Source organism: Nicotiana sylvestris, chromosome 8, assembly GCF_000393655.2.
Source record: "Nicotiana sylvestris chromosome 8, ASM39365v2, whole genome shotgun sequence".
Lineage (NCBI taxonomy): Eukaryota > Viridiplantae > Streptophyta > Magnoliopsida > Solanales > Solanaceae > Nicotiana > Nicotiana sylvestris.
In genome coordinates this window covers 2,325,554-2,396,551 of record NC_091064.1, presented here as the reverse complement: position 1 = coordinate 2,396,551, position 70,998 = coordinate 2,325,554, and the positions used below count along the sequence as shown (strand labels likewise).

Sequence of the window (70,998 nt, the reverse complement as noted above, 5' to 3'; positions counted from 1 at the left end):
TTGAGCCAATCAAAGGCTCAAGCCAAACGTCTGCCTGACCAGATTTCCTCAAAAGGCTGCTGTTGGCGGGAACTTCAATAGTCACGCTCCCCATGGCAGTAGTTCTGCTCATAGAACCAACTTCAGTATGATGAACAACAGGAGGGGGAATAATCAAAGGAGGAGCCAGAGAAGAGGGGAGTGCAGTAGAAGAAGGAACATAAATAACTAGGGCCGGTAAAAAAGGAATCACAGGCACGGGTGAAGAAAACGACGATAAAGGTACTTCATCTAAAATAGGCCCGAGATCACCACTATCAAAAACACTATAAAAAAGTTGGTCGATGGATTCACGAGTGTCTTGAGGGGTAACATCGTCATCGAAGACGAGATGAACTGGCTCGGCAGAAGAGGCACGGTGAGAGACTTTAGCCTCATCATCGGACGTAACACGTCTCCTAGCCCTTGGCCTCTTTATCAAAGAGCCATCTTCATCTTCCTCCTCGGAATCCTCTTTAATGGTTTTCCTCTTCACAAGTATGTCCTGAGCTCTCTTTAAAGTGAGTTGAGCTCCTGTAGAGGTTCTAGAGGCCGCAATTGCTTCAGCAGAAACACCTTGAATTGAAAATCCTGACAAAAAGAAAGATGAAAATTAAGGCAATAAATAGAAGATTCTACATACGAGAAAATAAAAAAAACTCTTACCATGAGTTTTCACTTTCCAACCGTACTGATTGGAGATAGATTTTCAGGACCTGGCCTCCATAGGTGCGGCCTTCAATAATTTCTCTACCCAACCACGAAAGTTGGGAACTTTATCCACAACTCCCATAATTGCTACAAAAAGGAGAGGGAGAGAAAAAAAAAATTCAAAATTGAAAGAAAAAGGTATGAGAAGGTTAAAAGACTTACGTGCAAAATTCCATTTCTCGGGAAAAGGAACGTTTTCTTAGCCCACTAAACCAACAGTGGGGGCAACAACGAATCGAGCATACCAGCCACGATCCTTATCGTCTTCTGGGCTTACTAAAACCCTTTTACTCCTAGCTACTAAAGTAAAAACACCGATGCGAAAGAGCCTGGGGGAGTAAAGATGAATTAGATGAGGGAAAGTAAAATCAACGCCCGCCTTACTTGATAAGTGTCTTAAGCAAGCCACAACTCTCCAAACGAGTGGGCCGATTTGTGCTTAACAAACTTAGAAAAAACGGCAAAAATCAAGAATTACTAGATCAATGGCTGGTTTAAATCCTAGAGTAAAGGGATAAGTATAAACGAAAGAAAAACCAGTCATATAAGAAGTAATTCTTTGGTTTGGATTAGGAACAACAATTGGGAAGTCACTATTCCAATGACAGTCGTTACAAACTATGGGGGTTAAAACCTCTGTAATCATGGTAGGATAAGTGTCAGCACGACTTAACTCAGAAACTTATTTTTGAAGTGATTCTCTGTCATGAGTAAAGGATAAGTCGCTAGGGACTATCTCTTCTATTAAAGGTTCTTGTAAAGGTTCAGAAGTTTCTTTACCCTTAAAAGATGATTTTTGAGTAAAAGAACCTCTAATTCTAGAGGGAGTACCAGAACTAGAGGAAGGTATAGAAGAACCAGCAGAAGAACTACCGCCACGGGCAGATCCTAAACTACAGAGTCTACCACCCCTATCCTTTCTATGTCTAACAGGGGCATTGGGGAAGTTATCCAAGATAGGCATTCTTCTAGGGTTAGGGTTTGAAGAAGACATGATAAAGGAGGTCGAATTAAGGAAGAAGTGAACAGTATCGAAGAATAGAGTATTCAATAAAACTTTATGAAGAAGAGGACAAGAGAAAAATGTTATATTTATGCGAGAAAACGACCGTCAAAGGCAAGAAGAGTAATGATGGAAATCCTATAATAAAGGCAACTAGCTCTTCATGAATAGTGGAGTTGTAAAAGCTAAAGGCTGCAAAACTGCAGAACCGATGGGAGTATGACACGTGTATAGAGCATTTAATAGAAGAGACAATTGAAGCGTCAATGTTGTCATAGCATTAATGATGGCATAAATTCTCTTTTTAATGAAATCCACTTCCCAAATATTTAATTGATAAATAAATGGAAAGTGGGGGGACTATCTGTATTGGAAAAAATTGAGTTTGCATATTGAGGTGACGTATCATGACACGTGGATTAGTCAAATGGTCAAAGAGTTATAATTAGCCAAGAGGCACGAGCAACAACAGATACGAGAGAAGGTGATGAAAGAGGCACAGTCAGTTATTCAAATAGTTTCGCGCCCATACCTATTTAAGTCATTTAAAGCTCAAAGATCAAGAAGAATCAAGGAAATGAATCTGACAACGCATGAGAGTCCATATTCAGCATTTAACATATATTAAATACTGAGTACGTTAGAGAATTTGTATTTAATATAAATGATTGAGTAACGTTTTCTTTATTGTCATTTACTACCCATAATTGTCTTATTAAGACAAAGGCAATACGCGTATCTACAAAAAACCATTATAAAAGGGAGAATACTGAACATTTGTAAGGACACAAAATACTATTGGAATATACTGATTTACTTTGCTTTCTTCTGCTCATCTTGTTACTATTGAAAGTTAATTTCTTTTGTACATTCTTTTGATTATCAGTAACCCGAGTTCTTCTAAATTCTAGCTTTGACTAAAATTCTAGTTTTTGGTTAAATAAGAAAGTCTACACTTTCTTTCAAATTTGATTTTCTCCATAAGTGTCTCAATTGCATCAAAATTCTTAGCCATTGCTAGGTTTTTGACAACCACACTATAAATGGCTTCATTGGATTTATAATCTTTTCGTTTTGAGATTTGATTGAGTATATTTAGAGCTGAATTTGGGTCTTTGAGGTTTTGGAAAATCTTGATTACCTCATTTGGGCTTAACCAATCTTTGTAGTTGACAAGGTTGATATCATCAGTTTTTTGTATTTGAGATGATGAAAATGGAGGTGAAGGTGGAAAATACAGTGGAGATTGAAAGATTAATCTGTGGATAATGGGTCTGTAAGAGAAAAAACGAACTAAAAACATTGTTATAAGTCCAAGGCAAAAGCCGTAAAATATGTATGATAGCAATAATTTCAATATATACTCTTGAGTTTCTAAAGAAATCCTAAGCTCTGATGTGAATTATATTTGATGTCTACGAAACAATTTAATCTTTAAAGCAGGTCAACTCAACGGATCTTGTGGCCTAAGGCGAAACATGCCTTTTAATTAATTCTATAAAATTTTTACATAACAACAAAATTTGCTTTCTAAATAACAAATTAATATTTTAAGGAAAAAAATAGTGAATTTTAAAAAAACTAGCTAGGAATAAAGCACAAAAAATAAAGTGGTGGATTATCGGATGTTGACGTTCAGAACTCAAAGTGAAAATTTTGATTTCGCTATCATCACAATCAAGAAAAATAAATAAACATACATAACATAATAGCTTAAATTTTGAGCATTGATGGTGTCAAAAATATTTACTCCTTCTAATCAATTTAAACGATAATTGTAGTTCATTCTATTAATTAGTACAACACTTATTAGTGAATATCTAAAATAAATTGTAAATAACATAATATAATCTGTTGAATTACACTAAAAGAAAACCGGTGAATGAATACTTTTGTTTTCATGCAGTTTCAGAGAAGATTGTAAAAGAAATTCATTATATTGTCAATATATACAACTTAATTTCTATATAAAAAGGATAAAATTAAAATTGAAGAATGAAGCAAATATACTAATTAATGAGTGAGAAAATTATTATAATTTATGAACTTATTGGTATAAAATAACCTCAATCAAATAATAAAAAAATATAATGTAACACTTTTCTTTATAATAATTATTTATATAAATTATATAGTATATAGTATAATAAATAGTAAGAGTTTAAAGTAAATTTGGGATCTTCAAATTTTCGGGGCCTAAGGCAATGGCCTCAGTGGCCAAGCCTTTAGAAATCGCACCCGCTTAAAAGTTAAAATTTAAATGTTAAAATAGATATCAAATATGATTAACATATATTATGCATTTATTGGTTTGACGTAAACATAAGTAAGTTTTTAATGGCTTAACTTCAGCCGTGGTTTCAGAGTCTAAAAAGCCTTGCATAACAGATCATTACTTACAATTACTTACACTGCTATGATGAACTTAAGTCCTAGCGCATAATTGAAAGCTTAACACAACCATCATATATAGCTAATGAAGCAGCAATCGAGAGCATAGGCAGAGTCAGGATTTGAAGTTTATAGGTTCTACGGAAAAGGCCTAAAAATGCCACTCAACTTTCAGAAATGATATATCCATGCCATTCGTTAAAAAATTGTTATTTCCATGCCACTGCCATTACAGAAATGGCCTATCCATGCCATTATTGATTAACGGCAGTGGCATGGATGAGCCAAATAAAAATTGAGTCGTTAGTCAGCAATGGCATGGATGGGCCAAATGTGTAACGGCAGTGGCATAAAATTAGCATTTTTTTTAACGGATGGCATGGATAGACCATTTCTGAAAGTTGAGTGGCATTTTTAGGCATTTTCCGTAGGTTCTAAACTGACCACCAAACTCATACTTTGTCTTAGTTACTGGGTTCGCGATTAAGTATTTGATGGATTTCCTAATACAAATACAAGATCTAAGCAAAACTTACTGGATTCAGTTGAACCCAGACCCAACACTCTACCTCCACCTTTGATCAAGAGTCGATCGCTGATTCCACCTAGCAGCAACTACTGACAAACTGGAGCCTAATCTTTGTAAGTGTTGAAAGAGACTCTTCCATACTAATTCTTGCATCAGGTATCATCACAGTGCAACTCACAGCTAATTCCATGATAGATAGCAGACACTGCATCTTTGCATCGGTTTGTTCATCCGCTGGATGTAGCAAATTAGCATCCACCACCTTATGAATTCCACCTGGAAAAGAATCGCTAACCCAACTTCTTATGCTCAATTCTCCGGTAAATATATCATCGCTTGGTCTCATTCTTGTAAACGTCTCCATCATCAGGATGCCAAAACTATAAACATCGCAGCTCGTGGATACTATACCATCCTGTCCATACTCTACAATCATGCATGGTAAAAAATGATCAAGGAATATGCTATGCACTATTTAGGTTATTTTAAAGATATAAGTAAAAAGTTCTGATACCTGGAGCAATATATCCTAGGGTTGCAATTGTACGTGTTTGAACAAAATCCTCCCCTGCATCCAACAATTTTGCGATGCCAAAATCACTGACATGGCCAACCATTTCTTGATCTAGCAAGACATTGCTTGGTTTTAAGTCGCAATGCACCACAGGCGTTGAATAACCATTGTGGAGATAGTCCATCGCAGATGCAATATCTATCATTATATCTAATCTATGCATCATGTCTAAGAAAAAGTTATGAGAATATAACCATTTTTCAAGTGTTCCATTCGGCATGTATTCCAATACTAAGGCTTTGAAATCAAGGTTGGAGCAACTAGTGATGACTTTAGTAAGATTTCGATGGCGGAGGTTGCGCAACATCTCACATTCTGTATCAAAACTTTTGAATGCACCCTCCAACTGTACATTGAATACCTTTGCTGCGAAAATGGTACCATCCTTAAGTATCCCTTTGTAGACCTTGCTGAAACTCCCATTACCAAGCAAGTTGCTTTCACTGAATCCTTCTGTTGCTTGTTCAAGTTCATAATAAGAAATTCTTTCATGCTCTTTAACGAGCGACACATCAGCTTGATCTACATTCTTTTTTATCTTTCTCCATCTTAACACCGCATATCCAACGACCAATGCAAAGAGTGATCCTATCCCTAACAGAGTATATAAACCTATAAGCACTCTTTTTCTTCTTGACTTCTTTGTATATTTTGGAGGACATGGTTTCACGTTAAATCTGGAGTCACCACAGAGTGCATCATTGGACAGGAAGGATTGGCTAGTGATATTTGCAAAAGGTCCACCGGTGGGAATTTCACCACTAAGTTTATTAAATGAGATGTTCAGTTGTTTAATATACACAAGATCTTCTAATGACTTTGGAATCTCACCACTAAGATTGTTAAAGGACAAATCCAAGAATTCCAAGGCAAGAATTTTCCCTAATGAATCTGGAATAGGACCATCTAATTTATTGTGTGCTAAAGAAAAATTGGTCAATCTATCTAGACCTCCTATAGAGCTTGGGATATTACCTGAGAAATTATTTTTTGACAGTTCAATGAGTGTGGCAGCCTTTAAATTTCCAATCTCCAGAGGAATTTGCCCACTTAATAAATTGGACGAAACATTGAATTCTATGATATCTCGAAGGCTTCCCAAGCTTGCAGGTAATCTCGAATTCAGCCTGTTGTAAGCCAGATTAAGTTTCCTTAAGCTGGTAATGGTCCCTAAGCATGGTGGCACTGAACCGGTAATCTGATTTCCCGATAGGTCTAATTCACCAAGATTCTGTAAATTGCAGATAACATCTGGTATGGTTCCTCCAATCTTGTTTTTATGTAGGTAAATTTCTTGAAGTTTCAGCATGTGTTCGATGGCTTTTGGAATATATCCACTCAACTCATTGTTAAATAGACTCATCCTTGTCATTCCAGTAACATTACCAATTTCTTCAGGAATGAAGCCCTTCAGTTTACAACCTTGTCCATCAAAAATCTGCAGAGAGTTAGAGAAATTCCCAACAGATTGAGGTAAAACACCATCTAACGGATTGTCAGAGAACCTGAGAGATCTCAGCTTCCTACAATTTGTCAAAGGTGTTAGGAAGCTCAATGTTGAATCGCCGAAAAAATTATTTGCCCCCAAGGTCAAAACCTCAAGGTATTCTAAGTTACCCAGTGATTCAGGAATTGGACCTGTGAATCTGTTGAGTGTGAGATCAAGTTTTCTGAGTCTTGATGAATTTGAGATGGTAGCAGAGATAAAACCACTCAGATTATTATCACCACAAAGAAGTTCTTCTAGGCTGGGCATTTTACGGCCTAAATCTGAAGGTAGAGTACCTGAAAGCCTATTTACTCCAAGTCCAAGGATCCTCAGTGCTGATATGTTCAAAATGCTTGCAGGGACAGAACTAGTAAATTTGTTTTCAGTTAAATCCAGAAACTGTAGATTATTAAGATTACCTAGCTCCGCCGGTATCTCTCCTGTCATGTGGGGGAAATACTATATGAGTACCAATTTGGCGGAAGAGAAAAGAAACAGAAGATAATTCAGATTCTTGTAAGGAAATATCATTCTACCTTACTAGTAAGATTGCTAGTAACTCATATAAAATCAATATAGAGAAAGTGAAAGTGGAATAGAATGCGTCTCTGTTCAAAGTTTCTTCTTGTGAAAGCAGACTTTATCCATAAGCTACATAAACACTTTAATAGGAACAGTTTGACCTAAAATAGTAGTACTAGTAAATCATTCATGAAGTCAATTTATGGTTCTAAATTTCATGATGTTCATTGAATTAGTTAACGGATGCAGAAACTAGGAACCTGTGAAACTGTTGTACGAGAGATCAAGTGTTCTGAGTCTTGAAGAATTTGAGATTGAAGCAGAGATAGAACCACTCAGATTATTTGATCCGCAAAAAAAAAATTCTAAGCTGGGAATTCCACGGCCAAAATCGGATGGTAGACGACCTGAAAGCCTGTTTACAGAAAGTTCTAAGATCTGCAGTGCTGGCATGTTGAAAATATTTGAAGGGATAGAACCCGTAAAGTCATTCTTGTTTAATCCCAGCAACCGTAGTTTCTTAAGATTACCTAGCTCCGCTGGTATCTCTCCTGTCAAGTGGGGGAAATACTATATGAGTACCAATAAGAGGAAGAATATTTTTATTAGATTTCTCGTAAAAAGTACTATTATTACACTACCTTGCAAGTGCTGATATCCAAGATATAATTCTGTAAGATCTTTTAAGTTGGCTAACTCTCTTGGTACAGTTCCAGTGAACTTATTGCCAGACAATGACAAGATTCGAAGCTTTCTGCACTTTCCTATGTTTGTTGGAATAACACCGTCTAGGTTGTTAACTGGGATGTGAAGAACTTCCAAGTTTGGAAGATTTTCACATATAGTTGTTGGAAGATTACCAGCAACATTGTTTTTGAAAAGAGTAATGATTCGCATTGTCGTAATGTTAAAGATTGATGGAGGTATAGAGCCAGTAAGGTGGTTTTCTTGTAGGTCTAGGATAGTTATGTAACGAAGATTACCGAGTTCTCGAGGGATCTCTCCTTCAAGAAAATTGCGCGCCACGCTCAATCCTTCTAGTTTTGTTAGATTGGAAAAGGAAGGTGGAATTTTCCCATAAAATTGGTTGCTCGCAAGGCGCAGGATGCGAAGGTTTGGTAACAGACTTAAGAATGATGGAACGACACCAGTAAAGTTATTGCTTTCGACAATAATCATTTTCAACCTCTGCAAATGAGACAACTCTTCTGGCAACTCTCCGTGGAAATTGTTGTTACTGATGTTAAGGGAAACAAGAAATGAGAGGTTTCCAACGTGTGGAGGAACGGTACCATAAAGTTGCATGCTAGAAATGTCTAAAGCTGTGACTCTATTGTGGCGCGAGCTACAAGTGATGCCAATCCAGCTGCAAACCGGGCTGGAGGAAGACCAGTTGCTTGCTATGATATTATCATTAGGATCAGAAGAAGAAATGTGAGATTTCAAGGCAAGAAGAGAATCTTTATCTGTGCTAATACTGGGAACAATAGCCAATGATGTATGGTAATGAAGCAGAATGAAAACAGCAAGACCAAACACAAGATTGCAACTTCTGCCCATAGCTATTAAACAAGAATTGATGAGGCAAAGCAATGATCATATTCATTTGATACTAGTAATATATATACTGTCCTTATTGTCACGTCCTTAGTTGTTAACTAAATACACGTGCGACACTTGACAACTCGCTCACGATCTTGCACAACTTGCTCACGTTCTTGCTATGTCAAGTCAGCCTTACTACACTCATGATCGCTAAGAAATGTTAGAACACATGAGAATTGCCAAAGGAAGCTTTTGTATTAGAGAGAACTTGATTGTTTTGCTTCGTTCATGAATTACAAATGAATGCCCCCTATTTATACTAATAATCACCTAGGGGCTAGTATGTAAATAATAATTGTTCTTCCGTATTTACGAATAAGTCCTTTCCTAGAATATTCTACATAGCTACAATCTTCTAAGGACTTTCCTAACAATTCTATAGGGTTCTAGGGTCTTCCTAAGGAAACCTCTGTATTTCTCTAGAACCTTCCTACAAATGCATAAATATCTAGAACTTTTCTAAGGAAATTCTCCATAGTTCTAGAATATTCCACCAAGATCTTTTTCCTAACTTATGTAACCCTTCCATATGGCAAAAATATATGCCAAGTGGCACCTATGTGGCATGATGGTGTGTCGGGTCATGACATTATTCTATGTTTTTTTTGGTTAAGATTGTCAATTTTGAAGTTGTATTGGGGAATAACACTGTATTCTGGGCCGGGCCCGGACCTTCGTGGGCCAAACGGGCCGGTCTTCGTGGGCCTGGGCTCTGGCGGTCCCGGGCTTCGTGGGCTCACCTGGTGGAACCGGCCCGTGACGGGCCTAAGCCCATGTGGTCCCGAGCTAAACGGGCCGGGCTCGTGGGCTTCGCAGGCCTAGCGGGTTTTTTTTTTTTTTTTTGTAAGGCAATTTATTGTAGTATCATGGCTATATTAAAAATATATATGTAGTATATATGTAGAAATCTAATTATTAAAGTGCTTGACGAAAAAGAAAAATAACAAAACAATAGTAAAACACTAAATTGTCATGCATAATAAATTAATAACAAAGTACAACATGAAGCATATTAATATATATATATATATATATATATATATATATATATATATATATATATATATAGTATACTATATTGTATGTTATGTATATATATTCTCTTATATATTTTCTTGTAGTATATATATTGTATCTTATGTATATATATTCTCTTGTATATTGTCTTGTAGTATGTTATGTATATATATATCCTCTTATATATGTTGTTGTAGTATATATTGTATGTTATGTACATATATTCTCTTGTATATTGTCTTGTAGTATATATTGTATGTTATATATATATATATATTTTCTTGTAGTATATATTGTATGTTATGTATATATATTCTCTTGTATATTGTCTTGTAGTATATATTGTATGTTATGTATATATATTCTCTTGTATATTATCTTGTAGTATATATTGTATGTTATGTATATATATTCTCTTATATATTATCTTGTAGTATATATTGTATGTTATGTATATATATTCTCTTGTATATTTTCTTGTAGTATATATTGTATGTTATGTATATATATATCCTCTTATATATGTTGTTGTAGTATATATTGTATGTTATGTATATATATTCTCTTATATATTGTCTTGTAGTATATATTGTATGTTATGTATATATATTCTCTTGTATATTATCTTGTAGTATATATTGTATGTTATGTATATATATTCTCTTATATATTTTCTTGTAGTATATATATTGTATCTTATGTATATATATTCCGTTGGGCCCGTTAGGCCCGCCAGGACCGACTGACGGTCCCGGGCTCGTGGACTAATCTATGAAGACCGGCCCGTCACGGGCTTCTCAGGCCCACCAGGACCGCCCCACCAGACCCGTTAGGACCGCGGCCCCGGTCCGGTCCGATTCAGGCCCGGCCCACCAAGCAGCATTATTGGGGAATGCCGGTCAATTTGGTTTGAGCATGCAATCAATAAGTTTCTGTTGACTTTGTGGTACCAAATTCATTGGATGCAAATACACTGTCAATTGTCTTTGGAGTGTTTTTTGTCAATTATTTGTAAATGACAAGCAGTCAAGTCTACCCTCCTATATTAGTGAAACTCGACAAACAGGATTTCTTTTTCTCTTTTTTATCTTATTGGTTTTGTGTGAGTATTGGCCTATTGGGTGGAGGAGAGTGAAAACCGATGTATGATTGAGGGGGACCAGCATTTTATTATAAAAGACATTTTAAAAATAGGTACTGACTTGGCTATCCATGTGGCAATTTAATTGAGGGTATGATGCCACAGTGGAAAGACGTGTGGGCTGAGGGCAATTTTGCACCCTTAATTAACGATAAGGGTGGATTTAAACGAAAAGTATAACGAAGGAATGGCATAATGTGTCATATACTACAAGAACTATATATTAACTCCAGGATGTAAGTTAGGTGTCATACTTTCTTGATTTTCTTACTATAATAATTAGGTCAAACATAAGTAGAATAATATTTACAAAAGGCATGATCCTTCGGAGTATGTATAGGGTGGATCTATCTAGTTGTTTCTTCTAGCATGATTTCTTAATTTTAGAAGAAAAAAAAATAGGAATCATAAATTAATAGAAAGTAATAAAAATTAAAAATAATTCATATGAGAAAATATTTCAAAAATTATAGTCAAAGAATTTAGTGTTTCGACTTCCAAACAGTATTACTATTTTCCATGGTGAGATTGATGTTAATTAATATATACTCAAATGAATATAGGTGTCTCTTTTCCAAGAGTTTAACTTTTCAGATGAAGCGGATCAAAGCAGTTGGAGATGATGAGTTCAAATCTCACCATCAATTTACGTACTTAAAGATTCATGCAGTATGTAAGAATAGAATAAATAAATTAAAGAGTCTCCTTCCGTAACATTTTAAACTTTTTAAAAAAAACTGTTCGCTCAAATTCAACATGAGAAGTAATGTAACGACCCGAATTTTCGTTCTAAGAATTAGCATTTCCGTTCAGCGGCTTAAGACCTTGAGAAGCTTCGTAATATGCATCATGGCCTGCATGTATGGTCAAGTTTGGTTTTCGTAAGATTCAGAGTTAAATTTAAAGAAAAGCAAAATCTTATTTTTGAAGCTCAAATGGAAAGAGTTGACCGAAGAGTTGACTTTTGAGTAAACGACTCCGAAATGAAATTTTAATGATGTCAATAGCTTCGTATGGTAATATTGGACTTAGACGTGTGTCCAAATTTGAATTTGGAAGTCCATAGGACAATTCGGCGCATTTCAGCGAAATAAGAAAGTTGACGTGTTCTAATCATATTATCTTATATGTGGAAGAGGTTTATTACCATGATGGATACCAATTGGATATGATAGCAAGTGCACGAGGCGTACTATAAGATATGGGGTCTAAGTAAAGTCCTAAGTCTAAGTCAAGTTGGAAAAATTCATAATATACTAAAGTTGCAGATGAGTACGCATAAGGCCTCACTTTGGACGATCATATCTACATGGATATAACGAGTTGTGTGATACACAACCTATCAAATTAAATCCCTTTGAGTCTAGATTCCAACGATTCAAACCGTTTGCCATTTGGATATTTCTACAAGAAGTTATGACCAAATTACCAAAGGCTGGCGGAGGAGCCTACAGATGCGACGCGTCCGAAAGAAATGGCTGGCAGTGAAGTGCTGCCATCGCGACCAGATCGCGTCCGAAGCCCAGAAATCTGGGCCTATAGATACAAAACAGGGGGAGAGAGTATTTTTAGTGTTGGGGGTGTGGGTTTTGAGGTGAAGGGGTCATTTTGAGCTCAAATCAAGTCCAAATTAACCGAGGTAAGTGTTCTATACCCGGAAGTGATTACATTTCATGAATCTATATCAATATTCATCGTTTATTTCGGATTTGGATGAAAGAAATTGAAGTTTTTGTAAAGCTTTCCAAAAATGAAAATTTCGGATTTGAAGGTCCATTTGATATCGGAATTCGATAATTTTTATATGGTTGAACTCGTATCGGGATGGGTTATCGGATTTTATGAGTTTCATCGGATTCCGAGACGTGGGCCCCACGGGCAATTTTTGAGCTAAATTTCGGATTTTAATCCAGCAAATTTGTAATTTCATATAGAATTAGTTCCTACGATTCGTGTTGAGTATTTTGACTTGTTTATGACTAGATTTGAGGATTTCGGGCACGAATTCGCGAGGCAAAGGCGTATTGGAATTCTGAATCGGTTACAAAGCGAGGTAAGTGTTTGGTCTAACCTTAACTTGAGGGATTAGGAGTTGTGTCCTATTTGTTATGTGTTATTTGTTGAGTACGACGTATAGGCATGGTGACGAGTATCTATACGTTGGTGTCAAGCATGCCCGTGAGTCTTATACTTTGATTAATGTGACTCCATTTAGTATTGTATATGCTCTATATGATAATTGCTATTGAGGAATATGACTTGTGGAAGTATTATTGTTAATTGAACATGGTAGAGCGTTGGCTCAAGTTGAGAATTTAATTTTTTGAACATTGTAGAGCATTGGCTTAAGTTGAGAATTGAATTGTTGAATATTGTAGAGCATTGGCTCAAGTTGAAAATAGAACTGTTGAACATTATAGAGCATTGGCTCAAGTTGTGAATTGAGTTGTAAAGTAAACGTGAAAGAAGAAAGGAGAGAGAGAATCATGATATTGTCTCCCTTGCCGGGATGTTATTGTTTTGATATTGTTCCCTTGCCGGGATTTGATTGTTGTACTATTGTCCCCTTACCGGGATTTGATTGTTGTACTATTGTTCCCTTACCGGGATTTTATTATGATATTTTTGATTTTCCCTTGCCCAAATTGCTTTGTGATTGTTGCTTTGGTGAGAGAGTGTTAAAGCACGAAGGGTGATGCCGTGTATTATTTTGGTGAGAGAGAGTAAAAGTACGAAGGGTGATGCCGTACACTTTCAATTATTGTGTTTATTTGTTGTTATCAATTCAAGTGTTTAAACTGTTTGAATTCCTTTATTGTTGTGATCCTATGTGTTAGAACCTACAATGTTTGCAATATCTCACCGCATTTATACACACACACACACACACACACACACACATATATATATATATATATATATATATATATATATATATCCAATACTTCAAACTTCAATAATTGCTATATCCTCAATTCAATTAGTATCTCAACTATATCCCCTTAAACCGTTTGAGATTGTACTTTACTTAAAAAGGAATTTCTACTATATTTTGATTTATTAATTTTTAGTATTAAAGGTAATGATTCATTCGATATTGTACTTTAATTGAAAATGGTATTTTCTTTATCAAATGATTTCTAAAAATAATTTCATCTTTTCTTGTTTATTTTCTAATTGGGTTGGAAGTTGTACTCAACTTTATATTAAGTAAATGAGGCTCTTTGAACATTCTTAATTGTATTGGGTTATGGACCCTATGAATTGAGTAACATGAGAATGTTGTTGCGAAATGAGAGTTTTATTAATGACAGAATATGATATAGGCACGAGGTGCCGGGGAAAATATTATGATTTTATTTAATGGCACGTGAGTTGTCCGTACGGTTGTAATATAAATATGGGCACGAGGTGCCGTAAAAATATGAAAGTAGGTTGAGACCTATATTAATTATGATTATGAAATGAGGCGTCACAAGGTGACCTTTACTCGAAAAAATTATATTCGAAAGATGCTTATTTGAAAGATTTATATATGAAGGACTTGATTAATTGATTGTACTTGTTTTTATTATTTGGTGAGAAACATTTATGGTGCTCTTATTGCCTGCTATTTATATCACTAGTTGATCATTGTTGCCATCATTGTTATCTGCTTCCTATTATTTTTGTACGCTATATTGCACATGTTTATTTGGTAGTCTGGTCCTAGCCTCGTCACTACTTCGCCGAGGTTAGGCTAGGCACTTACCAGCACATGGGGTCGGTTGTGCTGATACTACGCTTCTGTACATTTTTGTGGACAGATCTAGGTATTTGATTGATAATAGTTGTTCGTTGCGGTGGAGACTCAAGGTAAACTTGCTGCAGCGTTCGCAGACCTCGGAGTCACCTTCAATTGTACTAATTTCCACTTGTTCCCTTTGTTTCGGAACAGTGATGCATTTATTTTGTATAACTACTCTTAGAAAGGATTGTGACTTGTACTACCGGTTTTGGGAATTGTATTTTGTTCAGAGTAATTTGATTTGAAGTTAGTAAATAACCATATTATTACAGTAAATGTTAGGCTTACCTAGTTTAGAGACTAGGTGCCATCACGACTTCTTGGGAGGGATTTTTGGGTCGTGATAAGTTGGTATCAGAGCTCTAGGTTCGTAGGTTCTACAAGTCATAAGTGAGTTTAGTAGAGTCTTGCGGATCGGTACGGAGACCTCTGTACTTATCTTCGAGAGGCTACAGAACTATTAGGATAACCTCACTTCTTTCATTCCTTATCGTGCGATGTTTATTCAACTTGAAGCATAAAACTTATGTTGTTTTACATCCACTCGCGTATGAAATTACGCACTCGGTAATAACTATGTGTCAACGGTAAGTTGTACCACAAAAGGGTTATAAGGGAGCCAGGATTGCTCAAACATTGTTACCACGTGTTGCCAAGAATGAAGATACGGAAGTATTGAGACATCACCCTGTGAATCATGTAGGGGTGCAATGGGCCCTGGCGTCTGGTTGACTTATATGAGCTGTGAAGGTTAACATTGTGGATTATCGGATGTTGTGACCTATGGCTTCGTGCCAAGTTGGGGGGAGTCCACTATCAACGATCAAATTGCAGGGTCATGTGTTATATCAATTTTGGACTGAGATATATTTATGTGGTATTGAAAGGTTTTCCAAAACTTGTATATGATTAAGAGCTGAAATTTGAATGGGATGATGATGAGACTTGAGATATTCCCGCGTCCTTAATAATTCTACATTTCAGTATCATCAGGGTCATGAAAACATATTCAGTATACTCGTAGTGCTTAAGTTAATCACAACACTCACGTGGGGCAATCATCTCTTAATGTACCAGTGGCATGGAATTTCTTGCAATGGTTATTTGAGTTATCCGGTACGAACTCAGTATGAGCAGTCGAACTGAGGATGGGTTGTTATGAATATGGTGATACTAGGAACATCCTGAGAAATTGTCATAGACTTGGGAGAAATATGTTCCATCAGAGCACACATGCCATGTACTCCATTACAGTTACTACTCTACTTACACTACCAATTAGGGGTGGAGAAAAAGCGGGCAGATAGCGCCTAAGAGGTGGAGGCCCGACCCATCGATATATTTGCTATGGTATAGCTGAGGTCGCTACATCAGATGGTGTCATTGCAAGTACGATCTCGAGTTATTATAAAGTAACAATTTCCTTAACTTGATTCGATTATGGGAATCGATGCAAGTCCTCCTAATATGCTCTACTCATGAGTGAGCTTCGTAATCTTAAATTTACTTATGTGAATACTCGTGTTGGGAGATTATATGGAGATAGTTCAGGAAAATTTATTTAAACTACGAATTTTATTCCCTATTGGTGTGAGGGTTCCTTATATGTTGTGATTTTGTTTTATGGAAATTATTTAGAAGAAGAAAGAAAGGAAATGGAAAATTTCAGTTGGCACAATGTGCGTATTACTTATGGTACGGAGTTGAGGACGAGATCCTCGTATTTGTTTTTGACGTAAAATATTTAAACCAGGCTACCAGCTGAGGTAGATGTTATATAAGGATGAGGTCCTTGTGGTGAAAAGTTTATGTGTTTAAATTCTCCCTTTGTGGAATGAAATATTTGTACTATAGTACTTATAGGGAGTCATGCCTATGAGGCTTATTTGAAAATTCTCGCATGGATATCTCTGTACATAATTTGCCAAATTTGTATTGTAACTATTGAGTTTAGCCTACAGATGAGTGCCCAGGTGGAGTTAATTGTGAATCGTTAATTTGGGTAAGTAATTATGAGGCCTTCATGCTACGTTGTTAGTAAAGTGAAAGCTTGAAACAAGAATTTGTTAACATGGAGTTAATTGACGATTTTGTAATCGATGATGAACAACAATTAAAACCAGAGGTGTGGTTATGGTCATACATATGATGTGTTTCATGTCCAGATATCCTTATGATAATGTCACGGTTGTAATGCGGAGATTTGTGTTATTATATATACATTGTGGTGATTTGTTGAGTTGTGGATGTGTTGTTAGGAGTTGTTTTGGTGTTACTCTGACAGGTGGATAGGCCCAATTGCAGGGGAAATTCTGCCGAAATTTTTGAAAAATTTGGGAGTTAAAAAAATTTGGGACATTGAGATGTGCAAAGAAAGAGAAAAGTTACATTATATGTTTACGAGCGACTCTACTTCTTATTTGAGGATGAATGACCCTAAGTGGGGGAGGATGTAACAACCGTTCAGCACTATTAAAAAGTTGATGCTTGCATAGGCACGAGTTGCTATAGCCAGGTGAGACTAATATCGCGTGATGATATGAAAATTGGACCTTTTGAAAATGTTCGAAGTGTAAGAAAACTGGTCTGAGAGTTTAAAAGAAAAAAAATATATGGAGGAAAGAAATAATCTCAATTGAGATGGTATTGTCGTACACATTTCGAATGCGGTAATGTGGGATCAACCGTGAGTATTGGTGTAAAAGTGAAATCATCAAGTTGGTAACCTCCGAATAATTCTTAGTATGTTCGAGGACGAACGTTTGTTTAAGAGGTGGAGAATGTAACGACCCGAATTTTCATTCTAAGAATTAACATTTCCGTTCAGCGGCTTAAGACCTTGAGAAGCTTCGTAATATGCATCATGGCCTGCATGTATGGTCAAGTTTGGTTTTCGTAAGATTTGGAGTTAAATTTAAAGAAAAGCAAAATCTTATTTTTGAAGCTCAAATGAAAAAAGTTGACCGGAGAGTTGACTTTTGAGTAAATGACCCCAAAATGAAATTTTAATGATGTCAATAGCTTCGTATGGTGATTTCGAACTTAGACATGTGTCCAAATTTGGATTTGGAAGTCCATGGGACAATTCGGCGCATTTCGGCGAAATAAAAAAGTTGACGAGTTCTAATTATATTATCTTATATGTGGAAGAGGTCTATTACCATGATGGATACCAATTGGATATGATATCAAGTGCACGAGGCGTACCATAAGATATATGGGGTCTAAGTAAAGTCCTAAGTCTAAGCCAAATTGGAAAAATTCATAATATACTAAAGTTGTAGATGAGTACGCATAAGGCCTCACTTTGGACGATCATATCTACATGGATATAATGGGTTGTGCGACGCACAACCTATCAAATTAAAGCCCTTTCAGTCTAGATTCCAACTCTTCAAACCGTTTGCCTTTTGGATATTTCTACAAGAAGTTATAATCAAATTACCAAAGGCTGGCGGAGGAGCCTACGGATGCGACGCGTCCGAAAGAAATGGCTGGCAGTGAAGTGCTGCCATCGCGACCAGATCGCGTCCGAAGCCCAGAAATCTGGGCCTATAGATACAAAACAGGGGGAGAGAGTATATTTAGTGTTGGGGGTGTGGGTTTTGAGGTGAAGGGGTCATTTTGAGCTCAAATCAAGTCCAAATTAACCGAGGTAAGTGTTCTATACCCGGAAGTGATTACATTTCATGAATCTATATCAATATTCATCGTTTATTTCGGATTTGGATGAAAGAAATTGAAGTTTTTGTAAAACTTTCCAAAAATGAAAATTTCGGATTTGAAGGTCCATTTGATATCGGAATTCGATAATTTTTATATGGTTGAACTCGTATCGGGATGGGTTATCGGATTTTATGAGTTTCATCGTTAATTGTTGAATTTGTCGCGAAATAGGTTTTAAACAATTTTTAGGAATTAATTAACTTAACTTTGAAAATATATTAGGTCTTTATTTTTATTTTTTGCATTTTTATAAAGTCAAAAAAATAAAAAATACAAAATGAAATACAAAAAATAGATAAAAGAAATAAAAGGAAAACAATTAAAAAAATGGTCTAAATTGGAGACCAAAATTGGGCCAATTACGCAGCCCAATCGGACCAGGCCCACACCCCGTCTCAACCTGGCCTACCCCTCCCTTAGCGAAACGACGTCGTTTGTCGTCGATCAATCCGGGCCGTCGAGGTTAATCAATCCAACGGACGAGAAGCTTGGGTCGTTTAGTATATTAATGTCCAAACTTTACCCCCCCCCCCTATCTCATCTCTCAGACCTCACCCCTACCCAAACCCTAGAGACGCCGCCTCTATACGCTCCGTCAAGCTCGCCGGTGGCGACGACGGTAACAACTCCTATCCAGACCAAAATAACACCCTAGAATCTCCTCTTCTCCCTCAACTCAAATCTGGCCATAGCATTCCTTGAATCATAGCCAAACGGTTCAAAATCTTCGATTGAAGTTTTTCGGCCAGAACACCATTCTTCCCAAACCAGTCCAAAATAACACCATAGATTCCTCTCCCCTTCCTCTATCAAACCCCCAAAGCCCCGTCCCTGAAATCTAGCCGAAACCTCTCGAATTTCAATTTAAAGTTTTCCGGCCAAAACCCCAATTGCTCTAAATTATTCCAAATTGATACCACATGGTCCCCGGGCTTCCCTCGTGATGAATTCAATATCAATGGCACGCAAATCCCACTGGAGTTGTCCAAAATTTTATTTAATCTGAAAATAATCAGTGAGTTCTTTGTTTCTTTTTCCTGGCTTCTTTGTTTAGTTTTCTTTTCTTTTTGTTTAATTCCCTTCTTTTGTTTCAGTTCTCATGTTTGTTAATTTCTAGTTAATTCTCATTTTTAATTTTGTCAATATTGTTCTAGTCTTGTGTCCTGATTTGTCTTGATTAATTCTAGTTGTTTGTTTGATTTTAATTGGTTCTAATTCCTGATTTTTAGTTTAATTTTTATTCAAGCCTTTGATAATCTATTAATTAGTTTTATTAAGTTTGTTTGAATTAACTTCTGGTATTACTTTAGTTTAGGTTAATTACTAGTTGGTTCAGTTAGTTAGTTCTGTGGTTATCAATTATGATTAGATTAGCTTGTGTTAATTTTTTCCTTTGATAGTTAGTTTGGTCATTAATTCTGAGTTCGATTGATAAATTCAATAAGAATGTAATTGGGATTACCCTTCAATAGTTCACTTCGGAGTTTAGGAAATTGTTTGGTTGTAGCTGCAATTTAGTTTGAGCTCAGGGGTAATTGGGGTAATTTAGGGATAAGGAATCTTTAGTAATTGATCTAGAGCTTCCTAGAAGTTTCTAGATAAGGGGTTTTAAGGAAATTCAGGAATTAGGTGTGATAACTTGAAATACAAGACAATAAGTAAAGGACTATTTTGAAAATAACAGAGGGACTAGAAGGAAAACAGAAAAACTGAGGGCTACCCTCATGGATGCCTATAAATGGCAGTCCACTTCGCTTCATGGAGGAGAGTTTTTGAAAGCCTGAATATTCCCCAAAAAATATCCTCAAGCTCCACATATCTGAAATTCAAATTCAGATCCAAAACTCCTTTTAGATCTTAGCTTTCTTCAAAGAAAAACCAAAAAATAATAGAAAACTGTCCAAAATAAAAGAAAAAATATTGTTTCATTAAAACTGAAGATGAATTTCAACCTTTAGCTATTGGTTTACATTTTTTAGTTCAGTTCTGGTAATTTGAAGGTTCAGAGGTGTCTCTATTTGATTTCGAGTAGCTTTGGGGTTCAAGGTTATCTGCTGGTGCTGTGTTTCTGTGAAGTTTCCTGGGTTTTTTTTTGTGAAGTGATTTTGGTTCAAAACTATCTCTATTGCTGCTATGTGTGACTGTTGGATACTAGCTGTTACTACTTGCTGCTGATCTCCTCTTCTTCTGATGTAATTCAATTCCCAGGTATACGTCTTGAATCTCATTGTTGTGTAGATCTTCAGCTGAAACATGAATGAAGTGGAAGCCTCTTTTGATGAAATTTCCAGTTGATTTACTGATTTTAATATAGCTTGATTGTAATAACTGGACTGGTGAACTGTTATGTATAGGTTTGCTCATTTGAACTATTAGGTGTGTGTTTGAGTATTTAGAGATACATATTAGTCTGTCTTAAAGACATCAATAGATTTGTTTGTGTAATCATAACAATGAATTGTTGGACTATAGGAACTTTGTCTTCTTCTCGAATTTGTAGGGCTAAGATCTCAGTTGTAGCATAGGTAATGCCATTGGATAGGTTGAAACGTGAAATTCAAATATAGAACGTGAAGCTCCAGATTCTAGTAGATTAGTTATTTCTCATTACGTTACTTCATGTATTAGAATAGGTGATGGTAGCATTTAATGTTAATTGAATATCGTTGGGTCTGTTTTGTTTCCCAATCTACTTTACATCTCTAGTAATGTCCACGAATTCACCAATAGCAAATAAATAAAATAGTATGAGTCTTAAACTATAATTCGAATGAGCAATGTTTCCCCAATTTAAATAGGTGAATAATGTGTTTCCTTGTTATAATTTGTTGAACACACTTCGAGTGACATGAAGCAATTTCCGTGAGTATAATCTGTATTGACAATTTGGGCTTAACCGCCCATTTCGGACAGATTGGGGCCTCAGTGCGTTTTCAGGCGGCTCAAGTCTTATTCTAATTGAGTGTCTATGTGGACCTAGGCCCAGGCCTAGGACTGGCCTGCCCTTGTGCTTGCTTGGATTTTGATCCTTTTAAATAGGCAGTGTTCTAGGCCCAAGCGGGTTGAAGGTTGAATTAGTATGAACTTATAGACCTCAAATATAATCTTTCTTAAATTATATTAATTAGTTAGGATCTTTTATTTTATTATTAGAGATAAACGAAAGTAGAAAATCATAGTCATATTAGGATTGGTCTTTAAATAATAACGAGACGAGCCTCGCCAAACGAAATACATAAATTACGGGGCCCTCGATAAATGGTTGTATTAAAATACTTAGAATACGGGATGAGCCGTTTAGCGAATTTCACGACTTTCCCCAAAGATAACAATGTGTTAGCCTCTTTAGGCGCGTTTTAATAATTTACCTTCTTAAACTCGGGTGTGCATTTCATGTGACCCAAATCAAATACCAAAACGTTGAATAAAATGTGTTCAAGATTGCGGGTACATTTCATATGGCGCGATCCGAAGACACGTTTTAAACGACGTTCAACTTTCTTTAAAAAATATTAAATAAAAGCAGTTAAAAGTTAAAATCGGCACATAGGTTCATCATGTAATAAAATCAGATAAATAAGCTAAATACGACAGTTGAGCGACCGTGCTAGAACCACGGAACCTGGAAATGCCTAACACCTTCTCCCGGGTTAACAAAATTCCTTACTCGGATTTCTGATTCGCGGACTGTAATACAGAGTCAATTTTTTCCTCGATTCGGGATTTGAACCGGTGACTTGGGACACCCTAAATTATCCCAGGTGGTGACTCTGAATCTTTAATTACAATAATCCCATTTCGATTGGCCTTTAATTGGAAAAATTCCTTTTACGCCCTTGCGGGGGTGTAGTGAAAAAGGAGGTGTGACAGCTCTGGCGACTCTGCTGGGGAATTGAACCCAGAATCTCTGGTTCAGGGTTCAGAATTTGAGCTTAGAATAATTGTTATGTTTGGCTTTATCTGATTGTGTTACATGATCTGTGCCTAACGTGCTAATTGACTGCTTTACCGCTTTGATATTTCGTGAACTGTATATAAACTGTGCCGAAACCCATCTCCTCGCTGAGTCTTCTAAATCATGAAGAAGGGTGCACTTCGTGTGACTTCTTTTTTGTATAGTGTCTAATTCCCAAATTAGAACGAGGTTCGGATAAGTTGCAAAGCCGGCGAAGCTTCTGTATTCCCGGTACGCTGCCTCCACCTCGGCTCGAGGTGTCCGCTCGGGTAAGCCAGGTCTAGAACAAACACCCAGGTTCTAAACCTAGAATAACTCAACTTCATGTCGGATCCCTAGTAGGAACGCTTATTTGCATCATGTGCATTTGACTTAGGGGACTCAACACAGGGGTTGGGTCCGTCTAGGACAAGCAACCTGAAATGGAAAAGACCATCCTGATGCATCCTACTTGTTTTCTGTGTATTTATTTGTTCGGACTTGCATGCTGACCGGCTTCTGAATCTCGGGAATATCAGAAAATTGAGAAAAAGAAAAAGAGAGAGGAAACAGCAGTGTAGAGAGTTAATTACCTATTTTTAGAAAAAAAACCCAAATTGAATATTTTATGTTTTTAAAATTGTTTGTTTTATTCAAAAAGCAAAATGCGTGAAAAAAGTCTTTTATTTTAGTTTGTCTTGTTTTCACAAATGGAAAAGGAAAAATAGTTTGTTTTGCCATGAAAAATGAAAAGGGAAAGAGTCTTGATATTTGGTTTTCTTGTTTTCAAAATAGTTTATTTGCCAACGGAAAAGAAAAATAGTTTGTTTGTCTTTTATAAAAGAAAAAAAAGGAAAAAGAATCTTGTTTTCAAAAATAGCTAGTTTTCTTTGCCCGAACTACGCAGGTTTGATTCCCACTGGATGTGAGATACGTAGGCAACACTCATCGGGTCCAACCTCCCCTTTTGCAAAAATAGTCAAAAATGTCAAATTTTAATTTTCGTCATAAATAAGTCGGGTGATGCCGTTTTTGTCAGAAATAGCCGAATGTCCCCAAAAAGGATGCTGGAAGGCCGATTTTGCATAAATAGCCACCTTTGGTCATTTTAAGATTTCGACCGGTTAATCCACACAGCCTTAGAATCTTCATTTCCAAAGTGCTGAAAGGCCGTGTTTGGAAAAATCGGGTCTTTCATTTTAGTTTGGGAAAAAATAAAAATAGTAGTTTTGTTTTGAATCAAATGAATTTTACCTTTTTTCTCAATCACCTTAATAAATATGCAGGATGAGCACAAATGCAAATGAATCTTTCACCGTACTTAATGAGGTCCCCCTCCAGCTCCACATGTGGTGGAATGATCTGAGAGAAGGCAATAAAGAAATAGCGGCTAGAATCCTGGGAGGTCTTGTCGGTCTACTAAATGTCAAGCCAAATTCGGATGTCATCGAGGCCTTAATATCATTTTGGTACCCGACCCGTAATGTATTTCGCTTTGGGGATTTTGAGCTTACGCCCACGCTAGAGGAAGTCGCGAGTTATGCGGGTCTGAATGGAAATCTGAGGGATCAATATTTGCTGTCACCAACACCGGTATCTCCGCACAGATTTTTGGATTTGCTAAACATTAGCCGGAATGTTCAGAATGATGATTTGGCAGGAGGATGTTGCAATCTTCAGTTCCTGTATCAGCGTTATGGTAATCCTTGGGGTTTAGAAGAACCAAATCTGGGACTGACCCATGCTGGAAACAGAAGTAAATGGGAAGCAAGACGAACCTTGGCATTTATAACGGCATTCTTGGGAATCGTGATTTGTCCACGAGAAGATAAGAAAATAGAGATAGGTCTTGTGGGGATGGTTGATGTTGCAATTAAAAGGGCTGATAGCACTATAGTTCCCCTGATTTTGTCAGAAATTTACCGAGCATTGACCGTGTGCAGGGAAGGAGGAAATTTTTTCCAAGGTTGCAATTTATTACTTCAGTTGTGGATGCAAGAACATTTGTGCCACCGGGTGGGGTACATGAACTTTGGGCTGACTGGGTTAAGCTGCATCGAAGAATTTGAAAAGCGGGTAAGGGATATTGCATTTCCTGAGGGTACCGAAGCTTGGCTCGTATGACTGAGGTTATTGACTGCCGATCAAATTGAATGGGCATTTGGGTGGTTGCCCGTTACCGATGTGTTATATATGTCAGCAGGAAAGTGTCATGTTCTTTTAATGGGTGTTCGGAGTATCCAACCGTATGCTCCCCATCGGGTACTACGCCAACTGGGAAGGTTTCAAGTCGTCCCCAAAGATGAAGACTTGAGCAGGCACGTCATTGAGTTAAGTCCAAGAGCCGCATTCCCGAAAGATAAAATTCGCAAATTATGGAACGAATGTCGGTTCCTCGAGCCTAAGACTATGGTCTGAGATCTAGCTAAAGGTGAGGTGGACCCGAAGTATAATGCGTGGTTTGGGAAAAGGTTCCAGATTCTCCAAAGGCCCGCCAAAAGAGCCCATGTCCAACAGTTTACTAATGATTCACAAGAGCAATGGTGTTGGTTAGCAAAAGAAGAGAGTTACAGGGCAGAAATAAGTAAGCTGAAGCGACAGATTAGAGACATGGAATTTGAAAATAGTCTGCAAGTTGATGCCGATAAGAAAAGAACAAATTGGTCAAGAAAATGAGGCGCTGAAAGGCCAAATCCGACAAATGAGGATAGATGCTGACAACCAACAAAGGAGTCGGTCGGATGAGCGGTTAATAAAAGGGTTGAAAAAGGAAATCAGTGAGTGCCGGGATGATTTGAAGAAATCTGAGGGTACCATAGCACAACTCCAGGCCCAATGGGAAAAAAGAACAAAAGAGCGCACACAGTACTTGCAGCAGGTGAGGAAGGATTATGAAAAGACCATTGCCAGTCTAAAAAGGAAGGTGACCACCCTAGAGAGCGAGGCGGCTAAACAAGCCAAAGCCTTTGAAACCGAAAGTGAACACTGCTATGATCTGATGGACTTGATGGAAGATGAAATACAGCAGCTACAGAAACAACATCTGCATGATTCTCGGGTTTTGAAGGCTAGAGGGGATCAGATAGAACGCCTACTCCTAGAGAAAAACCGAACTAGAGACAAGATTTTGACTATTGCTCATGCTATTACCAGGAAATGTAGGGTGTGTGAAAACATGACCCGCACTACTTTCTTCTCGGAAGTTATGATATTTGTGAAGCAAATCATGTATGAATTGGAATAGCTGGAAAGGGGCCTTACACCTAAGCCCGCGGCAAGGCCGAATGACGCCCCGCGGGCACCCAAATTTAAAGCTTTAATGTATTCGTAGGTCGCGTCTGCATTTTCTTTTTCCTTAGAGTCTGTTGTCTGTTAGAGTCTGTTTTTCCTTTCGCATCAGAGTCTGTCAGAAGTTCTTGAGTTTGTATTGGGTTTGGTTTTGAGTCTGTTATCTTCCTTTCCGAAAGCATCTAGTTTGTAATAGAATGTTTATTAATGAAAAATCGAAAATTTTCAAAATTGTCTCTTTACTTTTCGCACTTATCTTCATGAACTACGCCTGATCTGATTCATGCGGGGTCACGATACGTAGGCAATCCTCATCAAATTCGACCGTGACCTTAAAAGAAAAAGCGGAAAAAAGGAGAAAGAAATAAGAGAAAAACAAAAGAAGAAAAACAAAAGAGTGAAAACATAAGGAAAAATCGAGAGGAAGAGTGGCAAAAGAAATCAAAATGAAAGAAAAACAAAAGAAAAGAGGAAAGTTTGTAGTCTAAAATAAGAAAAGTCGGAATGACGCATGCGGTCGAACAAATGCATGATAGAAACGGTTAATATGTGCGATTACCAACTTGTTAAGAACCTAACCACTAACAATGTTGTTGTTGATGAATTAAGTCCAGGCAGGTGGTTAGTTGGCCGGCATTCTGGCAACTCATTCATACAATACCCGATCGAAAGACAGGTTGAATATTGCCAATCAGGAACCAGAAACGAGTATTGTTGACCCATCAAAAGAAGTAGAAGAAATGGACGTTCACGCAATGAGGGAGGAAATGTATAAGCTGAAGCAACAGATGGCTGAAATGTACCAAGCCTGGGCGAAGGGTCATCCACCGCCAGTTTATCCTGCTAACCCCGCTTATATCCCACCATTGGCTCAGCCTCAGGAGCCACCCACCGTGAACTCATCTCCAACCTTTACCATCTACCAATAATGCCAAGGCACCACTTCTCATACATCACAGGCTCCTCCACCCAAACAAGTCTCATACCCTCCTCCACCAATCACTCCCGTTTTTGTGGCACCTCCGCCTGCTACCCTATACCGATCCCCTAGTGAACCTCTGTTCCAGACGTATGGCAACCAGTATTATCCCCCTGAGCCTACCTTCAAAGTTCCAGAACCCTACTGTTATACCCCTCATCTTGATCTCACAGCAGACACCAAGAAGCCGCCCAAAAACCCTAAGCAGGAGGAAATGATCAGAAAGGTCAAAAGTCTGGAGCAATCATTCCGAGACATGAGGGGGTTAGGGGGCCAAGTAAGTATGGCCTATAAAGATTTATGTCTGTTCCCAGATGTTTAGTTACCGGTCGGGTTCAAGATGCCTAAGTTTGATTTGTACGACGGGTATGGCGACCCAGTAGCACATTTAAGGGGATTTTGTAGCAAGATGAGGGGAGCGGGAGGGAGAGATGAATTGCTAATGGCATATTTCAGCCAGAGTTTGAGCGGATCGGCGTTGGAATGGTACACTAGACAAGACCATAGAAGGTGGTATACCTGGGACGACTTGGCCCAAGCCTTTGCCTGTCATTTTCAATATAATCTTGAAATCATCCCAGATCGACTGTCGTTGACAAAGATCGAGAAGATGCCCGGTGAGAGCTTTCGAGAATATGGGTTCCGTTGGAGAGAGCAAGCAGCGAGGGTTGATCCCCCGATAAAAGAGAGTGAAATGGTTGATTATTTCTTGCAGGCTTTGGAACCCACTTATTTTGGTCATTTGGTGTCAGCAATGGGCAAGTCCTTTAATGAAGTCGTAAAAATGGGAGGCATGGTTGAGGAGGGACTCAAGTCCAATAAGATCATGAGTTATTCAGCAATCAAAGCAACCACCCAGGCCATTCAAAACGACACTAGGGGGTGCTTGGAAAGAAGAAGAAAGAAGAGGTTGCAACCGTCGAATCCGGAGCATGGTCTAGGTCTAGAAGCTCTTCACCCTATTACAACCAACCCAGACCCCACCACCCAAATTATCCATACACCCCATATGGCCCTCCTCAACACTATTATCCACCACCAGATCCACATTTCTCCATCCACTATGCTCAAACTTATACCCAGCCTCCGGTTCATGCGCAATGGCGTGCACCGACTCCCCAAAACACATACCCAGCTCCACAAAACACATATCCACCCCCGAGGGCTTACAGGACAGGATCCGGCTTCCGCCCAAACCAAGCTTTCAGAAACGAGAGAATACAGAAACAGAAAACATTCACTCTGCTGGGAGAATCCTATACCACTCTTTTCCACAAACTGAGGCAGTTAGGCCTGTTGAACCCGGTTGAGCCCAAAATGCCAAATCCCCTTCCTAGAAATTTGGACCATTCAGTGAGCTATGAATATTGTTCAGGGGTTCCCGGACATGATACGGAGAAATGTTGGAGATTGAAAACTGTTGTGCAAGAGCTTATCGACACAAACAGGATCGAGGTTCAGGCCCCAGAGGCACCGAATATCAACCAGAACCCGTTGCCAGTGCATCATAAGGCCAACATGATTGAATTGATGCATAAGGGAGCAGAGCTTAAGAAGCCCTCACAGACGGTCATGATGATCTGTTCTAGCGAAGCCAAAGTGAATGAAAAGTCAGCTAGTGTAAAACCAGCGGTTCAGTTGAAAAGTATAGGCAACAAGCCAGTTGTGGTGATGGGGAAAGGATCGTCCATTGCTGCAAAGAAACCAGAGCCGATCAAGGTAGTGGTTCAGGGAGTATCAAGCACACCTGCGGTAATCGTGAAGGGGGCTCACATAGAACCAGTTGTCATAAAGCCAGTAACCTAGTTACCAATAATTGACAGTAAAGCCGTTCCGTGAAAGTATGAACAGGTAGTTGTGACCTACAAGGGGAAGGAAATCAAAGAGGAAATCTGTGAAACACAAGGCTTAACTCACTCGGGACGTTGTTTTGCCCCCGAAGAGTTGAGAAAGGCTAGGGCTCCCAAGGAAAATCCGGTGCCAGTTAAGAAAGCTATTACGAAGGAAGAGGTAGAAGATATTATGACAGAAGCAGTTAAGGAAAATACCAGCCCAAATCTCGTTGCTTTCATTGCTTATCCACTCGGATGAACATCTCCGGGCTCTGATGAAAATATTGAACGAAGCTCATGTCTCCGATAAAATTTCAGTGAATCATTTGGAGAAAATCGCGAACAAAATTTTTGAAGTAAACAGAGTGACATTTTCTAAAGATGAATTGACCGTGGAGGGTACAGAGACTAATAGAGCTCTTTATTTGACCGTGAAATGTGAAGATTCGGTAGTTACTCGAGTACTGATTGATAATAGGTCCAATGCCAATTTCTGTCCTTTGTCTACATTGAACAAGTTGAAGGTTGATGATGACAGAATTCATAAGAACAGCATCTGCGTTTGAGGGTTTGATAGTGGTAGTACAGACATAGTGGGCGACATCATACTTGAATTGATAATTGGTCCGGTCGAGTTCACCATGGAGTTTTAGGTGTTAGATGTGACGGTGTCTTAGGCGACCATGGATCCTTGTTGCCTAAGCGGTGCCTTCTAAACTACATCAGATGGTCAAATTCGAGTGGGATAGACAAGAGATCGTAGTACACGGGGAAGACAACATGAGCACTGTAAGTGATGCCATCGTACCCTTCATAGAGACTGATGATGATAAGGGGCCATGGGTTTACCAGGTTTTTGACACGACCTCGGTAGAAAAGGTTCCTGAAGGTAAAAGCGTCCCAGTCCCCAGAATAACGGCTGCAATTGTCATGGTAACCTCTGAAATGTTGAAAAACGGGTTCGTACCAGGAAAAAGGTTGGGTGCTGATTTGCAAGGTATTGTTTAGCCAGTTTATTTGCCCAAGAATCTGGATACCTTTGGGCTGAGGTTCAAGCCTACGGAGGCGGATATGAGACGAGCCCGCAAGATGAAGAAAAGAGTCTGGGTTCTTCCCAAACCAATTCCACGTCTGTCCAGGTCCTTCGTCAGGCCAAGTATCGGGAAGCAATTATTGGCAAAGGCGTCTGGTCCTCTGATTGGTGTGGATGGGAACTTGGAGAAAGGTCTTGAGAGGGTATTTGCTGAGGTAAACATGGTTGAGGCCGGGGAAGGGTCGAGCAAAGCAGATATACAATACATCGGGCCACGTGCTAATGTCAACAACTGGGAAGCCACTCCTCTTCCAACTCGGAGGGAGTCGCGGTAGTGGGTTTTGTTTTCCTTTTGTTCACCTGGGTTATTCCAGGGGTTGTAATTCAGTTACTATGTTCCGTCCGTTTGGATGAGTTAAAACCCTGTTATCTTTACATTCAATGAAATGCAATTTCTTTTCTTTCTTAATCCCTAATGTTGTTTCCATTTTTTTTCTTTTCTGCACAGTTCTTTTTATGCTGATATAAATGACATGAGATGCATGAGGCATCTTCGGCCCAGTTTTAAAAGCCAATCTAACTCAGAAATAATAGTACAAGAAATCGAGTGTGATGATGAAGTGGAATATGATGATGATGAGGCATATGAGGAAATTAGTAAAGAATTAAGTCACTTTGAAGAAAAACCCAAACCTAACCTAAATGACACAGAAGCAGTTAATCTAGGGGACCAAGACAATATCCGTGAAACTAAAATAAGTGTATATCTGGAGCCACAACTCAAGGAGGAGATAATCAAAGCATTGTTTGAGTACAAAGATATTTTTGCATGGTCGTATGATGATATGCCGGGTTTAAGTACTGATTTAGTGGTTCACAAATTGCCCACTGATCCGACACTCCTTCCTATCAAGCAGAAGCTGAGAAAGTTCAAAACGGACATAAGTGTAAAGATCAAAGAAGAGATTACCAAGCAGTTTGATCCGAAGGTCATTCGGGTTACACGGTATCCCACCTGGTTAGCTAATGTTGTGCCTGTGCCAAAGAAAGATGGCAAGACTAGGGTGTGTGTTGACTATTGGGATCTCAACAAGGCAAGCCCAAAAGACAATTTCCCATTGCCGAACATCCATAACTTGATTGATAATTGTGCCAAGCATGAGATTGGTTCTTTTGTGGATTGTTATGCGGGTTATCATCAGATTTTAATGGATGATGAAGATGCAGAAAAGACGGCATTCATCACTCCGCGGGGAACGTACTGCTATCGGGTCATGCCATTTGGGTTGAAGAATGATGGGGCAACCTACATGAGGGCGATGACAAAAAGATTCCATGATATGATACACCGGAAAATCGAGGTGTACGTGGATGATGTGATTGTGAAGTCTAGGAAGCAATCCGACCATGTCAGTGATCTGAGAAAGTTCTTCCAAAGGCTTCGCAGGTACAATCTCAAGCTTAATCCTGCAAAATGCGCGTTCAGGGTGCTGGCTGGAAAGTTGTTGGGGTTCGTAGTCAGCCGTCGGGGTATTGAACTGGATCCATCAAAAGTCAAGGCCATCCAGGAATTTCCACCTCCGAGGAACAAGACCGAGGTGATGAGTTTGTTGGGGAGATTGAATTATATCAGCAGGTTCATCGCCCAGCTCACGACAACTTGTGAGCCTTTCTTCAAGTTGCTAAAGAAAGACGATGTGGTCAAGTGGACCAATGAATGTCAGGAGGCATTTGATAAGATAAAGGGGTATTTGTCAAATCCACCCGTGTTGGTCCTGCCAGAACCAGGGGGACCTTTGATTCTATATTTAACAGTATTGAACAATTCATTTGGCTGTGTATTAGGTCAACATGATATCACTGGCAGGAAGGAGCAGGCCATCTATTACCTCAGCAAGAAGTTCACGCCCTACGAGGTTAAGTATACTCATCTTGAAAGGACATGTTGCGCCCTAACTTGGATGACACAGAAGTTGAAACACTATTTGTCATCTTATACTACTTATCTCATATCTCGCTTGGATCCATTGAAGTATATCTTTCAGAAGCCTATGCCCACAGGGAGGCTTTCAAAGTGGCAGATCCTGCTCACAGATTTTGACATTGTCTACGTGACTCGGACTGCAATGAAAGCACAGGCCTTGGCGGACCATCTGGCCGAGAATCCGGTTGATGACGATTATGAACCTTTGAAAACTTATTTCCCTGATGAAGAGGTGATGCACATTGATGAGTTGGAGCAAGTTGAGAAGCCGGGATGGAAGCTTTTCTTTGATGGGGCTGTAAACATGAATGGCGTAGGGATATGAGCGGTACTTATTTCTGAAACAGGGCAACACTACCCTGTTACGGCTCAGCTTCGCTTTTACTGTACCAACAACATGGCTGAGTACGAGGCGTGTATTCTGGGTTTAAGGTTAGCTGTGGATATGGGTGTCCAGGAAGTCTTGGTCTTGGGCGACTCGGACCTCCTGGTGCACCAAATTCAGGGAGAATGAGAAACACGGGATTTGAAACTCATACCGTACAGACAATGTTTGCTTGACCTTGGCCAACGGTTTTAGTCGATAGAATTCAAGCATATCCCGAGGATCCATAATGAAGTTGCAGACGCTTTGGCTACTTTGGCATCAATGCTACATCATCCAGATAAGGTTCATATGGACCCTTTGCAGATTAAGGTCCGTGACCAGCATGCTTACTGTAATATGGTAGAAGAAGAACTTGATGGGGAGCCATGGTTCCATGATATCAAAGAATACATCAGGATGGGAGTTTGCAGGCCACAGGTGATCAGAAAAGAACGATCCGACGATTGGCTAGTGGATTTCTCTTCAGTGGAGGGGTGTTGTATAAAAGAACTCCAGATCTGGGATTGCTAAGATGCATAGATGCAAGATAAGCCACAGTTATCATGACCGAGGTACATTCTGGAGTTTGTGGACCGCATACGAGTGGGTACGTTCTAGCAAAGAAGATTCTCCGAGCAGGTTATTACTGGCTCACTATGGAGCGGGATTATATCAGTTTTGTGCGTAAATGTCATCAGTATCAAGTGCATGGGGATTTGATTCATTCTCCACCATCTGAGTTACATACAATGTCCACACCATGGCCCTTTGTTGCTTGGGGCATGGATGTCATTGGACCAATTGAGCCAGCAGTATCAAACGGACACAGGTTTATTCTGGTAGCCATTGATTATTTCACCAAGTGGGTTGAAGCGAAAACTTTCAAATCCGTGACCAAGAAAGCAGTGGTTGATTTTGTGCATTCGAACATTATCTGTCGGTTTGGTATACCCAAGGTGATCAATACAGACAATGGAGCTAATCTCAACAGTCATTTGATGAAGGATACATGTGAGCGGTTCAAGATTACTCATCGTCATTCTACTCCATACCGCCCTAAGGCAAATGGTGCGGTTGAGGCGACCAATAAGAATATAAAAAAAATACTCCGGAAAATGGTGGAAGGATCTAGACAGTGGCATGAAAAGCTACCTTTTGCATTGTTGGAATACCGTACCACTGTTCGTACTTCGGTGGGCGCGACTCCTTACTCTTTGGTGTATGGTACGGAAGCAGTGATACCCGCAGAAGTGGAAATCCCGTCTCTTCGAATCATTACGGAGGCTGAGATCGATGATGATGAATGGGTGAAAAGCCGCCTTGAGCAGTTGAGTTTGATTGACGAGAAGAGATTGGCATTAGTGTGTCATGGTCAGTTGTACCAGTAAAGAATGGCAAAAGCGTACAACAAGAAAGTGCGTCCGAGGAAGTTTGAAGTGGGACAGTTAGTGTTGAGATGTATTTTGCCTCTTTGGGCTGAAGCAAAAGGAAAGTTCGCTCCAAATTGGCAGGGACCATTTGTCGTAACCAGAGTGTTGTCTAATGGTGCATTATATCTGACAGATGTGGAAGGAAAATGTGTAGAAATAGCCATCAATTCCGATGCGGTCAAGAGATACTATGTATGATTTCTTTATTTTGATTGTACTTGTTTGTATTTGGCATATTTTAAAGATTGAAATGACAAAGGCGTTTTGTTCTGCTATCTAAACACTTTTACCCCTTGTCATCCCCTTTGAGCCTTATTTTCTTTCATATGCGAGCGCGGAAGAAAAGAAAATGAAAAGAAAAAAAAAGTGAAAAGAAAGGAAGAAAAGAAGGAAAAGAAAAGAAGAAGAAAATTGAAAGTGAAAAGAAGAAAGAAAAGAAAAGAAAAGAAAAGAAAATGAAGAAAAAAAACAAAAAAATACACAACAACGTAGTCTTCATGACGTGAACTACGTTTGACTTGATCCCGAAAGGGTACGTAGGCAGCCTCACTGAGGTTCAGTCATACCAAAATAAAGATCCAAAAGTCCCCAAGCAAGAAACTGGGACAGAAGTTGTGGTTGTTGTGAAAGAAATTGGGTTCCGAAAGTTGTAATTTTAACCCATTTTGAAATTATTTTGAGCCTTTCATACCCTTTCTTTCTAACCCCGTCCAAAGCCCACATTACGGTCCAAAGAAGAACTTTTGATCAGTCTTTGAGAAATGCCAAGTCAAGCAGGTAAAAGTAATTCACGTCAGGGGCAACACTCTAGTACAAGCAAGGAGAGAAATTAAAATGAGAGAGTCTTATTGGTGAAAACTCTCACGGGCACCGTAAGGCAAATGTGAGTTGAGAGATGAACGAATGAAAGAGGTATGCTGGTGAATTTTTCCAGGCGCTGCAGGATGAACAAGGTCAAGGTTTGGGTAAAGTAATCAGGTGATGGAAATTCTGGGGTAACAAAGTGTGGCAACTGAAAGCTGGTTAGTTGGACAGATTGGGCCGATTAGTCCAAAATGCATGTCATGACCATTGGTACTAGTTGTTCCTGTCAGATAAGTTTCTTTTTCTTTTCTTTTAACAGTCATCCAGTTTTGGATTATTCTTATCCTTAACTCGTAAAATCATTGCATTTATTTCTTTTGGGTGTTTTATCAGTTTAAGATGTTTCAGTGTCAGTCTTATTCAAAGCAAATGGGAAAGGATTTCAGAACTCACTGCCAGCTTCCGGAAAAATATAAAGCACAATGTGGTTAGAGCATGTCAAAAATAATGTGATGAAAGGTGGAGTATAGGGAATCACCGGAAGTTTCATCGGTGGAATGATTGGGAAATGTCGTGGGAAATGCAAAGGTTCAGGTAAAGGGGTCAGAAAGGTGAAACAACGGCATGGGTATAGAACATTCGGGTTGTCAAAAGTCAGAGGTTGGAAAGTCAGTCGAAAAGTCAAGCAATTCAGGGCCAGTTCGAGGAATCCGGTCAAAATAGAGCCATGCAGTGGAAGGATTTTCAGCAAGAATGCTAGCAACTAACCACCATTTTAAACTAACAAAATTTTCTTTGATTAAAACAGGGGCAGAAAAGTCGGTTGTTCAGGAGGAATTCTCTGTAAAGGAAAAACGAGCAGTAATCAGGTTTGACTGCAAAATGTGGTGTGATTAAAATACAAGATAATCATGAATAGGACAGGGGAATGAAATTTTGCATATTTAGGATAAAATTCAAGTAGAAGTTGTCAGGACCTTCCTGGATAATAGGATGTAGTTCAAAATCCCTTGTAGGTAACATGATGTAGTAAGAGTAATACCTTAGGTTCGTAATTGTTAGGAGTTGTCAGGACCTTCCTGGATAATAGGACGTAGTTCAAATACCCTTGTAAGATAACATGATGTAGTGAGAAGTAATACCTTAGGTTCGTAGTTGTTAGAAGTTGTCAGGACCTTCCTGGATAATAGGACGTAGTTTAAAAACCCCTTGTAGGGAACATGATGTAGTGAGAGTAATACCTTAGGTTCGTAATTTTTAGGAGTTGTCAGGACCTCCCTGGATAATAGGATTTAGCTTTCAAACTCTTAGTAATAGCTGGTTTATGATTCAGTAACACTCACCCATGGGCCCAGCCACCAAACTGGGGCAGAAAATTTTCCTTATTTTCGTATGTTTTGTTGAAGTCAGGAGCCCGCCTGGAGAGAAGAGGAATACATTTCAAGTTTTGAAGTCAGGAGCCCGCCTGGAGAGCATGAGAATACATTCAAGCGCAGCAGTCAGGAGCCCGCCTGGAGAACAAGGGAGTACAATTTAAAGTGTTAGCTTTCAAAATTCTTTGTTTTGTCTATTTTGTGATGTCAGGAGCCCGCCTGGAGAACAGAGGAATACATTTCAAGTTCAGCAGTCGGGAGCCCACCCGTATAACAGAGGAATACATTTCAAGTTTTGAAGTCAGGAGCCCGCCTGGAGAACAGAGGAATACAGTTCAAGTTTTGAAGTCGGGAGCCCGCCCGCATAGCAGAGGAATACATTCAAGTTCAAGTTCAGAAGTCGGGAGCCCACCCGTACAACAAGGGAATACATTCGAGTTCAGCAATTTGAAGAGAAGGAACAACATCTCAGTTTGAAATTTGAAGTATTTCGCCAAGAAGAACACAATACAACAAGGCAGCAAGGAAATACAATAGCAAGTTTGAAGAATTTAGATAGGATCTTGTAATTCATAGGTCATAGCTTAGTTTAGCTTCTTTTATTTTGACATGGTGTAATAAGAAAGGTCAGCAAGTAGTAGCAACAGCAATCGCAGTGAAATCACAGCTCCTGATAGTCCCAGCTACCAGACACTCCTGAACTACACTGACTTGATTCCTGTTTAGCCCAGGATATGTAGGCAACCTCTGAAGCAGGGTGCGGTCAACCCTTTCAAAAATGCTTCGCACGGAATATTCAAACGGGCAAAAATCGCTCGTTTCCGCTCACTTATCTTTGCACAAAAACTCTTCGTGTTTCCGGGCAAAGAGGGGCAGCTGTGAGCACATGATTTTTGCCCTATATATATGAATTATTCCCAAAATTCAAACAAAATGATGTCTTTCATTATTTTTACAATTTTTGTGAATTTGGTGTTTTTCTGTTAATTGTTTGCATTTTATTTGTGCATTTTTAATTCATATGAAAAATATAAAAAATATACTGGACATTTGCATTTAGGATTTAATTTCATATTTTAGGATTAAGTTGTTTTTAGAACGTAATATGGAGAAAATAACAATAATAGTCCACTTTGCATTTTAATTGTTAATTGTTGAATTTGTCGCGAAATAGGTTTTAAACAATTTTTAGGAATTAATTAGCTTAACTTTGAAAATATATTAGGTCTTTATTTTTATTTTTTGAATTTTTATAAAGTCAAAAAAAAATGAAATACAAAAAATAGATAAAAGAAATAAAAGGAAAACAATTAAAAAAATGGTCTTAATTGGAGACCAAAATTGGGCCAAATACGCAGCCCAATCGGACCAGGCCCACACCCCGTCTCAGCCCGGCCTGCCCCTCCCTTAGCGAAACGACGCCGTTTGGCGTCGATCAATCCAGGCCGTCGAGGTTAATCAATCCAACGGACGAGAAGCTTGGGTTGTTTAGTATATTAATGTCCAAACGTTACCCCCCTATCTCGTCTCTCAGACCTCACCCCTACCAAAACCCTAGAGACGCCGCCTCTATATGCTCCGTCAAGCTCGCCAGTGGCGACAACGGTAACCACTCCAATCCAGACCAAAATAACACCCTAGAATCTCCTCTTCTCCCTCATCTCGAATTTGGCCATAGCATTCCTTGAATCATAGCCAAACAGTTCAAATCTTCGATTGAAGTTTTCCGGCCAGAACACCATTCTTCCCAAATCAGTTCAAAATAACACCATAGATTCTTCTCCCCTTCCCCTATCAAACCCCCAAAGCCCCGTCCCTCAAATCTAGCCGGAACCTCTCGAATTTCAATTTAAAGTTTTCCGGCCAAACCCCCAATTGCTCCAAATTATTCCAAATTGATACCACCTGGTCCCCGGGCTTCCCTCGTGATGAATTCAATATCAATGGCACGCAAATCCCACTGGAGTTGTCCAAATTTTTTTTTTAATCTGAAAATAATCAGTGAGTTCTTTGTTTCTTTTTCCTGGCTTCTTTGTTTAGTTTTCTTTTCTTTTTGTTTAATTCCCTTCTTTTGTTTCAGTTCTCATGTTTGTTAATTTCTAGTTAATTCTCATTTTTAGTTTTGTCAATATTGTTCTAGTCTTGTGTCCTGATTTGTCTTGATTAATTCTAGTTGTTTGTTTGATTTTAATTGGTTCTAATTCCTCATTTTTAGTTTAATTTTTATTTAAGCCTTTGATAATCTATTAATTAGTTTTATTAAGTTTGTTTGAATTAACTTCTGGTATTCCTTTAGTTTAGGTTAATTACTAGTTGGTTCATATAGTTAGTTCTGCGGTTATCAATTATGATTAGATTATCTTGTGTTAATTTTTTCCTTTGATAGTTAGTTTGGTCATTAATTCTGAGTTTGATTGATAAATTCAATAAGAATGTAATTGGGATTACTCTTCAATAGTTCACTTCAGAGCTTAGGAAATTGTTTGGTTGTAGCGGCAATTTAGTTTGAGCTCAGGGGTAATTGGGGTAATTTAGGGATAAGGAATCTTTAGTAATTGATCTAGAGCTTCCTAGAAGTTTCTAGATAAGGGGTTTTAAGGAAATTCAGGAATTAGGTGTGATAACTTGAAACACAAGACAATAAGTAAAGGACTATTTTGAAAATAACAAAGGGACTAGAAGGAAAAGAGAAAAACTGAGGGCTGCCCTCATGGATGCCTATAAAGGGCAGTCCTCTTCGCTTCATGGAGGAGAGTTTTTGGAAGCCTGAATATTACCCCAAAAATATCCTCAAGCTCCACATATCTGAAATTCAAATTCAGATCCAAAACTCCTTTTAGATCTTAGCTTTCTTCAAAGAAAAACCAAAAAATAATAGAAAACTGTCCAAAATAAAAAAAAAAAAACTACTGTTTCATTAAAACTGAAGATGAATTTCAAACTTTAGCTATTGGTTTACATTTTTTAGTTCAGTTCTGGTAATTTGAAGGTTCAGAGGTGTCTCTATTTGATTTCGAGTAGCTTTGGGGTTCAATCAGTTTGTTTGGTCATCTGTTGGTGCTGTGTTTCTGTGAAGTTTCCTGGTTTTTTTTTATGAAAAGATTTTGGTTCAAAACTGTCTCTATTGCTGCTGTGTGTGACTGTTGGATACTAGCTGTTACTACTTGCTGCTGATCTTCTCTTCTTCTGATGTAATTCAATTCCCAGGTACACGTCTTGAATCTCAGTGTTGTGTAGATCTTCAGCTGAAACATGAATGAAGTGGAAGCCTCTTTTGATGAAATTTCCAGTTGATTTACTGATTTCAATATAGCTTGATTGTAATAACTGGACTGGTGAACTGTTATGTATAGGTTTGCTCATTTGAACTATTAGGTGTGTGCTTGAGTATTTAGAGATACATATTAGTCTGTCTTAAAGACATCAATAGATTTGTTTGTGTAATCATAACAATGAATTGTTGGACTATAGGAACTTTATCTTCTTCTCGAATTTGTAGGGCTAAGATCTCAGCTGTAGCATAGGTAATGCCATTGGATAGGTTGAAACGTGAAATTCAAATATAGAATGTGAAGCTCCAGATTCTAGTAGATTAGTTATTTCTCATTACGTTACTTCATGTATTAGAATAGGTGATGGTAGCATTTAATGTTAATTTAATATCGTTGGGTCTGTTTTGTTTCCCAATCTACTTTACACCTCTAGTAATGTCCACGAATTCACCAATGGCAAATAAATAAAATTGTATGAGTCTTAAACTATAATTCGAATGAGCAATGTTTTCGCAATTTAAATAGGTGAATAATGTGTTTCCTTGTTATAATTTGTTGAACACACTTCGAGTGACATGAAGCAATTTCCGTGAGTATAATCTGTATTGACAATTTGGGCTTAACCGCCCATTTCGGATAGATTGGGGCCTCAGTGCATTTTCAGGCGGCCCAAGTCTTATTCTAATTGAGTGTCTATGTGGACCTAGGCCCAGGCCTAGGACTGGCCTGCCCTTGTGCGTGCTTGGATTTTGATCCTTTTAAATGGGCGGTGTTCAAGGCCCAAGCGGGTTGAAGGTTGAATTTGTATGAACTTATAGACCTCAAATATAATCTTTCTTAAATTATATTAATTAGTTAGGATCTTTTCTTTTATTATTAGAGATAAACGAAAGTAGAAAATCATAGTCATATTAGGATTGGTCTTTAAATAATAACGAGCCTCGCCTCGCCAAACAAAATACATAAATTACGGGGCCCTCGATAAATGATTGTATTAAAATACTTAGAATACGGGATGGGCCGTTTAGCGAATTTCATGACCTTCCCCAAAGATAACAATGCGTTAGCCTCTTTAGGCGCGTTTTTATAATTTACCTTCTTAAACTCGGGTGTGCATTTCATGTGACCCAAATCAAATCCCAAAACGTTGAATAAAATGTGTTCAGGATTGCGGGTGCATTTCACGTGGCGCGATCCGAAGACACGTTTTAAACGACGTTCAACTTTCTTTAAAAAATATTAAATAAAAGCGGTTAAAAGTTAAAATCGGCACATAGGTTCATCATGTAATAAAATCAGATAAATAAGCTAAATACGACAGTTGAGCGACCGTGCTAGAACCACGGAACCTGGAAATGCCTAACACCTTCTCCCAGGTTAACAGAATTCCTTACTCAGATTTCTGGTTCGGGGACTATAATACAGAGTCAATTTTTTCCTCGATTCGGGATTTGAACCGGTGACTTGGGACACCCTAAATTATCCCAAGTGGCGACTCTGAATCTTTAATTACAATAATCCCATTTCGATTGTCCTTTAATTGGAAAAACTCCATTTACGCCCTTGCGGGGGTGTAGTGAAAAAGGAGGTGTGACAGTGATGCCGTGCAGTTTATATTGATTCTTATGGTGAGGACGAGAGTAAAAGCACGAAGGGTGATGCCGTGCATTTGTCCTTGATTTTCCCTTATTCTTGCTGATAATTGAGTTATGTTGTCATTTACGCTTATTTACTGATTTTCTGTTGTTACTTGATTTTATTTCCAGGTTATGGATTCCCTTACCCTATTTGCCTTGTGATTGTTATTTGGGTGAGGAAGATCGTAAAGCACGAAGGGTGATGCCGTGTATTATTTTGGTGAGAGAGTGTTAGAGCACGAAGGGTGATGCCGTGTATTGTTTTGGTGAGAGAGAGTAAAAGCACGAAGGGTGATGCCGTGCATTTTCTATTGTTGTGTTTATTTGTTGTTATCAATTCAAGTGTTTAAACTGTTTGAATTCCTTTATTGTTGTGATCATATGTGTTAGAACCTACAGTGTTTGCAATATCTCACCGCATTTACACACACACACACATATATATATATATATACACACACACACACACACACACATTCCAATACTTCAAACTTCAATAATTGTTATGTCCTTAATTCAATTAGTATCTCAACTATATCCCCTTAAACCGTTTGAGGTTGTACTTTACTTAAAAAGGCATTTCTACTATGTTTTGATTTATTGATTTTTCGTATTAAATGTAATGATTCATTCGATATTGTACTTTAATTGAAAAGGGTATTTTCTTTGTCAAATAATTTCTAAAAATAAATTCATCTTTTCTTGTTTATTTTCTAATTGGGTTGGAAGTTGTACTCTACTTTATATTAAGTAAATGAGGCTCTTTGAACATTCTTAATTGTATTGGGTTATGGACCCTATGAATTGAGTAACATGAGAATGTTGTTGCGAAATGTGAGACAGAAACATGTGGGCACAAGGTGCCGGGAAAAAATATGATGATTTTTATTAATGACAGATTATGATATAGGCACGAGGTGCCGGGGAAAATATTATAATTTTATTTAATGGCACGTGAGTTGTCCGTGCGGTTGTAATATAAATATGGGCACGAGGTGTCGTGAAAATATGAAAGTGGGTTGAGACCTATATTAATTACGATTATGAAATGAGGCGTCACAAGGTGACCTTTACTCGAAAGAATTATATTCGAAAGATGCTTATTTGAAAGATTTATATATGAAGGACTTGATTAATTGATTGTACTTGTATTTATTATTTGTTGAGAAACATTTATGGTGTTCTTGTTGCCTGCTATTTATATCACTGGTTGATCATTGTTGCCATCATTGTTATCTGCTTCCTATTATTTTTGTATGCTATATTGCATAGGTTTATTTGGTAGTCTGGTCCTAGCCTCGTCACTACTTCGCCGAGGTTAGGCTAGGCACTTACCAGCACATGAGGTCGGTTGTGCTGATACTATATTTCTGTACATTTTTGTGGACAGATCTAGGTATTTGATTGCTAATAGCTGTTCGTTGCGGTGGAGACTCAAGGTAAACTTGTTGCAGCGTTCGCAGACCTCGGAGTCACCTTCAATTGTACTTACTTCCACTTGTTCCCTTTGTTTCGGAACAGTGATGTATTTATTTTGTATAGCTACTCTTATAAAGGCTTGTGACTTGTACTACCGGTTTTGGGAATTGTATTTTGTTCAGAGTAATTTGATTTGAAGTTAGTAAATAACCATATTATTACAGTAAATGTTAGGCTTACCTAGTTTAGATACTAGGTGCCATCACGACTTCTTGGGAGGGATTTTTGGGTCGTGACAAGTAATGACCACAACGGGAGGTGGTGCGATGAATGAGATCCCTCCAACCTTAACCAGATATCTCGAGTTCGAGCTCTAGAAATGGAGAAACCCCTAGTAAGGAGAGCTTCATCCTTTAGAACTTGTTTAGATAGTTGTTACCAATATACTATATTGTATTGTTATTTTAAATAATGAGCCTATGCGATATTGCGATGCGAATTTGAATTTTCATTGAGCTAGTTATCACAGTCAAGTCAAAGAAATTATTAGCATGATGTTTCACAGAGCGATGAGTTGGAGGAATACCTGCGTCATATTCAGTCGAATGTGGTTTCGCATTGCCAAGCTGAAGGAACCCTAAAGCCGGTGGAAGAGGATATATAGATGGAAATCCTTGAAAAGTTTCATATCCAAAGGCAGCTTATGGTAGTGATAGTGGTGATTATGGTGGTGGTGCTGACAACCATGGTGGTAGTGCGTCATCTTGTCCTTTCACTATAGGAGTGATAAGAAATGGATATTGGATCTATCAATCCCAAAAACTATCTCATGAGGTAAGGGGTGCCCAAAACAAACATAAGGAGACCAAATTCCTATCTCACAGCTAATGTGGGACGTCTAATACCACCCCCACGCCCCTTGGCGGCCAGACTCTGCCAACTGGAGCATGGGTCTGATGCCATATAAAGAAATAAATTCTAATTCAACCCCAAAAAAATCAGCTCATGAGATAAGGATTTCCAAAAGCTATAAAAGAAGACTAAATTGCCATCATTCAACCAATGTGATACTTCTAACAGCATGTAAAGGGACTTATAATACCATTCAGTTAATTTTCTAAACCTCGTAGATTAGTCCGCAAGAATTTCTTCATATGAATAGACAGTACAACAATCTCCATCAGGAAACAAGCAACCAAGAATTTGCCTCCACATACCCATCCTCGGCACAAATCCGTGTCTCACCATCTGCCTCAACACCCAGTCTAAATCACCAAGAAGCTTCCCATCACAAAGGCCATGTATTATCAGCTTATAAGACTCAAAACTTGGATTCACCCTCTTATCAATCATAACAGCCATAAAATCTTTAGCCTCTAAATATCTCTTAGCATCAAGCGAAGCATACAAAACCTCCTGATATGTCCCTGGATTCGGATCACAACCTTTCAGCATTACTTTCTTAAACATCTCAATCCCCTCGTCAGCTCTTCCTTGCTTCCTGAGCCCCGAAATCAATGTATTAAACACGATAGCATCTGGTTCAACATCCTCCTTTTCCATCCTCTCTAACAACCCCAACGCCTCATTAACACAACCGCGCTCGCACAAAGCATGCTTTATAGTTGAAAACGTCCTCACATTGGGATGACAATTTTGCTTAGGATATTCATCGAACACCTTATATGCAGCATCCAGCTCTCCACAACGAGATAAACCCTTAATGATAATATTCAAACAACAAGCATCAATCTCGACACCCAACTCAGAAGCACGCATATACACCTTATGAACAACATCAAATTGTTTAGCATTCACTAACAAATTCAGAACAAAATTGAAAGAAAATTACAAACTTACAAAGGGCAGGGAAGGAAGAAAAAGAAAATTAACTGGAGTATAAAAAATAATTGTTCTAGTTTTTGTCTTCAAAGTGAAAGAGGAAAAAGGCACAAAAAAAGAGAAGATCATAGAAGATCTCGACATATAGAGAGTGAAAAGTTCTCTACTCAAACTAATTTGTTCATTGATTTAAGGGCCCGTTTGGCCATGAAAAAATATTTACTCTTTTTCGGAAATTTTTTATTTTTTTCCGGAATTAGTGTTTAGCTACGAAATTTTTAATTTTCACTTGAAGTTGGATTTCAAAATCTTTCGAAAATTTGAAAAACTTCAAAAAATTATTTTTCATCACTCGCAAAAATTAAAAAAGCAGTTCCAAATTGTATTCATGTCCAAACACAACTCTAATTTTTAAATACCATATTCACTTTCTCCCGGAATTTCACAATACTTATGGTCAAACGCCCATGTTGGATGTTGTCTGCATTAATAATTGAATCCTGGCAGTGGTGTGGCTGCTTCTCTTTTAGCAGCACCAATTTGAAAGTGTCTCAAAATAGTTGGTATATCAGAATGGCCTTGTACTGCCATAATGGTATCTGCAGAGGGTAGTGGAGTCTGGAGAGGGTAGTGTATACGCAAACCTTACCCTACCACGAGGGAGGCTGTTTCTGATATACCCTCGGCTCAAGAAGACGAAAAGAGACAATATATCAGTACCATTAACAGAAACCATAGAAATAATAACAACATCATAAGAACAAAAAAATTGATGAAAAGCAATTACAATAACCAGTAAATAAGGCCCTGCACTATGAAAAAAGTCGACTTGCATACCAGATCATTACTCACAAAATTACGTACATCACTACGATGAACTTAAGTCCTAGCGCATAATTGAAAGCTTAACACAACCATCATATATAGGTAATGAAGCAACATTGAGAGCAGAGGCGGAGCCAGGATTTGATTAAATATTTATACTCATTTGATGGATTTCCTAATACAAATACAAAATCTAAGCAAAACTTACTGGATTCAGCTGAACCCAGACCCAACACTCTACCTCCGCCTCTGATCGAGAGTCGATCGCTGATTCCACCTAGCAGCAACTACTGACAAACTGGAGCCTAATCTTTGTAAGTGTTGAAAGAGCCTCTTCCATACTAATTCTTGCATCAGGTATCGTCACAGTGCACCTCAAAGCTAATTCCATGATAGATAGCAGACACTGCATCTTTGCATCGGTTTGTTCATCCCCTGGATGTACCAAATTAGCATCCACCACCTTATGAATTCCACCTGGAAAAGAATCGCTAACCCAACTTCTTATGCTCAATTCTCCGGTAAATATATCATCACTTGGTCTCATTCTTGTAAATGTCTCCATCATCAGGATACCAAAACTATAAACATCACAGCTCGTGGATACTATACCATCTTGTCCATACTCTACAATCATGCATGGTAAAAAATGATCAAGGAATATGCTATGCACTATTTAGGTTATTTTAAAGATATAAGTAAAAAGTTCTGATACCTGGAGCAATATATCCTAGGGTTGCAATTGTACGTGTTTGAACAAAATCCTCCCCTGCATCCAACAATTTTGCAATGCCAAAATCACTGACATGGCCAACCATTTCTTGATCTAGCAAGACATTGCTTGGTTTTAAGTCGCAATGCACCACAGGCGTTGAATAGCCATTGTGGAGATAGTCCATCGCAGATGCAACATCTATCATTATATCTAATCTATGCATCATGTCTAAGAAAAGGTTATGAGAATATAGCCATTTTTCAAGTGTTCCATTCGGCATGTATTCCAATACTAAGGCTTTGAAATCAAGGTTGGAGCAACTAGTGATGACTTTAGTAAGATTTCGATGGCGGAGGTTGCGCAACATCTCACATTCTGTATCAAAACTTTTGAATGCACCCTCCAATTGCACATCGAATACCTTTGCTGCGAAAAAGGTACCATCCTTAAGTATCCCTTTGTAGACCTTGCTGAAACTCCCATTACCAAGCAAGTTGCTTTCACTGAATCCTTCTGTTGCTTGTTCAAGTTCATAATAAGAAATTCTTTCATGCTCTTTAACGAGCGACACATCAGCTTGATCTACATTCTTTTTTATCTTTCTCCGTCTTAACACCGCATATCCAACGACCAATGCAAGGAGTGATCCTATCCCTAACAGAGTATATAAACCTATAAGCACTCTTTTTCTTCTTGACTTCTTTGTATATTTTGGAGGACATGGTTTCACGTTAAATCTGGAGTCACCACAGAGTGCATTATTGGACAGGAAGGATTGGCTTGTGATATTTGCAAAAGGTCCACCGGTTGGAATTTCACCACTAAGTTTATTAAATGAGATGTTCAGGTATTTAATATACACAAGAGCTTCTAATGACTTTGGAATCTGACCACTAAGATTGTTAAAGGATAAATCCAAGAATTCCAAGGCAAGCATTTTCCCTAATGAATCTGGAATAGGCCCATCTAATTTATTATGTTCTAAAAAAAGATAGGTCAATCTATCTAGACCTCCTATAGAGCTAGGGATATTACCAGAGAAATTATTTCTTGACAGTTCAATGAGTGTGGCAGCCTTTAAATTTCCAATCTCCAGAGGAATTTGCCCACTTAATAAATTGGACGAAACATTGAATTCTATGATATCTCGAAGGCTTCCCAAGCTTGCAGGTAATCTCGAATTCAGCCTGTTGTAAGCCAGATTAAGTTTCCGTAAACTGGTAATGGTCCCTAAGCATGGTGGCACTGAACCGGTAATCTGATTTCCCGATAGGTATAATTCACCAAGATTCTGTAAATTGCAGATAACATCTGGTATGGTTCCTCCTATCTTGTTTTTATGTAGGTAAATTTCTTGAAGTTTCAGCATGCGTTCGATAGTTTTTGGAATATATCCAATCAACTCATTGTTAAATAGACTCATCCTTGACATTCCAGTAACATTACCAATTTCTTCAGGAATGAAGCCCTTCAGTTTACAACCTTGTCCATCAAAAATCTGCAGAGAGTTAGAGAAATTCCCAACAGATTGAGGTAAAACACCATCTAACGGATTGTCAGAGTACCTGAGAGATCTCAGTTTCCTACAATTTGTCAAAGGTGTTAAGGAAGCTCAATGTTGAATCGCCGAAAAAATTATTTGCCCCCAAGGCCAAAACCTCAAGGTATTCTAAGTTACCCAGTGATTCAGGAATTGGACCTGTGAATCTGTTGAGTGTGAGATCAAGTTTTCTGAGTCTTGATGAATTTGAGATGGTAGCAGAGATAAAACCACTCAGATTATTATCACCACAAAGAAGTTCTTCTAGGCTGGGCATTTTACGGCCTAAATCTGAAGGTAGAGTACCTGAAAGCCTATTTACTCCAAGTCCAAGGATCCTCAGTGCTGATATGTTCAAAATGCTTGCAGGGACAGAACTAGTAAACTTGTTTTCAGTTAAATCCAGATACTGTAGATTATTAAGATTACCTAGCTCCGCCGGTATCTCTCCTGTCATGTGGGGGAAATACTATATGAGTACCAATTTGGCGGAAGAGAAAAGAAACAGAAGATAATTCAGATTCTTGTAAGGAAATATCATTCTACCTTACTAGTAAGATTGCTAGTAACTCATATAAAATCAATATAGAGAAAGTGAAAGTGGAATAGAATGCGTCTCTGTTCAAAGTTTCTTCTTGTGAAAGCAGACTTTATCCATAAGCTACATAAACACTTTAATAGGAACAGTTTGACCTAAAATAGTAGTACTAGTAAATCATTCATGAAGTCAATTTATGGTTCTAAATTTTATGATGTTCAGATAAGAATTGAATTAGTTAACGGATTCATGCATGCAGAAATAGAACCACTCAGATTATTCGATTCCTGGACCTGTGAAACTGTTGAACGAGAGATAAAGTGTTCTGAGTCTTGAAGAATTTGAGATTGAAGCAGAGATAGAACCACTCAGATTATTCGATCCGCAAGAAAAATTTTCTAAGCTGGGAATTCCACGGCCAAAATCGGATGGTAGACGACCTGAAAGCCTGTTTACAGAAAGATCTAAGATCTGCAGTGCTGATATGTTGAAAATGTTTGTAGGGATAGAACCCGTAAACTCATTCTTGTTTAATCCCAGCAACCGTAGTTTCTTAAGATTACCTAGCTCCGCTGGTATCTCTCCTGTCAAGTGGGGGAAATGCTATATGAGTACCAATAAGAGGAAGAATATTTTTATTAGATTTCTCGTAAAAAGTACTATTATTACACTACCTTGCAAGTGCTGATATCCAAGATATAATTCTGTTAGAGCTTTTAAGTTGGCTAACTCTCTTGGTACAGTTCCAATGAACTTATTGCCAGACAATGACAAGATTCGAAGCTTTCTGCACTTTCCTAGGTTTGATGGAATAACACCGTCTAGGTTGTTAACTGGGATGTAAAGAACTTCCAAGTTTGGAAGATTTCACATATAGTTGTTGGAAGATTACCAGCAAGATTGTTTTTGAAAAGAGTAATGATTCGCATTGTGGTAATGTTAAAGATTGATGGAGGTATAGAGCCAGTAAGCTGGTTTACTTGTAGGTCTAGGATAGTCATGTAACGAAGATTACCGAGTTCTCGAGGGATCTCTCCTTCAAGAAAATTGTGCTCCACGCCCAATCCTTCTAGTTTTGTTAGATTGGAAAGGGAAGGTGGAATTTTCCCATAAAATTGGTTGCTCGAAAGGCGCAGAATGCGAAGGTTTGGTAACAGACTTAAGAATGATGGAATGACACCAGTAAAGTTATTGCTATCGACAATAATCAATTTCAACCTCTGCAAATGAGACAACTCTTCTGGCAACTTTCCATGAAAAGTGTTGTTACTGATGTCAAGGGAAACAAGAAATGAAAGGTTTCCAACGTGTGGAGGAATGGTACCATAAAGTTGCATGCTAGAAATGTCTAAAGCTGTGACTCTATTGTGGCGCGAGCTACAAGTGATGCCAATCCAGCTGCAAACATGGCTGAAGGAAGACCAGTTGCTTGCTAAGATATCATTAGGATCAGAGGAAGAAATGTGAGATTTCAAGGCGAGAAGAGCATCTTTATCGGTGCTAACATTGGGAACAATAGCCAGTGATGTATGGTAATGAAACAAAATGAAAACAGCAAGACCAAAGAGAAGATTGCAACTTCTGCCCATAGCTATTAAACAAGAATTGATGAATGATCATATTCATTGGATACTAGTGGAGTAATATATACTGTTGTTATTCTAGTATTGGGGAATGCCGGTCGATTTGGTTTGACCATACAATCAACAAGTCTCTCTTGACTTTATGGCATCAAATTCATTGGATGCAAATATACTGTCATTAGTCTTTGGAGTGTTTTTTGGGTAAGATTGTCAATTATTTGTACTACAAGTTTTATTAGTCAAACCTGAAGAACAGTCAAGTCTACCCTGCTACTCACGGCCTTTTTTGTTTCTTCATTCTTGAGACACAGGATTTCTTTTTCTCTTTTTTATCTTATTGGTTTTTTGTGAGGATTGGGTGCAGGAGAGTGAAAACCGGTGTATGATTGAGGGGGGACCAGCATTTTATTATAAAAGACATTTTAAAAATAGGTGCTGACTTGGCTATCTATCTATCTGGCAATTTAATTGAGGGTCTGGTGCCACAGTGGAAAGATGTTTAGGCTGAGGGCAATTTTGCACACTCTGTTAACAATAAGGGTGGATTTAAACAAAAAAGTATAACGAAGGATAAATGTAAACTATATACCATATTACATGGGTGAATCCGGCCTTTTTCCCTTTTTTTTTTCTCTAGTTTCTAATCCTCGCCCCAACTCTTTTTTGTTTTTGCTTGATTCTTGAGACACGTGGTTTTTATTTTCTTTTTATCTTATTGGTAAATTTAGAGAGTTTCTGTTGCACTCTTAAAGTATCCTCTTAAAATTTTCAATTTACATTATTTTTTATGATTTGCTTCCCAAAGTATTTATCTTATTTATTTGAACTATATGATAACTTCAAGTATGTATAACGCTTAAAAGAGACTAGTGAAGTGTCGCATGTTCTTGATTAAGCGCAAGTTAAAAGAGAATGGAATGGCATAACGCGTCATATACTACAAGAACTATATATTAACTCCAGGATGTAAGTTAGGTGTCATACTTTCTTGATTTTCTTACAATAATAATTAGGTCAAACATAAGTAGAATAATATTTACATCAAGACTCGGAATTAAGGCGAACTTCATATTTCCCCAAAAGGTATGATCCTTCAGAGTATGTATAGGGTGGATCTATCTAGTTGTTTCTTCTAACATGATTTCTTAATTTTGGAAAAAAAAAATAGGAATCATAAATTAATAGAAAGTAATAAAAATTAAAAATAATTCATATGAGAAAATATTTCAAAAATTATAGTCAAAGAATTTAGTGTTTCGACTTCCAAACAGTATTACTATTTTCCATGGTGAGATTGATGTAATTAATATATACTCAAAGGAATATAGGTGTCTCTTTTCCAAGAGTTTAAGTTTTCAGATGAAGCGGATCAAAGCAGTTGGAGATGATGAGTTCAAATCTCCCCATCAATTTACGTACTTAAAGATTCATGCAGCATGTAAGAATAGAATAAATAAATTAAAGAGTCTCCTTCCGTAACATTTTAAACTTTTAAAAAAAAATTGTTCGCTCAAATTCAACATGAGGAGGAATGACCACAACGGGAGGTGGTGCGATGAATGAGATCCCTCCAACCTTAACCAGATATCTCGAGTTCAACCCCTAGAATGGAGAAACCCCTAGTAAGGAGAGCTTCATCCTTTAGAACTTGTTTAGATAGTTGTTACCAATATACTATATTGTATTGTTATTTTAAATAATGAGCCTATGCGATATTGCGATGCGAATTTGAATTTTCATTGTGCTAGTTATCACAATCAAGTTAAAGAAATTATTAACATGATGTTTCTCAGAGCGATGAGTTGGAGGAATACCTGCGTCATATTCAGTCGAAGGTGGTTTCGCATTGCCAAGCTGAAGGAACCCTAAAGCCGGTGGAAGAGGATATATAGATGGAAATCCTTGAAAAGTTTCATATCCAAAGGCAGCTTATGGTGGTGATAGTGATTATGGTGGTAGTGCTGACAACCATGGTGGTAGTGCGTCATCTTGTCCTTTCACTTGGAATGAAAATTTTGAACTCAGAAGCTGTAGGAGTGATAAGAAATGGATATAGGATCTATCAATCCCAAAAACTATCTCATGGGGTAAGGGTTGCCCAAAACAAACATAGGAGACCAAATTCCTATCTCACAGCTAATGTGGGACTTCTAATACCACGCCCACCCCCCCTATGCGGCACGCCCAGACCCTGCCAACTGGCGCATGGGTCTGATACCATGTAAATAAAAGAAATAAATTCTAATTCAACCCCAAAAACTAGCTCATGAGATAAGATTTCCAAAAGCTATACCAGAAGACTAAATTCCCGTCATGCAACCAATGCGATACTTCTAACAACACGTAATGGGACTTTTAATACCATTCAGTTAATTTTCTAAACCTCGTAGATTAGTCCGCAAGAATTTCTTCATATGAATAGGCAGTACAACAATCTCCATCGGGAAACAAGCAACCAAGAATCTGCCTCCACATACCCATCCTCGGCACAAATCCGTGTCTCACCATCTGCCTCAACGCCCAGTCTAAATCGCCAAGACGCTTCCCATCACAAAGGCTATGTATTATCAGCTTATAAGACTCAAAACTTGGATTCACCCTCTTATCAATCATAACAGCCATAAAATCTTTAGCCTCTAAATATCTCTTAGCATCAAGCAAAGCATACAAAACCTCCTGATATGTCCCTGGATTCGGATCACAACCTTTCAGCATTACTTTCTTAAACATCTCAATCCCCTCGTCAGCTCTTCCTTGCTTCCTGAGCCCCGAAATCAGCGTGTTAAACACGATAGCATCTGGTTCAACATCTTCCTTTTCCATCCTCTCTAACAAGCCCAAAGCCTCATCAATGCGACCGCGCTCGCATAAAGCGTGCATTATAGTCGAAAAAGTCCTCACATTGGGTTGACAATTTTGTTTAGGAAATTCATCGAACACCTTGAATGCAGCATCGAGCTCCCCACAACGACACAACCCTTTAATGATGATATTCAAACAACAAGCATCAATCTCAACACCCAACTCAGAAGCACGAATATACACCTTATGAACAACATCAAATTGTTTAGTATTCACTAACAAATTCAGAACAAAATTGAAAGTTCTCACACTCGGCCAGCACTTATAATTAGGCATATCAAAAAGGGTCTCGATTGCTCTATTAATTCTACCAGCTACATGCCCATAAATCTTAATAACATTATAGAAAAACTCATCAGAAAGTCTACACTTTCTTTCAAATTTGATTTTCTCCATAAGTGTCTCAATTGCATCAAAATTCTTAGCCATTGCTAGGTTTTTGACAACTACACTATAAATGGCTTCATTGGGTTTGTAATCTTTTCGTTTTGAGATTTGATTAAGTACATTTAAAGCTGAATTTGGGTCATTTAGATTTTGGAAAATTTTGATGACCTCGTTTGGGCTTAACCAATCTTTGTAGTTGACAAGGTTGATGTCATCAGAATTTTGTATTTGAGATGATGAAAATGGACGTGAAGGAGAAAAACAGAGTGGAGATTGAAAGATTAATCTGTGTATAAAGGGTCTGTAAGAGACAAATCGAACTAAAAACATTGTTTCATATGGGTTTATGAGATTTTGCATGTTTGGTTTTTCTAGAGAAGAATGATAAGGGTGCACACAGGATACCTTAAACAATTGGAACGTTGCTTATCATCTATATATAAAGGAGGGCCATTAAGAGATGACGTGGCACATCTTTTTTATTTATTTATGGAAATACGAACTTCTTATTACTTACCTAGTACTATTACAAAGATAGAGAGTCCTATTGGGCTCATTCATAGATTCGGCCACCATATTGTCTACATTAGTAGTGCAAGTTATATAAGGATTTCCAAGTTCTACTAATTTGGTAATTACAGCAGCAGATATTGTCCTACGTTTAGTGCTTCCAATTTTGTCTTCATGGAGGGCTTTCGAAAGAGAGTTTGAAGGTTGTTTCATCAGATAGAGAGTGGAACTACTTGTTTGCTTGGATCCTTGAGTGGCCAAAAAGTGCGCAATCTTGTTCCCTTCACTGAAGCTATGCCGGATCGGCAGATTCAGATTCTGCAATTTCTTCAGTAGTGACCTGCACTCAATAACCAAGTTACAGTAAATAGAACAAGTATCATTATTGAGCAAAGAAATTACATCTGTTGCATCGGTCTCAATTTCAAGATTAATAAATTTTTTGTCAAAAGCTAGTTGAAGACCAGTTTTGAGGGCTAAGAGTTCCATGTAGGCAGGGGTATAGGCTATGGCAGAATTGTGGTAACCCAAAATCCAATCCCCACGGCGATTTATGAAGATTCCCCTGATGCCCCCTTTTCTATATTTTCCTTTGAAGGCCCCATCAATGTTAAGTTTTAAGGAGGGGTGTGTTGGGGGGAGCCATTTGATCGAGATGATAATAGACGGAGGAACATGGTTTGACGAATTGGTATAATACATAAACTCTTTGCAACGTACTAGTACTATTTCTAGCGATATCTGTTTGCATTTATTGTTGAAAGAGTTATTATTAAGATTTAGCCACAGAGACCATATAGCTAATGGAAAGAACATATCCCAAGAGATATCCCATTGATCCAAAGTTTTGTGCAAATCTTTAAGGTAGTGAGCCAATGATCGGGGCTCTGTTGAAAGGGAGGAAGGTTGAGTTGAGCGTCGCTCCAAAATTTGGTGGCTATGGGGCATTTGAAGAAAATGTGAATAAGTGACTCCTCCGCTGCTCTACATATAGGACAGAGGGGTGTTGATGTTTAGTCCGATTTGATGCAAATAACTATGAGTAGGAAGATGATTGTAGGAACATTGCCACAGGAAGTATTTAACCTTATGGAGCGTGTTGAGTTTCTAGATCCATTGGAATTTAAAACTGTTGGGAAGTGGCGGTGAGATTAACTTGTATATAGAGCTGGAGGAAAAGATACCATTGGAGGTGTGGGCCCATGTGGGTATGTCCCTAGCACTGGTGAAGGAGTCCAGATTTATGGAAAGGATTTTGTTTTTTATTTCTGTGGGCAGAGTAAATGATAGTTTTATGAGATCCCAAGAGTTTATTCCCCAGAGGTCTTTGACTTTGAGTTTTTGGTCATTGTAGTTGATTGGTCCCTGGATGATTGAATTTAATGGTGGGAGCCCTAGGATCCATGCAGAGGTCCAACAGTTAATTTTACCTGGGCCCACTATCCAATGTAGGCCTTGATTACAGATTTTCCAGCCTGTTATGATGTTATTCTAGATGAATGAATTGGAGATGTGGTTTCTTTTATGGCTGTATTTAGAAATAAGAGTGGAGGCCCATAGAGAACTAGGATTGTTGAATAGTCGCCAGGAGAGGCTAGCTAGGGATACCATATTTTTATCTACTGCTTTCCTGAGTCCCAGACCCCCAGCATGTTTCGGCTGAGTGATTGTGGACCATTTGATATAGTGAATTTTCCGTTTTTGAGTGGTGGTACCCCAGATAAAATCTCTTTGGATTTTGTCAATTCACTTTAGAGTGGATGCAGGGAGCGTGATATATTGCATTACATGGTTCGGGATAGCGTTTAGAGTTGATCTAGTGAGGGTTGTTCTTTCTGCAATTGAAATGAAGTTTGTTTTCCAACTGGCAAGTTTTGTGTTCATGTGATCAATGATGTAGTGCACATCAGATGCTTTGGGTTTTTGAGTGAGAATTGGGAAACCCATATTTTCCAAAGTTATCACTGGGTCGGATGTCCAAAATATTGGCAAACTGATTCTTTGTATGGGCATCACAATTTCGTGAAAAGATAATTTTTGATTTAGAATTGTTGATTTTTTGGCCCGAAAGTTGGGAGAAGAATGTGAGGCTATGTTTGATTGTGTGGATGGACTTTGAGTTAACATTGGCAGAGAGTGTTAAGTCGTCCGCATAGAACAAGTGAGAGATGGGAGGGCCAGTGGGATTGAGTTTTATCGGGTCCCAGAGTCCGATGTTGACTTGGTGGTTAATATATTTTGACAGTAATTCCATGCATAGGATAAAGAGATAGGGAGACATTGGATTGCCTTGACGAATGCCTCTTGAGGGATGGAAGAATTCTGTTTTGGAGCCATTGACTAAGATGGCAATTCTGGAAGTGCTAACGCAACTCATAATAAGTTTAGTGATGCGAGGGGGAAATTTAAAGAAAAGTAAAGCCCGGTAAATGAATGACCATTCAAGACGGCCGAAAGCTTTTTCCAAATCAATTTTAAGGAGAACATTTCCTTGTTGACCCCTTATTTTTGGAAGTGGTTTATGATTTCTTGAATCATGATGGCGTTATCACAAGTTCTTCGGCCCTTTAGGAAGTAGATTGACATGGGCCAATTAATTTATCGAGGAAGGGCTTGATTCTATTCACTATAATTTTTGTAACTACCTTATAGATGGTGTTACAGAGACCGATAGGTCGGGAGTTTTTTAGATTATTAGCATTGTGAAACATAGGGATGAGACAGATATAAGTAGAATTGAGTGTTGTTGGAATGGAAAGGTCCTTGAAAATTTTATGACAAAATGATAGAACCAGATTCTTAACTATATGCCAATATTTTTAATAAAAAAAGAGGTGAATACCATCCGTGCCTGGGGCCATAAAAGGTTTGAAGGAAAAAATTGCTCGAGAGACTTCGTAGTCCCATAATGGGTAATCTAATGAGGAGAGATCTAAGTTATAAGGGCGTTTGTGAATTTTAAATATTTTTTATAGGAGTATCTATGTGGTCCGTTTGAAAGGCCTTTTGGAAATATTAGAATGTATGGACTAGAATTTGGGCTGGATCATGGATCCAGTTACCTTCATTGTCTTTAAAATATGAGATAGTATTTTTCCTTCTACGATTGACGACACTTAGATGGAAGAATTTTATATTGGTGTCCCCATCGTTAAGCCAGTTTAAACGGGAATGTATTTTCCAATAGTCTTCCTCAATTTTAAGAATACTGTTGTATTCAGATATTAGGTCCTTTTCAAGGAGGTGTAAGAAGTGATTGTATGGGTAATTTATGGATGATTGGATTCCTCTCAGCCTTGCAAGGATTCTTCTTTTCTTTTTATTAGAGCCCCCGAAAGTGTCTTTTGCCCAGAGAACAACATTATGTTGAAAAGATTCTGTGGCTTCAAGGAGGTGTCTATTTTGCCACGAGTTTTTAACAATATTTTCAAACTCCGTACTATAGCACCAGTAAGTTTCGAGCATAAATAGTTTTTGCTGTGAGGAGGCTCTTTTCCTTTAAATTGGAGAAGAGTTGGGGCATGGTCTGAGTGGGTTCTCGGGAGGTAGGTGACGAGAGCATTAGGGTATTGGTTAATCCATAAGGTGTTAGCGAGGTATCTATTTAACCGCTCTAAGATAAGACCTCCCGAATTAATATGACAATTAGTCCAAGTGTATTTAGCCCCTTTAAAACCAAGATCTAATAAATTACAATAATTTATGCAAGACCAAAGCTGTGAAGCCCGATTAGAGTTAAGAGGTCTGCCACCCCACTTTTCATTTTGGGATAGGATTTCATTAAAATCCCCTCCAACTAACCATGGTCCCTGATAGTTGTCAGCTATATTACAAAGGCTATTCCAAAGGTCTTTTCGCATATTTAGACATGTACTAGCATATAGAATACTAATAAGGCAGGGAGATTGGACGAGAGATACCTGAAGCATGGCATGAATTTCATGGTGGGATCTGCTAACAAGGTTCAGTGTGGCTAAATTTCCATACCATAGCACTACAATATCACCCGCATGGCCTACTGCTGGGACCTCTAACATGTTAGAGAAGTGAAACTCATCCCTAAAGGGTGTATGATCTACCATTTTTGTTTCCAGAAAGGCAATCATGCATGGGTTGTGTGTATGCAACAGTTCCCTGAAATTCCTTTTAAATTCATCATTGTTAGCCCCACGTATATTCCATACAACTAAACTCATTGGGCTATTCATTGATAGGTGATTTGGGTTGTGGTGACTGTTCCCTGCTCCTTGGTGAAGGAGGTAATTGACCTGTCTTAGGGAGGTACTTAGAACCGCAGCAAAATTCCCCGTTGCTTGAAGAATGGGAAGGCGAATGTCGATTGAGCATTTGTAAAGCGCCACTGGACACCTGAGAATGTATTTTATGTCTTCCAGTTCTTGAAATAGCATGAGAGTTGCTTCTCTGAGGCTTGAAATCTCGGTGAACGATCCCCTAACCGGTGGAGCTATTACTTCCTCTATCGGTTCTTCGGGTATCTCTGGATCTTCTTGATCTTGTTCGAAAGGGAGGTTGTTGGTGGTGGTGGAAGTCCATGGGGATCGGGTGATGCTGAGGGATAGGATACCAAGGGTAGAAGATTGGATGGTTGGTTACTTGGTTGACCGGGGTGAAGAAGGGGAGTTGATACAGTAGCTCCATGTTGTTGGGTGGATTGAAGTGGTGCGATAGGTTCCACTTGCTTGCATGTTGTGAAGCAATGCAGGTGTGATGGTTGGGGCTAATGGATCTAGGACATTGGCTAGCCAGATGTGGTTGATGTAGTTCCTCATTGCTAGGGCCATGCCTTCCGAAATTAATTATTCTAGAAAGTTCGGATTCTGAAGAATAATCCATACTTCCTGGCCATTGATTATCATCGGAAAGGAGGCTGCATGGCCTAGGAAGCCTTGTTCTATCCAGCTTTGGGGATCTTGGTGGGGATTCAGAAGTTGAGAGACGAAGGTTGGTGAGTGGAATGGGATTTGAGGTGGAAAGGGGGGAGATTGTCCATTGCCTTATAGATTATGAGTTGTTGGAGTAGATGATATTGGAGGAGAAGACTGTGTTCGAATACTGTGTTGGGGAGGGTGAGTTATATGGGTGGTAGAAGAGTAAAAAACTGGTGCAAATGATTGCAAATCTAATGATGAAGATTTTGCATGCAAGGGGGAAAGGGAAGATTGGAGAAGAAGATTATTTGTGATTGGTGAAATGTTTGGAGTTGCCATTTGGCCAGAGGCCTCTGCCAAGTGTTGAACGAGTTCTAGAGATTTTGAGGGGAAGGAGGTATTATGCGTGTAGGAAGAGAGGTTTGAGCTGTCAAGTGGATTAGGGTTTTGCTTGCATGGCTTGGGGTTGCCACTTGTATCCATAGGAGTGGCTTGGTTAGTGGGGTCCATGGGGTACTTTGGACTTAACGGAAGAATTTGATCAAAATTGGAGGAGGAGTTTGGATTTACACTATTAATGGCTGAAAATTTTGGAGTATTGAGGGAATCAAATTTATTATAGATAGGCATTAAACCTTCTTCCTTTTTTGTGGGAGGAAGTCTCTTTTTAACATTATTAGGTTCATTAATGGTAGAAGATGTAGGAGTATTTAAAGCTTTATATACTAGTTTTTGAGAGTTGAGATACTTACCTGTTGCTGCATCATAGATTTTTACATCTATACTGTTACCTGGTGCAATAATTTTTGGCGGAGAATTTTTTTATTTATTCTCAACAGAATCCCTTGTTCTTTGGTTTCTTCGCCTGATGAAAGACACCACTTGCCATTGGTCCTCTGGTGAGGGAGATGTAATTGAGTTGTTAGTTTCCTTGCCTTGTTCCTGGGCGATAGGATCTTGCAAATTTCCTGTCCTTGGTGAAGTAATTGTGCATGAGGTAACTGTATGACCAAGGTAGCTTGCAGAGGAAATTAATTCCTTCATAGACAAGCTGTTGGAGATGAGATCCAATTAGTATACACTGTTGGACATGTTGATCTAGTGGTAGTTCCACACAAAGGCGTGTATATCGGCCTCTAAGGGTGGAACTGGTGCATGCATCAATTTTGAGTAGCCTTCCTATAGAATTTCCAATCTTTTTCAGGATTAATCCATCGTAGAATTCTGTGGGTAGTTGTGGTAGGCGAACCCATATTGCCGTGTGAATTTGTTTTGCTTTTCCTGCCACAAAATTTGGTTCCCACTGCCTTGTTGATAGAAAATATCCATTGATAAACCATGGACCACTCTGGAGTGCTATAGTCATGTTTTCTTCTTTGAAAAATTTGATAATGAAAAAATCATGGCCCAAATCAATTAGGGGAAATGGATCAGTGGGTTTCCATAGCTTTGTGATTTTTTTCTTTTAGATATTGGTGTGGAATTCTCTTTCCTACCAATTTAACAATCACAGAATATTTCCATGGTGTATACATTCTACTTCTGTCTTCCGATGTTAGGGTGATTTCTTTTATTCCTTTAGCTAAGGAGATGGTGGTGGTTTATTGTTTTGCACTGGAAGAAGGAGTATCTAGTAGCATTAGGTCTTCTTGATCAGACCCATGAGGTTGTTGGATATTTGGTTTAGTAGGAGATGAGGGAATTTCTTGGTTTATTAGGTTTATGTCCATCATTAATTCAGAGGACAATAGCTTATCTTTGAAAGATGGAATATGGCCCGCTTGTTCCCCACACTGAGAATCATAGGGAATGTCGAGGGGTTTTGGGGGGGGGGGGATGAGACAAGGCGGCGCCCCATCGGAGTTAATGATGGGGTGACTCATCGGAATCGACGTCGGCTGTTGTTCCTTCGATAACAATAAGAAATAGAGAGAACGAAAAAGATCTTACAAAAGCATAAGATGTTTGATAATTTAGAAGGAAGTTCAAATGATGATGTGGCACATCTCATTGAACAAGAAATATATTTATCTAAATCCTCAACTTTTTGGCTTTTCCCTTTTATTTTAATACAATACTCAATTATTATTAATCCAAAAACAGTTAATGTTCAATTGTAGCTCTAAGATAAATTGCACCATTTCAAAATTAACCGAAAGTCAGCCGTTTCAAACCAAAATCTCCACGTCTTCAGTTCATCCAAATCAAAATACTTAATTGCATCTTTTTAGTAAACAAAAGCAGCGTTTCAAAATTATGTTGCATCTAACAAGCCATCACTCCTCTTTGTCTTCGGAATCCACCGTCTAAAATCATCTCTTTAAAAATTAATTCCTCTTATGCCTGTTTGTCCTCACTATTTCATCATCCCACTCTCTGCATTTGTCTATCCTACAAAGATTATAAGGAGACTTTCATTTGATTCTCTTCCGTAGTATACTAATCACATCTTATTTCTCTATGTATGCATAATTTAGTACAGAATTGAACCATTCATGATGAGATGAACTTTCAATTTCTCAATATGCTGCGCTGAAACAAATAGGTTTGAGATATTTTTAATGTTCTTTTATTAAATTCTAATCGTAAGTGGCAAAACATAGATAGCTATGATACTCTCTGATTCTATTAGTATACATAATAGTACTCTTTTCTATTATTTCGTCACCTTGACTTCATTTATGGTATGTTCATATTTTTCTCAGTAATCATAATCTTTAAAAGTAGGCTTCACAAAAACTCATAGTAGTATCTTTTTCCTCCTTTGGTTGCTTTCTTCCCTTCATTTTTCTCTTTTGGATTTAATAGTTATAGTAAATTTATCAGGTACACTATAAAGCATGTTTGACCAAACTGCCAAAAACTGCTTCTTTTGAGAAGTACTTTTCAAAAAAATACTTTAGTAGAGTAACGGTTTGTGTATGGCCAATTAATTTGAGAAATACTTTTAGCCATATTTGATAAGCAAATTCTGTTTAATCCTTCCAAAAAGTACTTTTGAGCATCAAATTACAAAAAAAAAGGAAAAATATCAATATTCAGTTTACAATTAATATTATTTGAAAGAGAGAATCAAATTCAAATATTTATTGTAAAATAATTTAATTAAATTCTTTATTATATTTAAATAAACATTAAGAAAAATACTATATATTCTTGAGATATAACAAACTAGATAGTATTGCATACTTTTAACTATAATGCATGAATAAAAAAAAATTACAAAATAAAAATTATGTAATATTGGTATACAAAAGAAAAAAAATATATCTTATGAACAAAGTATTTGAATCTAGAGTATTGTAAATTATGAATAGGACATAAAGAAAAGATAAAAAATGGCTGAATAAAAAAAGAATAGATTTATTTATAGTAAAAAGACTTTTCCAAAGAAGATAGGAGAATGGGAATGAAAATAAACTGAAATAGAGCAAAAAGGGATTGTAGAAACAAAAATGAAAAATGTTAAATTAATAAGGGATAATTTAAAAAATATACATTTACAATAAAGATGTTTTTGTTTTGAAAAAGTTATTCTTTTTTCCTTTTACTTCTTGGAAGAAGCTAGAGTTTGTAGCTTCTTTCTAAAAGTAGAAAATGCGCTTTTGTTGCTGCTAAAAAATACTTCTCTATCTTAGTCAAACACCTTAAATTTCGAAAAAGTATTTTTTTCTGATTAAAAAAAGCGCTTATGGCCTCCCAAAAGTTTGGCCAAACAAGCTCTTCGTCTTTTCTTTTTAATGCTTTATCATCTTTCTTTTTGGTTCCAGCATGTTAATTTTTTAGGTTATAACTCTTTTCCTCTGCTTAAATTTACCTCTTAACATTGAAACTTAGTATTCAGTCGACAATAAAGATATATAGAGATGAAAACGGAGAGACACAACGTGATATAATGCGATATTCTTTTAGAAATTTTTTTATAAGTAACATATTTCAGGAAGAAGAGCATTACTATTTTACAATATTTTTAAGTTTTATTAAAACGAGAATTGATTAGTTTTGAATTAGACATAATTTTTATAGATGAAAAAATTACTTTAAGTATTTGTCAAGTTTCATCTTTTTTCTTTATGGACTAATTTATAAATAATAATTTCTTATGACTACACGAAGCGCAGATAAATTAGTGAAACCTCTATGACACATCGTTGCTTATAATAAATGACGAGTATATAGCGATATTGTTATAGAGAGGTCCGAGTGTATACTCAAAGTAAGAAATTTTAAGCTTTGATGGTAAATACTTATCAACATCGGATGTTTACATCCAATCAAACAATTTAATTTAACAGTCAACCCTTCATTCTATTCCATACAGCCTTGGTAGGTATCTATGTCTCAATTCTATAAACCGGTAAGCTCCATTTTTTTTATGGGACCTGAAGGCTAGGCTAAACCTCCCTCAAAGGGACGAAGTGACTCGACTGAAAGGAGAGGGATGAAGTGAGCGCTTTTCCCTCTTCCCAACCGCTGTCATGTCCCGCTACGCTAGTTCTACTGTGCTTTCTTTTCTTAGCCTAAGAAAGAAGGCTAGTCACTTCCCTTATTCATAGGGGCAACCCCTTTTCTATCGAGTAGTCACTCTTGGCCTCTTTCTGTCCCGACTCAGAAGAAAATCATAAGCTTGAAGAAAAGAGAAAAGAATCCTTGGATGATGCAGGCATCAAAGGCTTGTGGGAAAACTTAGATATTCACTTAATAATAGAGATTGCAATAGTCTTTAATGTTAGAGCACCCCTTAGAATAGAAAATGTTGTCCACAGATTTAGTGGGCGTTTGGACATAAAAATTGTAAAATTCCGGAAAAAAGTGAACTTTTTTTTCAAGTTGAAAATGGTATTTGAAAATTAGAGTTGTGTTTGAATATGAATACAATTTTTAGCTGTTTTTGAATTTTGGGAGAGCTTTGAATTGAAAATTTTGAAAAACAATTTTTTTGGAGTTTTTGAAATTACGAAATTCAACTTTAAGTGAAATATGAAATTTTCATGACCAAACACTGATTTAAAAAAAAAAAAAGAAAAAGTGGAAAAAGTTTCAGAAAAAATGAATCTTTTCTTATGGCCAAACGAGCCCTTAAATTCTAATATAGCTCTGTGTTAGGGTGGATTTTTCTTAATGAGATAATAGGTTGCAGCCGTGTTATGGTTCTCGTACATATCTTACTTGGTGATTAAAAAAAATTTAGTTACGCAAAAAAAAATTGTAGAAGTGTGTAACAACTTGATCCTACCACATGAGAACGGTCATTTAGCTTTGTATTTATGACTCAAAAGTTACTTTGTTAACTCAACACCCAACTGATAAAAGATATAAAGCGTTAGAGATTTGTAACCACTGTTTCTGGTAGATACTCGTCTCATATATTATATATCAAAAAATGAGAATTTACAAGAAGTGTGGCTTTGCTACACCATTACATAAAGATGATTGTAACACTATTCATGAAGCATAGATTCACATGTTTCTTCCCAAAAGGAAGTGTGATGACTATGGTCCTCCATTAACATAATTCTATCGTACATTTGAGAAAAATCTCTCGTGTCTATAAATTCCATCTCTGAATCTGTCCATTCAAATTCAAGATCAAATGATATTGAACAACTCTCCTCTTCACTAGCAATATCACACAAATGGAAATCATTCGATTCGTGACAATCTAGTTCTATATGCTTTAACGAATTAGAATCACTAATCAGGACAGGAGAAATCTCTGCTTCCAAAGACTGGATCACACTTCTAATCCTTTCTTCATTACTTTCTTCAATCTCTGATTCTTCGAGAAATGACATGAGAATATCAGTATCAAATTTTGAGAATTCAACATCACTAAAGTCAACATAACTAGAGTTTGAGGTTGACATGTTGTGTAAAGGAGAAATTGAAGTAGAAAAGAGTGGTAGAAACTTAAAACAATTGGAATTTAGAGATGGAAATGAATGTGAATGACAATGTGTTATAGATTGACATAGTTATATAGGCTTATAAATAGTCATATCAAAAGGCAACAACTTGATCCTGCCAGATGGATGTGCAGATCGGTTGATGATCCAACAAATCATGTGCAATCTTAGATTCTAAGATTGATAAACAACATGTTTTCATAATATTCATTTACTAGTCAATATTTGGACGTGTGATGCTGAGTTGTCCGTGGAGTACTGAATAAACAAAGTTGTCTAAGTTTTGTTATATAAGATATTCATCTTAGGAAACATAACATGTGAAGATGATTCATTTACACAAGATATTGTCTGTCTTAATGCTCTGGTTCAATAATTTTGTTTTACTTTAGATTACGGGTTCTAACCGTGAAAGCAACCACTAATATTTGCATTAGAGTAGGCTGTCTATATCACACCTATTGAGGTATGGTCTTTTCCCAAACCTTCCATGAACGCATAATGCCTTGTGCATCGGGCTACCCTTCTAATAACGACAGGAACTTCTTGATGATTCGATTGGAAGGATCATAGGAAATCAAACTTCAAGCTGATTTAACACCTTTTTTGTTTCATTATTTTCCTTGTAACCATGGCATCAGACAGCAACATGTGCAAGATCTATTATAATAATGATCTGGGATATTACAGAGGAAGCTTCAAAGAAATGAATCTTAATAGTCCAAAAAACAAATCATTTTTGTGTAAGGTTCAAACCAAGTAGACGAGAGAGAGTAAAAAAAGGCAGCCTAAGTGTCCAAGATATTTCGCTTTCACCCAGGGTTGGAAGAAGGACCACATCCCAAGGCGTGAGATGTAGACAACCTATTCTAATGCTTGCATTAGGGTTGACAAAATGGTTAATAGGAAACAATTAACCACCCATATTATCCACTAAAAAATGAATTGAATAATGAACTTTTTAAAAATGGGTCAAATATGGATAAGAACCATATTTGACATTTAAAAAATGGATAACCAACGGGTTTAACTTTTATATTTTGTACACGAAATGGAAAGAATAACTTTTGTTCTCATTCCAAGAGGTAAGTAATATAAATATATATACATCAGGTGCTAATTAAGGAAAGAAATAAAAGAGATTCCTACAAATCTGCTATTTATTTACACTACTAAGAAAGAGTCCACATTCATTCTATAATATGTGTCTAGATTCGTTCTATAATACTCCTCCTCAAGCTGGATCATATATGTTGATCATGCCCTGCTTGTTGCAAAGATATCCAACTCGAGTGTCATTCAATGCTTTAGTGAACAAATCAGCTAGTTGCTCTCATGTCTTTACGTATCCAGTGAAAATCAAGTTCTCTTGAATCTTCTCACGAATAAAATGACAGTCAACTTCAATATGCCTGGTTCTTTCATGATACACTGGATTTGAGGAAATATGTAGCGCAACTTGATTATCACACCAGAGCTTTGATGGAGTAGGATGCTCCAACCCTATTTCAGTTAAAACATGGTGTATCCACATTATCTCACATGTTGATTGTGCCATAGATCTATACTCGGATTCTGCATTGGACCGAGATACAACATTCTATTTCTTACTTCTCCATGATATCAAGTTTCCATAGAGAAATACACAGTAACCAATAGAAGATGTTCTGTCAATCTTGGATCCAACCCAATCCACATTTGAAAAAAAATCAATGCGAGAATGCCCGTGATTGCTATATAATATGCCAAGTCCAAGAGCTCCTTTTAAGTAATATAGGATCTGCTCCAAAGCCTCTCAATTTTTGATTGTGGGTACGGACATGAACTGGCTAACCATACTTACTGCAAAAGCAAAATCTGGACGAGTCACAGTGAGATAGCTTAATCTCCCAACTAACCTCCTGTATCTGTCTGGATTATTAAATGGCCCACCATCATCTTTCATAAGATGCAAATTAGGAACCATTGGTGTACTGCAAGGCTTGACACCCAACTTATCAGTTTCTACCAGTAAGTCAAGAATATACTTTCGCTAAGATAGAAAAATTCCCTTCTTGCTTCTAGTTACTTCAACTCTCAAGAATAATTTCAGTTGTCCCAAGTTTTTTGCATGAAACTTAGTATGCAATAAAGACTTGTGAGAAGATATTCCTGCATAATCACTTTCTATAATCAGAATGTCATTAACATATACAACAAGGAGAATAGATCCAGCTGTTGATTGCCTGTAGAAGAGTGAATGATAACATTTGCTCTTTTCAGCTCAAATTCTTGAAATACCTCATTAAATTTACCAAACCAAGCCCGGAGACTCTACTTCAAGCCATATAAGGACTTCTTTAAATGGCACCCTTCCCATACTCCCCCTGAGCAACAAAACCAGGTGATTGCTCCATATACACCTCTTCATGAAGATCATCATGACGGAACTTATTCTTAATATCCAATTGATTCAAAGTCCAATTCTCAGAAGCTGCTAGAGAAATGAACAAGCAGACAAGAGTAAGTTTGGCAACCGGAGAGAAGATGTTTGAATAATCCGCTTCATAAGTCTGAGTATACCCTTTGGTCACAAGTCTGGCCTTAAGTCTTGCCACAGAGCAATCTAGCTTAACTTTGACTGTGAAGGCCCATTTACATCTCACTGGTTTCTTTCCATTAGGTAAATTTACTAAATTCCAAGTATGGTTTTCCTCTAAGGCATGTATTTCCTCAAACATTGCTTCAGACCAGCCAGGATGATTCAAAGTCTCTTTCACTATTTTGGGCATAGAAATGAAGTCTAGAGACTGAATCAAAAATCTAGACGCAGGGGATAAGTGGTTGTAGGAAACAAAATTAGCAATAGAATATGTGGACTTGCAAGTACATGTATCTTTGCATAAAGCAATGGGAAGGTCAAGGTCTTCTGGAGAAGTATACGAATGAGGATCAGATTATGAAGGAACTGGTGCAGCAGGCATATCATTTGTCTCTCGCCTCCGCGAGTAAACTTGAAAAAATTGGTGGTCTTGCTAACACAGTTGGAGCAGGTGTTGAAGGCACAATAGTGGATTGTTGCTCGACAGAAGAGCTGGGAGATAGAGGAACATTATCTGATTGTTCTATCAAAGTACGGGTAATCTAATATACTAGCCACTCATCTACCTCCCCCTCACTTGTAGAAATGGGAGGTGCGTAGAAGAATGGTATAGCCTCCGAAAACACCACATTAGTTGACACCAGATATTTGCCAAGTTCAGTAGAATAACACCAATACCCTTTCTGAAGGCGAGAATAACCAAGAAAAACACACTTCAATGTCGTTGGGATCCTAGTTGGTAATTGTAACGACCTGACCGGTTGTTTTGATCTCTAGCGCGTCGTTCAGCAGTTGGAAGTCATGAACAACTTAATTTCAGGTATATTGACTTGTAGGTATGGTCAGAGTTGAATTTCAAGAAATTCGGAGTCAAATTGGAAAGAAACTTTTCATTGCGACAACCTTAAGTTGAAGAAAATGGCTAAGATTGAAATTTTGAGTAAACGACCTCGGAATTGGGATTTGAAAGTTCCAGCATGTTCTTATGATGATTTTGGACTTGGGCGTATGTCCGGATTTGGTTTTGGATAACCCGTGAGCATTTCAGTGTATATTGTGGAAGTTAGTATTTTAGAAGAATTTCATAAATTTGGATTGGAAGGCATTTCAGAGTTATAGATGTCCGTTTGGGATTCCGATTCTGGGAATAGCTCCGTATGGTGATTCTGGAATTGGGAGCGCGATCGGAAGTGAATTCGGATGTCCGGAGGTCATTTTGAAGTCATTTGGCTAAATATAGAAATTTGAAAGTTTTTGAGAAAATTCAACCGGAAGTGGAAATTTTGATATCGGGGTCGAAATATGATTCCGAAAGTTGGTGCAAGTCTGTAATGTCAAATGTGACTTGTGTGCAAAATTTGAAGTCATTCGGACTAGTTTTGGTAAGGTTTGAGACACTTAGTCTCTTTTAAGGAAGCTTAAGTTAGAAAAGTCAACCGGATATTGACTTATGTGTTAGAAGGATCAAAATGCGAATTTTATGATTCGTATAGCTTCGTTAGGTAATTTGGAACTTAGGAGTGAGTCCGGAATATTTTTGTGATGACCGGTGTAGAATTAAGCTTGAATTGGCAAAGTTAGTATTTTGGCGAATTCCGGTTGATAGGTGAGATTTTGATCCGAGGGTCGGAATGGAATTCCGAGAGTTGTTGTAGCTTCGTTATGTCATTTTTGACTTGTCTTCAAAATTTGAGGTCATTCGGACGTGGTTTGGTTGGGCTTTTGATCAAAAATGGAATTTGGAAGTTCTTGAGATTCATAGGCTTGAATCCGATGATGATTTGATGTTTTGATGTTATTTTGGGTGTTCCGAAGGTTGGGACAAGTTTGAATGATATTGTAGGACATGTTGATATAATTGGTAAAGGTCCCGAGGGCCTCGGGTGGATTTCGGAAGGTTAACGGAATGGAATTCGGACCCAAAAAGAAAAGAAAAAGTTGCGGTAATTTCTGCTGCTAAGCTGTCTTTGGACAGCAAATGTGCAGTTGTGGAGCGTACTTCGGAGGCCTATATCTTTTGATCTACAAGTAATTTTGAGATGATTCAAAAACAAAAGTTGTAGAACTTCGTGTTTAGTTTCCAGAAAGCTAAGGAAATCGTAATTGGGACATCTGTAGAGAAAGTTATGATCGATTGAAGATGACTGGTAGAGCAGTTTCTCCAGAATTTTCTGATTTCATGGAGCCGATTTTAAAAGCTCATATCTCGGAATATATAAAGAGTTATATAGTTACAACCTATCAACTTAAAGATTTTTCAAGTCTAGTTTCTAAATCTTCAAACCGTTTGTAATTTGGATGTTTATACAAGACGTTATGGGTGTTTAAACAGAAGGTGTCCGACAAGGAAAAATTTTAATAGGATGTACAACTTGTATAGAACAAGTGCAAGGTACAACTCGACGAAGCACAGGCAGATTCTTTAAACACGGATTTGGCTTATTGTTTTCATTTCTTTCATTTGGCTTGGATGATTTTGGAGAGAATTTAAAGGGGGATTTTATCAAGCATCAAAGGTGAGTTGTTTCTACTTATTTCCAAGTTAAATACAAGATTATATGTGAATTAGAACATGAAAATCAGTAGAAAAGTGGGGTTTTAGGGCTTGTGTTTTTAAGATTTTCTAGGGTCGATTTGAAGGGTCAAACGAACTCCGATTTTTGTGTTCTTTATATGTACAGACTCGTGAGAAGACGAAGAACATTTTGGTATAAAAATTTCTGAGTTTTGAGAGGTGGGACCGGGGCTCGGGTTTTGTCAAATTCGTGAATTTTGATATTTTTCGATTGCTTTCGATTGGGTATTGTCCCTTTAGCATAATGCGACATATTCGTTGTAATTTTGGGCAGATTCGACGCACGTGGAGGCCAATTCGAGGAGCAAAGGCGTCGCGAGCTAAAGAAGTAGCCGGTTTGAGGTGAGTAATTGATGTAAATGATGTCCTGAGGGTTTGAAACCCCGGAATTTCACATCGTAACGCTATATTGAGGTGACTTGCACGCTGGATAACGGGCGTGGGGTAGAGCACCATTAGGGATTGTGACTTAGTCCGTCCCGAGAGATGTTTTTACTGTGTTTTCTACTTGAACTAAATTGAAAATCATCCTTACTTGGATTTAATTGTTACATTTGGGTTTCTTGCCAATTATTTGAATCCTTCAGGGATTGACATCACTGTTTTCGCATACATGCATATCATTTGATCTCAGTCCAAGGTTTTAAATACTGTTTTGCAAACTCAGCCATCTTTCTAAGATTTGAAAACTTAAATGATATTTCTAATTGATATTTCGGGCTGAGAACTACTGTTTTACAAATGCCCAAAGGGCTTATTATGATTTCTGGACTGAGCATGGATCGGGCTGCACGCCGCAGTAGTGATTTGAAACAGTGGTAATAATGACACTGTATGATGTGACTTGAAATAGTGGTAACAATGGCACTGTATGATATAAATTGGTCAGGTAACAATGACTGACCAGGACTTGATTGATGCCACGAGATGGCTTGTTATTGCGCTTGGGCTGTAGGAGCCCCTCCGGAGTCTGTACACACCCCAGTGAGCGCCGTCGACAATAAATAAATATGGATGGCTCGGGCTGCACGCCGCAGTGGGTACTAGAGGGTACCATCATATACATTGCATTGCACTCATACATTTATTCCTCATCTGCATTATCCGCCATAATAATTATGTGCTCTTATTTCATTGACTGATTGCTTCATAGTGTTCTGAGCCTGAGGGGCTGATACTGTTCTGAGATACTGGGCCCGAGGGGCTGATACTGTTCTGAGATACTGAGCCCGAGGGGCTGATACTGTTATGAGATACTGAGCTCGAGGGGCTGATACTGTTCTGAGATACTGAGCCCGATGGGCTGATACTGTTCTGATATACTGAGCCCGAGGGGCAGATTTCTACGTATTATTTTGATACTGAGCCCGAGGGGCAGATTTCTACTTGTTGTTTTGATATTGAGCCCGAGAGGCAGATTTCTACTCGTCATTTTACTGCCAAATTACCTATTTTTTCTGGTTTAAAAGAAATTTCACATGATGTTTCACTGAATTGTTATTCTAAATGATTTTACTGCTTCTGTATAGAGTGTTGTGTGCCTTAACGTGTTTCCCTGCACCATGTGTGCAGGTACAGGTATTCCTGAGGCATAGAGCGAGTTTTCTGCTGTTCAGTTTTCATCGGAGTTATCGAGGTAGCTGCATGGCGTTCGCAGACCCGTTTTCTCCCTTATCTTCTGTATTTATGATATCTTCAGATGTCGTTCCTAATTCCATACTTTGTAGAATTTTAGTAAACTCTGTAGTAGCTCATGACTTGTGACACCCCAGTTAGGGCTGAGTTGGGTTGGATTTCCGTATTTTATCTATACTTTCCGCTATTGGATATTATTAAACCATGTTTATACTATAATTGTATTAATTAATTATCTTAAAAGGATGAATTGGGTTGGATGGTTGGCCTTGTCTTCATGAGAGGCGCCATCACGACCAGGTTCAGGAATTGGGTCGTGACAGTAATAGATGGTCGAACATCTCGAATTTAACATGTGCTTCCAAACACCTTAGGTTCCACAAGAAATAATGACTTGTTTGGAAAAAGAACAATATAAATCATATTACCACCTAGTACAGTAGATAGCATGTGATTAATCAACAAGCAAGTTGTAGAGAGCGCATCAACCTAGAACTGTTTAGGAACTTTCATTTGGAGCAAAAGTGCCCGAGCTGTCTCAAGTAGATGCATATTCTTCTCTCCATTTTGAGAGGGTGTATAAACACATGAAAACTGATGTAGTACTCCATGTTGTCTCATGTAGGACTGAAATAACTTTGACATGTATTCTTTAGCGTTATCACTCTTTAGAATTTGCACCGAAGCATTGAATTGATTTTTTATTTCAGCACAGAAGGCAAAAAAGTAAGTAAACACTTCAAAG

At 37.9% G+C, this 70,998-nt stretch overlaps 6 protein-coding genes across 10 annotated transcripts; 1 reads left to right on the top strand and 5 right to left on the bottom strand.

Annotated features, from left to right (window-relative positions):
• Positions 1 to 4,012: 4,012 nt before the first annotated feature.
• LOC104232309 (probable LRR receptor-like serine/threonine-protein kinase At3g47570) lies at positions 4,013 to 9,002 on the bottom strand. The gene is made up of 4 exons (XM_070155476.1): positions 7,879 to 9,002; positions 7,498 to 7,788; positions 5,167 to 7,155; positions 4,013 to 5,078 (listed from the first exon to the last, which is right to left on the bottom strand). Exons 1-4 carry the CDS (start codon positions 8,795 to 8,797, stop codon positions 4,729 to 4,731), a joined length of 3,549 nt encoding a protein of 1,182 aa, XP_070011577.1. The 5' UTR covers positions 8,798 to 9,002; the 3' UTR covers positions 4,013 to 4,728.
• Positions 9,003 to 33,045: 24,043 nt separating this feature from the next.
• LOC138874474 (uncharacterized) lies at positions 33,046 to 38,711 on the top strand. The gene is made up of 3 exons (XM_070152935.1): positions 33,046 to 33,301; positions 34,973 to 35,033; positions 38,639 to 38,711. Exons 1-3 carry the CDS (start codon positions 33,046 to 33,048, stop codon positions 38,709 to 38,711), a joined length of 390 nt encoding a protein of 129 aa, XP_070009036.1.
• Positions 38,712 to 42,821: 4,110 nt separating this feature from the next.
• Positions 42,822 to 44,443, bottom strand: LOC104232314 (pentatricopeptide repeat-containing protein At3g14580, mitochondrial-like). The gene is made up of 2 exons (XM_070153007.1): positions 43,726 to 44,443; positions 42,822 to 43,650 (listed from the first exon to the last, which is right to left on the bottom strand). The coding sequence occupies exons 1-2, from the start codon at positions 43,849 to 43,851 to the stop codon at positions 42,997 to 42,999; spliced, it is 780 nt and encodes a 259-aa protein (XP_070009108.1). The 5' UTR covers positions 43,852 to 44,443; the 3' UTR covers positions 42,822 to 42,996.
• Positions 44,444 to 44,520: 77 nt separating this feature from the next.
• Positions 44,521 to 51,297, bottom strand: LOC104232308 (probable LRR receptor-like serine/threonine-protein kinase At3g47570). Of its 5 annotated transcripts, none has more exons than XM_009785483.2 (4): positions 48,000 to 49,512; positions 46,813 to 47,909; positions 45,248 to 46,745; positions 44,521 to 45,159 (listed from the first exon to the last, which is right to left on the bottom strand). In XM_009785483.2, exons 3-4 carry the CDS (start codon positions 46,677 to 46,679, stop codon positions 44,810 to 44,812), a joined length of 1,782 nt encoding a protein of 593 aa, XP_009783785.1. In that variant the 5' UTR covers positions 46,680 to 46,745; positions 46,813 to 47,909; positions 48,000 to 49,512; the 3' UTR covers positions 44,521 to 44,809. The 5 variants fall into 5 exon arrangements, with proteins under 5 accessions (XP_009783785.1, XP_009783786.1, XP_070009106.1 ...); XM_009785484.2 differs by having other exon boundaries at positions 45,248 to 46,729; XM_070153005.1 differs by having other exon boundaries at positions 45,248 to 47,237; positions 47,619 to 47,909.
• On the bottom strand, positions 46,831 to 47,244 carry LOC138874473 (DNA damage-repair/toleration protein DRT100-like). Its single transcript, XM_070152934.1, has one exon. It carries the CDS (start codon positions 47,242 to 47,244, stop codon positions 46,831 to 46,833), a length of 414 nt encoding a protein of 137 aa, XP_070009035.1.
• Positions 47,602 to 48,914, bottom strand: LOC104232306 (putative receptor-like protein kinase At3g47110). The gene is made up of 3 exons (XM_070152933.1): positions 48,218 to 48,914; positions 48,000 to 48,158; positions 47,602 to 47,909 (listed from the first exon to the last, which is right to left on the bottom strand). Exons 1-3 carry the CDS (start codon positions 48,912 to 48,914, stop codon positions 47,602 to 47,604), a joined length of 1,164 nt encoding a protein of 387 aa, XP_070009034.1.
• Positions 51,298 to 70,998: the final 19,701 nt, after the last annotated feature.

What these genes read in the sequence shown, in the direction of transcription:
- LOC138874473 (XM_070152934.1), bottom strand. Translation starts at nt 47,244, where the DNA reads ATGACAGGAGAGATACCGGCGGAGCTAGGTAATCTTAATAATCTACAG.
- LOC104232314 (XM_070153007.1), bottom strand. Translation starts at nt 43,851, where the DNA reads ATGTCGAGATCTTCTATGATCTTCTCTTTTTTTGTGCCTTTTTCCTCT. An exon ending in TTCTTCCTTCCCTGCCCTTT is followed by an intron (nt 43,651 to 43,725) that starts GTAAGTTTGTAA and finishes GTTGTTCATAAG; the next exon opens with GTGTATATGCGTGCTTCTGA.
- LOC104232309 (XM_070155476.1), bottom strand. Translation starts at nt 8,797, where the DNA reads ATGGGCAGAAGTTGCAATCTTGTGTTTGGTCTTGCTGTTTTCATTCTG. An exon ending in TGGATATCAGCACTTGCAAG is followed by an intron (nt 7,789 to 7,878) that starts GTAGTGTAATAA and finishes CCCACTTGACAG; the next exon opens with GAGAGATACCAGCGGAGCTA. An exon ending in CTCGTACAACAGTTTCACAG is followed by an intron (nt 7,156 to 7,497) that starts GTTCCTAGTTTC and finishes CCCACATGACAG; the next exon opens with GAGAGATACCGGCGGAGCTA.
- LOC104232308 (XM_070153006.1), bottom strand. Translation starts at nt 46,679, where the DNA reads ATGTCAAGGATGAGTCTATTTAACAATGAGTTGATTGGATATATTCCA. An exon ending in CCTAGGATATATTGCTCCAG is followed by an intron (nt 45,160 to 45,247) that starts GTATCAGAACTT and finishes GCATGATTGTAG; the next exon opens with AGTATGGACAAGATGGTATA.
- LOC104232306 (XM_070152933.1), bottom strand. Translation starts at nt 48,914, where the DNA reads ATGGGCAGAAGTTGCAATCTTCTCTTTGGTCTTGCTGTTTTCATTTTG. An exon ending in TTTCAAAAACAATCTTGCTG is followed by an intron (nt 48,159 to 48,217) that starts GTAATCTTCCAA and finishes TTTACATCCCAG; the next exon opens with TTAACAACCTAGACGGTGTT. An exon ending in TGGATATCAGCACTTGCAAG is followed by an intron (nt 47,910 to 47,999) that starts GTAGTGTAATAA and finishes CCCACTTGACAG; the next exon opens with GAGAGATACCAGCGGAGCTA.
- LOC138874474 (XM_070152935.1), top strand. Translation starts at nt 33,046, where the DNA reads ATGGTGGAAGGATCTAGACAGTGGCATGAAAAGCTACCTTTTGCATTG. An exon ending in ATTGGCATTAGTGTGTCATG is followed by an intron (nt 33,302 to 34,972) that starts GTCAGTTGTACC and finishes TGATTAAAACAG; the next exon opens with GGGCAGAAAAGTCGGTTGTT. An exon ending in GAAAAACGAGCAGTAATCAG is followed by an intron (nt 35,034 to 38,638) that starts GTTTGACTGCAA and finishes TTTTATGAAAAG; the next exon opens with ATTTTGGTTCAAAACTGTCT.